The 63788-nt window shown below is 50.3% G+C and overlaps 1 protein-coding gene across 1 annotated transcript; it reads left to right on the plus strand.

Annotated features, from left to right (window-relative positions):
* Window positions 1-22376: 22376 nt before the first annotated feature.
* LOC135892967 (C-type lectin-like) lies at window positions 22377-47898 on the plus strand. Its single transcript, XM_065420753.1, has 6 exons — window positions 22377-22423; window positions 23634-23713; window positions 24926-25020; window positions 39029-39169; window positions 42640-42754; window positions 47831-47898. The coding sequence occupies exons 2-6, from the start codon at window positions 23647-23649 to the stop codon at window positions 47896-47898; spliced, it is 486 nt and encodes a 161-aa protein (XP_065276825.1). The 5' UTR covers window positions 22377-22423; window positions 23634-23646.
* The last annotated feature ends 15890 nt before the right edge of the window (window positions 47899-63788 follow it).

Here is a 63788-nt window from a genome sequence, read left to right on the forward strand (position 1 = left end):
GAATGTGACAAATATATGTATCTGGGTCAGCAACTGAATAGAGACAACTCATTTGAAGGGGAATGAAGTAAGAGGAGAAAGGTGGGGTGGGCAAGTTTCAACAAAATAAAGACGTCTCTAACGGATGATGACCTGCCCATGAAGAAAAGGAAAGAACTGTTTAACTGCACTGTTCTGCCAGCAATTATATACGGAGCGGAAAGCTGGTGAATGATGAAAGCAGAGGAAGAAAAATTCGCTGTCACCCAGAGAGTAATGGAAAGGCGAATGTGTAAGATATCACTCCATGATCACATACCGAATGAAGGCATCAGAAGGCGAACAGAGGTGACTGATGTAGTGCAGGCGATGTACGACACAAAGCGGAGATGGGCGGGTCATGTAGTCCGCGAGAAAAACAATAGGTGGACAACCTGCATCCGAGACTGGATCACCAGAGACCACAAGCGACCGCTAGGCAGACCAAAAACAAGCTGGGACAGAAATAGAAAGAACGTGATGCTGTTCCAGGAAGAAGGACTGCTAAGCAGAGATGGGGTCCAGCGATCGAGGAAGCGGAAGAGCATATTTGGATACAGACTAGCTGATCTAGTGAGGAGGGTTTAAACTGCTTTGAAGGGGGCAGATGACAAAAGAGCACAGGTAAGCCCAAGACATGGAAACTTCAGACAAGGGGCGGAATGGGGGGGGGAGGGGAGCATGGGCCGTTATAGCAGGGATAAGGAGAGAACAGAGAGGACATAGGGGGAAATCAAATCAGTATCTTAGATCTCTGTATACAAATGCGAGAAGTATGGGGAATAAGTAGGAAGAACTTGAAATGCTAGTTAATAAACAAAACTCTGACATAGTTGTCATCACAGAGACTTGGTGGGATAATACGCATGACTAGAATATTGGTATAGAAGGGTACAGCTTGCTCAGGAAGGACAGGCAGGGAAAAAGGGAGGAGGTGTTGCCTTATATATTAAAAAATGTATACACTTGTACTGAGATTTATATGGAAATAAGAGACAGACTGATTGAAAGTCTCTGGGTAAGGATAAAAGGGGTAAAAAACAAGGGTGATGTCATGGTAGGGGTCTACTACAGACCACCTAACCAGGAAGAAGAGGTGGATGAGGCGTTTTTTTAACAACTAATAAAATCACCCAAAGCACGGGACTTAGTAATTATGGGGGACTTCGACTACCCAGACATCTGTTGGAAAACAATACAGCAGGGCACAGATTACCCAAGCTCTTGGAATGTATTGGAGACAATTTTTTAATTCAGAAAGTGGAGAAAGCTACTAGGGGAGAGGCTGTTCTAGATTTTGACAAATAGGAAGGAACTGGTTGAGAATTTTAAAGTGGAAGGAAGCTTATGTGAAAGTAATCTTGAAATGGTAGAGTTCATGATTTTAAGGAATCGTAGGAGGGAAAACAGCACAATAAAGACAATGGATTTCATGAAGGCAGACTTTAGCAAAATCAGAGAGTTCGTAGGTTAGATACCATGGGAAGCAAGTGTAAGGAAAAACAATTTTAAAAAGTTGGCATTTTTTCAAAGAGACGTTATTAAGGGCACAAGAGCAAACTATCCCACTGCAAATGAAAGAAAGGAACTATGGGAAGAGACCACCGTGGCTTAACCAGAAGCTCTTCAGTGACCTGAAATTCAAAAAAGAGGCCTACAAAAAGTGGAAACTAGGTCAAATTACAAAGGATGAAAATGAACAAACAACACAAGTATGTAGGGGGGAAAATAGAAAAGCCAAGCTGCAATACAAAAGTAAACTACTTAGAGACATAAAGGGTAACAAGAAAACATTCTATAACTACTTTAGAAGCAAGAGGAAGATGAAGGACAGGGTAGGCCATTACTCAATGACGGGGGAATGAATAACAGAAAATGTGGAAATGGCAGAAGTGTTAAATGACTTTTTTTGTTTCGGTTTTCACTAAAAAGGTTGGTAACGATTGGACGTCTAACATAGTGAATGCCAGTGAAAATGAGGTAGGATCAGAGGCTAAAATAGGGAAAGAAGAAGGTTAAAATTACTTAGACAAGTTATGTCTTTATGTCACCAGGGCCTGATGACATGCATCCTAGAATACTCAAGGAGCTGACTGAGGAGATATCTGAGCCATTAGCGATTATCTTTGAAAAGTCATGGAAGACAGGGGAGATTCCAGAGGGCTGGAAAAGAGCAAATATAGTGCCCATCTATTGTGACGGGTTGGACCCCTTGGGAAGCCACCTGATGTGCTGAGATATCACTAAAAACAATGAGGAGTCTTTTTGGCACCTTAGAGACTAACAAATTTATTTGGGAATAAGCTTTCATGGGCTAGAACCCACTTCATCAGATGAATTGAGTGGGTTCTAGCCCACAAAAGCTTATTCCCAAATAAATTTGTTAGTCTCTAAGATGCCACAAGGACTCCTAGTCTGTATCAGCAAAAACAACGAACATGGTTACAGCTCTGAGATATCAATGAGTCTATCTGTTCTGCCGCCATGGGCCCCCTTTAACCTGTCTTGCTGAGCCAGGCTCTTAAAACCTCCTCTAACCCACACACAGGCAGGGCCACACCCAGCTGCAGATCAGCTCTGGGCAGACTCAGCTTAAGGGACTTACATATATGTACATATATCTCTGCCTCAACAAATAATCCAATTGCAAACAAAAAGAATTTCCTTTTATTAATCACAGTTTTGTTTTTCATGTTTATTTTTATTTTATATTCAAAGACAGAAAGGTTAAGGTAATATTAATATTAATAAAATGTCAATTTCTTGTTTGGGTTTTTATAAACTTGTTTGCACTTTTAAATTTAGTGATAAAAATGTCATAGCAAAAATGTTTAAACATAGCAAATTATGCATAAAGCTAACCAAACCATTGCAACAGGTTCCCACCTTTTCAACACGCTTCCACCTTTGCCTCCTAAACACAACCAAGTGTCAGAAAATTTAGTACCTTCAAATCATTTGCATTGGCCTGTATTTAAAATTCATTTTGGTTTAATTTTTATTCTCTTTTAAGTTATGTTAAAGGGAAGTAGTGGTTGCTAACATTTGTGCTTCTAAACAGTTAACAAAAGTGTAATTGGTATCACAAGCAAATTAACTCTAAAAAGCTTGATAAAATTATGTTACTAACTCTTTTGTTAAAACAAAGTGTTCAGCAAGGGAAAGCGATACACCTTCTCCTGGAAGATTGTGAGCATCTATTTTAGCTGTTAAGCATCACATTTAGTATAAAATATTAGTAATGTGTGACGTTGCACCCCATAATGCTTTATGGAAATATGCTTATGAATGTAAATATGACATAACGGGAATATGTTTTATGCTACATATGCCTTGTAACATATCTCTGCAAAGGTTATGATCTACTGAATATATTCATCCTATTTGTATGCATGTGTCATTTTTGCATTCGAAGTTAAGAATATTGGCTGTGTACTTGTTTGAGTTTAATTAGCCTTACTAAAGCATTTGGTCAGCTTCTTGAGAAAGAAGAAGTGCATCCGAAGAAGTGGGTATTCACCCACGAAAGCTTATGCTCCAATACGTCTGTTAGTCTATAAGGTGCCACAGGACTCTTTGTTGCTCTTTGAGAAAGGAATGTGCAAATTAACCTGTGACAACAAAGGTCGGTGGGTGGGGAAAGGGGCAGAAAAGAGAGCGACAGAATTAGCTCAAACAAAAAGGCCTCCTGGCAGAACTCCTGGGCCGGGTTAAGATCACGCCTGCTGCAGGAGAAGTGTGGGACCGGAAATCCGGGCACTGACATTGGTGTGCTGGAAATTCGATCTAACTGGTGCACACAGTAACGAGGGGCTGTTTCGCCTTCACCGGCTTCTGGGGTCCTTACAAGAAAAGAGATCAGGGGGGAGGGTGAAAATGACCAGAGGGGAGCTGCTGGGTCCCATGATGCTGGATGACTGACAGATGAGTAGGGGAAGCAGCAAGCTTCCCAATCATGGCTGCACCATCTCCTGGGACCCCAGACCTCCGTCATCCCGATCCTTACAGGGGGCCTGACCAGACCGGGCCGGAAGGAGGGACCCAGATGACATCACCTCATCAGCAGCTCCAGCCTAATCCTGGACACTGCTTGGGATATGAGACATCATCTCCCCCGTTCCCCCAAAGCGTGTCCTGCTCCTTCCCTGCCTCGTTTCTCCTCTTTCCTCTCCCTCCTGTTCCTTCCCTGCCTGGTTTCTCCTCGTTCCTCTCCCTCCTGCTCCTTCCCTGCCTCGTTTCTCCTCTTTCCTCTCCTGCTCCTGCTCCTTCCCTGCCTCGTTTCTCCTCTTTCCTCTCCTGCTCCTGCTCCTTCCCTGCCTCGTTTCTCCTCTTTCCTCTCCTGCTCCTGCTCCTTCCCTGCCTCGTTTCTCCTCTTTCCTCTCCTGCTCCTGTTCCTTCCCTGCCTCGTTTCTCCTCGTTCCTCTCCTGCTCCTGCTCCTTCCCTGCCTCGTTTCTCCTCTTTCCTCTCCCTCCTGCTCCTTCCCTGCCTCGTTTCTCCTCGTTCCTCTCCTGCTCCTGCTCCTTCCCTGCCTCATTTCTCCTCTTTCCTCTCCCTCCTGCTCCTTCTCTGCCTCGTTTCTCCTCTTTCCTCTCCTGCTCCTGCTCCTTCCCTGCCTCGTTTCTCCTCTTTCCTCTCCTGCTCCTGCTCCTTCTCTGCCTCGTTTCTCCTCTTTCCTCTCCTGCTCCTTGCTCCTTCTCTGCCTCGTTTCTCCTCGTTCCTCTCCCTCCTGCTCCTTCCCTGCCTCGTTTCTCCTCTTTCCTCTCCTGCTCCTGCTCCTTCTCTGCCTCGTTTCTCCTCTTTCCTCTCCCTCCTGCTCCTTCTCTGCCTCGTTTCTCCTCTTTCCTCTCCTGCTCCTTGCTCCTTCTCTGCCTCGTTTCTCCTCTTTCCTCTCCTGCTCCTGCTCCTTCCCTGCCTCGTTTCTCCTCTTTCCTCTCCTGCTCCTGCTCCTTCTCTGCCTCGTTTCTCCTCGTTCCTCTCCTGCTCCTGCTCCTTCCCTGCCTCGTTTCTCCTCGTTCCTCTCCCTCCTGCTCCTTCCCTGCCTCGTTTCTCCTCGTTCCTCTCCTGCTCCTGTTCCTTCCCTGCCTCGTTTCTCCTTGTTCCTCTCCCTCCTGTTCCTGTTCCTTCCCTGCCTCATTTCTCCTCTTTCCTCTCCCTCCTGCTCCTTCTCTGCCTCGTTTCTCCTCGTTCCTCTCCTGCTCCTGTTCCTTTCCTGCCTCGTTTCTCCTCTTTCCTCTCCCTCCTGCTTCTTCCCTGCCTCGTTTCTCCTCTTTCCTCTCCCTCCTGCTCCTTCTCTGCCTCGTTTCTCCTCGTTCCTCTCCCTCCTGCTCCTTCCCTGCCTCGTTTCTCCTCTTTCCTCTCCTGCTCCTGCTCCTTCCCTGCCTCGTTTCTCCTCTTTCCTCTCCCTCCTGCTCCTTCCCTGCCTCGTTTCTCCTCTTTCCTCTCCCTCCTGCTCCTTCCCTGCCTCGTTTCTCCTCGTTCCTCTCCTGCTCCTGCTCCTTCCCTGCCTCGTTTCTCCTCTTTCCTCTCCCTCCTGCTCCTTCTCTGCCTCGTTTCTCCTCTTTCCTCTCCTGCTCCTGCTCCTTCCCTGCCTCGTTTCTCCTCTTTCCTCTCCTGCTCCTGCTCCTTCTCTGCCTCGTTTCTCCTCGTTCCTCTCCTGCTCCCGCTCCTTCTCTGCCTCGTTTCTCCTCGTTCCTCTCCCTCCTGCTCCTTCTCTGCCTCGTTTCTCCTCTTTCCTCTCCCTCCTGTTCCTTCCCTGCCTCGTTTCTCCTCGTTCCTCTCCTGCTCCTGCTCCTTCTCTGCCTCATTTCTCCTCTTTCCTCTCCTGCTCCTGTTCCTTCCCTGCCTCGTTTCTCCTCTTTCCTCTCCCTCCTGCTCCTTCCCTGCCTCGTTTCTCCTCTTTCCTCTCCCTCCTGCTCCTTCTCTGCCTCGTTTCTCCTCTTTCCTCTCCTGCTCCTGTTCCTTCCCTGCCTCGTTTCTCCTCTTTCCTCTCCTGCTCCTGCTCCTTCTCTGCCTCGTTTCTCCTCGTTCCTCTCCTGCTCCTGCTCCTTCTCTGCCTCGTTTCTCCTCGTTCCTCTCCCTCCTGCTCCTTCTCTGCCTCGTTTCTCCTCTTTCCTCTCCCTCCTGTTCCTTCCCTGCCTCGTTTCTCCTCGTTCCTCTCCTGCTCCTGCTCCTTCTCTGCCTCATTTCTCCTCGTTCCTCTCCTGCTCCTGCTCCTTCTCTGCCTCATTTCTCCTCTTTCCTCTCCTGCTCCTGTTCCTTCCCTGCCTCGTTTCTCCTCTTTCCTCTCCTGCTCCTGTTCCTTCCCTGCCTCGTTTCTCCTCGTTCCTCTCCCTCCTGCTCCTTCCCTGCCTCGTTTCTCCTCGTTCCTCTCCTGCTCCTTCCCTGCCTCATTTCTCCTCTTTCCTCTCCCTCCTGCTCCTTCTCTGCCTCGTTTCTCCTCTTTCCTCTCCTGCTCCTGCTCCTTCCCTGCCTCGTTTCTCCTCTTTCCTCTCCTGCTCCTGCTCCTTCTCTGCCTCGTTTCTCCTCTTTCCTCTCCTGCTCCTGCTCCTTCCCTGCCTCGTTTCTCCTCGTTCCTCTCCCTCCTGCTCCTTCCCTGCCTCGTTTCTCCTCGTTCCTCTCCTGCTCCTGTTCCTTCCCTGCCTCGTTTCTCCCCCTCCTGTTCCTGTTCCTTCCCTGCCTCATTTCTCCTCTTTCCTCTCGCTCCTGCTCCTTCTCTGCCTCGTTTCTCCTCGTTCCTCTCCTGCTCCTGCTCCTTCCCTGCCTCGTTTCTCCTCTTGCCTCTCCTGCTCCTGTTCCTTCCCTGCCTCGTTTTTCCTCTTTCCTCTCCTGCTCCTGCTCCTTCTCTGCCTCGTTTCTCCTCGTTCCTCTACTGCTCCTGCTCCTTCTCTGCCTCGTTTGTCCTCGTTCCTCTCCCTCCTGCTCCTTCTCTGCCTCGTTTCTCCTCTTTCCTCTCCCTCCTGTTCCTTCTCTGCCTCGTTTCTCCTCGTTCCTCTCCTGCTCCTGCTCCTTCCCTGCCTCGTTTCTCCTCTTTCCTCTCCTGCTCCTGTTCCTTCCCTGCCTCGTTTCTCCTCTTTCCTCTCCTGCTCCTGCTCCTTCTCTGCCTCGTTTCTCCTCGTTCCTCTCCTGCTCCTGCTCCTTCTCTGCCTCGTTTCTCCTCGTTCCTCTACTGCTCCTGCTCCTTCTCTGCCTCGTTTCTCCTCGTTCCTCTCCCTCCTGCTCCTTCTCTGCCTCTTTTCTCCTCTTTCCTCTCCCTCCTGTTCCTTCCCTGCCTCGTTTCTCCTCGTTCCTCTCCTGCTCCTGCTCCTTCTCTGCCTCATTTCTCCTCTTTCCTCTCCTGCTCCTGTTCCTTCCCTGCCTCATTTCTCCTCTTTCCTCTCCTGCTCCTGTTCCTTCCCTGCCTCGTTTCTCCTCTTTCCTCTCCTGCTCCTGTTCCTTCCCTGCCTCGTTTCTCCTCGTTCCTCTCCCTCCTGCTCCTTCCCTGCCTCGTTTCTCCTCGTTCCTCTCCCTCCTGCTCCTTCTCTGCCTCGTTTCTCCTCTTTCCTCTCCTGCTCCTGTTCCTTCCCTGCCTCATTTCTCCTCTTTCCTCTCCTGCTCCTGTTCCTTCCCTGCCTCGTTTCTCCTCTTTCCTCTCCTGCTCCTGCTCCTTCTCTGCCTCGTTTCTGCTCGTTCCTCTCCTGCTCCTGCTCCTTCTCTGCCTCGTTTCTCCTCTTTCCTCTCCCTCCTGCTCCTGTTCCTTCCCTGCCTCGTTTCTCCTCTTTCCTTTCCCTTCTGTCTAACAGAGTCTGGCTTAGCCAGCCAAGACTGCGTAGTTTGGAACACTGCTGTGAACCTGTGACCAGAAAGAGTCGGCTAAAAGCAGTGCCCTGAACCAGTGGTTCTCAGCAAGCGGTACATGTATCCCTGGGGGTACGCAGAGCTCTTCCATGGGGTACATCAACTCATCTAGAGAGTTGCCTAGTTTTACAACAGGCTGCATAAAAAGCTCTAGCGAAGTCAGTACCAACTAAAATTTCATACAGACAATGACTTGTTTATACTGCTCTGTATACTCTACACTGAAATGTTCGTAGAATATTTATATTCCAATTGATTTGTTTTATAATTATATGATAAAGAGGAGAAAGTCAACCATTGTTCAGTAACAGTGTGGCTGTAACACTTCTGTATTTTTACGTCTGGTTTTGTCAGCAAGTAGTTTTTAAGTGAGGTGAAACTTGGGGTATGCAAGACAAATCAGCCTCCCAAAAGGGGAACAGTCATCTGGAAAGGTTGAGAGCCACTGCCCTAAACTCCCTGATGCTGGTACAAGTTGCCGGTCTCAGAGAGGCTGATCAGACCGGGTGCTGGGCCTGTATTTTCCCGGCAGTGAGGTTGCAAGTGCGAGTCAGCACCAGAGGCAGAAGCCGCGTTTTCTCTCTTTGCTGTTCTTTCCTCTCCCCTTTTGTGTTTGTCTTGTTTTGGCTTCTGGGAGCCGATACTGGATTTTAACAACAGCAGCAGCAATGCCAGCTCCAGTCCAGCTCCATGACTTCTCTTTTCTCTGAAAGGGAACAGACACCATTGTTACAACTACGTAAGAGACTGCCAGACAAGGGGTTTTTCCTTCTAAAGGCTCGCTGCAGCTAAAGGGAAAGGGAACCCGGGATGCTGTTGAAATGAACGCCTTACTCAATACTTTACATTTCAAATGGTGTAACTGGGTTTCCTTCTTTGCTGTATCTTAACGAAAGGGTGCAAAGGAGTTGTCAGGGTTTGTTCGCCATGTACTAAGCAGGTGGAGGTCTCTGTGTACTGTGACAAAGCTCTGTCCTTGTCTCCGTGGGTCCTGCATTTCCTGATGGATTTCGCTAGCCTCAGAGTCTCACTGTGACCCTCCCCTTAACCCTTCTCTCTGTAGAGACAAGGGTCACAGTCTACTGAGCCATTTTCATCATAAGCCAGCAAGGGAGGTGAGGAGAAGCTATCCTCCCTTGCACAGTCTCTGTTGTCTCCCAGTCTCAGTGATTAATCAGGGGGCAAAGGGGGGGGAGCCCGGGCCCACCCTCTACTCCGGGCTCCAGCCCAGGGACCGTGTAACGGTGTTGGGTCTCACCACCTGGCGCCTCCTGCTGGTTGCTTCTGGGAATTAGCTCAGTCCAGTGGAGCGCCTTCTCTCGGTGGTGTCCCGTCCGTTGTCTCGCCCCTGGTTGGCGTCTGAGCCCGTGTCGCTCTCCAGCTCGCGGCGTCCTCTTCAGGACCACTGCCCTCCGGCAGTGCCCCTCATTCCATCCACACCCCCTTCCTGGGGGGGGGGGGGTGTTGATCAGCAGTCTCTCTTCGCCCCAGCCACCATGTCCAACCACAAACCCCAAAGTCTAATCCCTCTTGTCAGGGATCTGGCGTAGTCCATGATGGCCGCTCCCTATGGCCGATGGCTGGGTGTACTGCAAGGGGCGAAGGGGGGCCCCAGGCCCTCCCTCTACTCTGGGTCCCAGCCCAGGGACCCTCTGGCGGCAGCCTTGCTGTCCTCCTCTTCCCTCCATCTGTCCACTTCCCTGGGCCACTTCCCGTACGGCCCCTTGCACCCGCTAGGCCCTTCCCTTCAGGGCCTGCAGCCTGGCAGGCTAGAGCGCCCTTTTGCTCCCCGAGCCTGCCCAGCACTGCGCTGTCCGTGGTGCTAATCTCCTACCTCTGGAGACTGACCTTCCCCTCTCCAAGGCCTGGGACAGACTGACTGCTCTCTCCCTGAGCAGCCTTTTATAGGGCTGAGCCTGGCCCTGATTGGCTGCCTCCAATCCGGGCCCTGATTGGCTCCCAATAAGCCCTTCTCCCATTGGCTCTCCGCTTGATACCGGCTGCCATCTAGACATGGAGCCATTGATCACTACTCGTTGAGTCCGATGATCTAGCCAGCTTTCTATCCACCTTATAGTCCATTCATCCAGCCCATACTTCTTTAACTTGCTGGCAAGAATACTGTGGGAGACTGTATCAAAAGCTTTGCTAATGTCAAGGAAAAATACATCCACTGCTTTCCCCTCATCCATGTTATCTCATCATAGAAGGCAATTAGCTTAGTCACTTTCCTCTCCTCTAAGTTCCTGATCACTTTCCTCTCCTCTAAGTGCTTCAGAATTGATTCCTTGAGGACCTGCTCCATGATTTTTCCAGGGACTGAGGTGAGGCTGACTGGCCTGTAGTTCCCCGGATCCTCCTTCTTTCCTTTTTTAAAGCTGGGCACTACATTAGCCTTTTTCCAGTCATCCGGGACCTCCCCCGATCGCCATGAGTTTTCAAAGATAACATTACATTATTTGTTTATAATATTTATCATGTTGTAAACATGCTAAATTAATCTGTGTATTAAATTTGGGTTATTAAAAACAAGAGAAATGTAAAAAAACAAAAACAGTTCTGGTGCATTAGGACCCAGCCCTGAGTGAGCAACTTACCCAACCTACAATGAGGTAACAAAGTTCCAGCTCATTGCCTCTGGGCAGGGGGCAGAGGAGCTCTCAGCTTTCTGGGGTAACCAGGCTCCTCTGACTCTCTCTGTGGCCGGACAGAGCTCCGTATGGTTTGGCCTTTGCATTAGGCTTGGCCAGCTGCTGCTGTGCTGGGCAAGGCTGCTGCTGTCTTCTGCCTTTATGTTTAATTATTGTATTAAAAAACTGTTAAAGCACAAGGGTTTAGGAAAGGCGAGTATGGCAAAGTGATAGGACTTGGGGTGTCTGACCTCAGACAAGTCCCTGTGTTACCTGGGGTTCTTTCAACCCAAAGCTCTTGGTAACTTTTACTCTGTGCAAGGTGGTGTCAGGAAATAAATCAGGGGAGACACGGCCGTCCGACCGATAGATGGCTGGCACAAACAGGACAACACAAGACTGCTTTCACTTAAAGCTAATTTTTACTTAGCCCTGGTCTACACTGGGGGGGGGGGAATCAATCTAAGATACGCAACTTCGGCTACGAGAATATGACGTATCTTAGATCGACTTACCTCGCATCCTCATGGCGCGGGGTCGACGGCCGTGGCTCCCCCGTCGATTCCGCTTCCGCCTCTCAGCAGTGGTGGAGTTCCGGAGTCGACGGCAGAGCGATCGGGGATCGATTTATCATGTCTACACTAGATGCGATAAATCGATCCCCGATAGATCGATCCGGCGGGTAGTGAACACCTGCCCTTAGTCTCAAGCACTTACACACGTCTGCAACAAGTTAATAAAACACCCCCAACCCTTGATAATTACCAAAGCTGAGTGTGGCTTTCGAGTGACACAGCGGCGGACTTCCGGTGGTCAAATCTTCCGTCTCCCAGTGGGGACCGCAAGATGTATCCAGAGTGAGAGTCCAAAAAGAGTCCAAAAGAGTCCCCAACCGAGTCCAACTACCTCAAGCTTTTCCCCCTTATTTATACATTAGTAATAGAATGACATGTCCCTTAAAGAAAACTTGTCAAGTAAGCAGTTTCAATGGTCAGGCAAGAGGATTCTTCTGATTATTGATTGACCAGGTGTGGGTTTTTCCAGAGTCTGCAGCCTTGAGACCCCAATAGACATTCCTGGGGCACATCCTGCTCTTTTAAAACGCATGTATCAGCAACTTCAACACAATTCTTATCAGGAAGGACGCGGGGTCAAGCTGCCCTTTCTGTGGCACCCCAAACCCCCTCCCCTCCTGCCTTGGTCAAGCTGAGACTGCTGAATGGCCAATTTACAGCTTGCTGACGAGGCTGCCTTTAACAATAAGCTGTAGTGGTTTCAGGCACTTTACCGGTTTGCCAAAGTCTCCCCGTACACCCGGGGCCTCATTCTCAGGGGATGACCTGACACCTATCAGCCCTCGCCCCCCACCTAGGGATGTTGCACAAGACCTTCCAACCCCTACCTTGTTGAAGCAGAGATGGCATTAGGGGTGGGGGAGCCCCCATGGCAGATCAGGGATGGCAGGAGAGATGGGGGAGCCCCCACGGTGGATCAGGGAGGGCAGGAGAGATGGGGGAGCCCTGACGCAAAGCAGGGAGGCAGGAGGGGTTGGGAACCCCCCACAGAGGATCAGGGAGGGCACAAGGGGTGGGGGAGACCACACAGAAAAGCAAGGAGGCAGGGAAGGTGGGGGAGCACCATGGAAGATCAGCGAGGGCAGGAGGGGTGGGGGAGACCCCACAGCAGATCAGTGAGGGCAGAAGGGGTGGGGGAGTCCCTACGGCAGAGCAGGGACGATAGAAGGGGTGGGAGATGCCCATGGCAGGGAAGGGAGGGTATATGTGATTGGGAGCCCACACAGAAGGCCAGGGATTTAGGAGGAGTGGGGAGCCACCATGGCAGGTCAGGAAGGGCAGGGGGGTGGGAGAAGCCGCATGGCAGAGCAGGGATGATAGGAGGGGTTGGGGAGTCCCCACAGTGGAAGATGGAGGGCAGGAGGGATGAGGGAACTGGGGTGGGGGAGCCCTCATGGCAGATCAGGAAAGGGTGGGGGAGCACTCTTGGCATAGCAGGGAGGGTGGGAGGGGTGGAGAGAACCCCCATGGTGGAGCAGGCCAGTGTGGCAGGGAGCTGATAAACAGTCTAATCTCCAGCAAAGCTCACCCTTGCTGCAGCCGTGGGGTAACACAGGGGCCCACAGCTCTGGGTGTCCCCAGCGGAACATTCCAACCATGGGACGGGTTTTTTTCCAGTAGGGTCCTGCAGGGGTCAGTTCTCGGCCCTACACTAGTTAACATTGTTATCAGAAACCTGGAAGGAAACATTAATTCATCACTGATAAGTCCATGGGTCCAGATTTAATGCACACGAGGGTACTGAGGGAATTGGCTGATGTGATTGCAGAGCCATTGGCCATTATCTTTGAAAACTCGTGGCAAATGGGTGAGGTCCCAGACGATAGGAAAAAGGCAAATATAGTGCCCATCTTTAAAAAAAAGTAAGGAGACCCCGGAGAATTACAGACTGGTCAGCCTCAGTTCAGTACCTTGAAAAGTCATGCAGCAGGTCCTCAAGGAAACCATTCTGAAGCACTTGGAGGACAGGAAAGTGATCAGGATTCACCAAGGGCAAGTCATGCCTGACCAACCTGATTGCCTTCTATGATGAGCCAACTGGCTCTGTGGATTTGGGGAAAGCAGTGAACGTCATATATCTTGACTTTAGCAAAGCTTTTGATACGGTCTCCAACAGTATTCTTTCCAGCAAGTTAAAAAAGTATGGATTGGATGAATGGACTATAAGGTGGATAGAAAATTGGCTAGATTATGGGGCTCAATGGGTAGTGATCAATGGCTCGATGTCTAGTTGGCAGCCGGTATCAAGTGGAGTGACCCAGCAGTGGGTCCTGAGGCCGGTTTTGTTCAACGTCTTTATTAATGATCTGGATGATGGGATAAATTGCACCCTCAGCAAGTTTGCAGATGACACTAAGCTGCGGGGAGAGGTAGATATGCTGGAGGGTAGGGATAGGGTCCAGAGTGACCTAGACAAATTGGAGGATTGGGCCAAAAGAAATCTGATGAGGTTCAACAAGGACAAGTGGAAGAATCCCATGCACCGCTAGAGGCTGGGGACTGACTGGCTAAGCAGCAGTTCTGCAGAAAACGACCTGGGGATTACTAATTACTAATGCAGCATATTGGGCTGCATTAGTAGGAGCATTGCCAGCAGATCGAGGGAAGTGATTATTCCCCTCTATTTGGCACTGGTGACGCCACATCTGGAGTATTGCATTGAGTTTTGAGCCCCCCACTACAGAAAGGATGTGGACAAAGTGGAGAGTCCAGCAGAGGGCAACAAAATTTATCAGGGGCCTGGGGCACATGACGTACGAGGAGAGGCTGAGGGAACTGGGCTTGTTTAGTCTGCAGAAGAGAAGGGTGAGGGGGGATTTGATAGCAGCTTTCAACTACCTGAAGGGGGGTTCCAAAGAGGACGGACCTCGGCTGTTCTCAGTAGTGGCAGATGACACAAAAAAGAAGCAATTGTCTCAAGTTGCAGTGGGGTAGGACTAGGTTGGATATTAGGAAACACTATTTCACTAGGAGGGTGGTGAAGCACTGGAATGGATTACATAGGGAGGTGGTGGAATCTCCGTCCTTAGTGGTTTTAAAGGCCCAGCTTGACAAAGCCCTGGCTGGGATGATTTAGTTGGGGTTGGTCCTGCTTTGAGCATGGGGTTGGACTAGATGACCTCCTGAGGTCTCTTCCAACCCTAATCTTCTATGCATCTATGATTCTAAGGTTGCAGGTGGCACAAAATTTGGGGGTAAATAATGAAGAGGGCATGTCACTGATAGAGAGCGATCTGGATCTCCTGGTAAACTTGGTGCAGCAAACAATTTGTGTCTCAGCATGGCTAAATGTAAATGCCGACATCTAGGAACACAGAATTCAGGCCAGACTTACAGGATCAGGGCCTCTGTCCTGGGAAGCAGGGACTCTGTAAAAGATTTGGGGGTGGGGGTGGGGGTGGGTAACCAGCTGAACATGAGCTCCCAGTGCAATGCTGTGGCCAAAAGGACTAATGCAAACCTGGGATACAAAAACAGGGGAATCTCAAGTAGGAGCAGCGAGGTTATTCTATGTCTGTGTTTGGCAGTGGTGCGATGGCTGGTGGAATCCTGTGCCCAGTTCTGGTGTCCACAGTTCAAGAAGGATGTTGATAATTTGAGAGGGGTCAGAGAAGATCCACGAGAAGGATTAAAGGATTAGAAAACCTGCCTACCACAAAGCCAGAGAAGCAAACGGAAGGTCCGGGGCTGAGCCGCAAACATGCCGCTTCTACGCGGAGCTGCATGCCATTCTAGGGGGTGCAGCCACCACTACCCCAACCGTGTGCTATGACTCCCTCACTGGAGAAACACACAGGGAAGCGGGTTCGGGGTACGAGGAAGATGAGGATGAAGATAATGTAAATAGCTCACAGCAGCAAGGAAGCGGAGAAACCGGTTTCCCCAACAGCCAGGATATGTTTATCACCCTGGACCTGGAACCAGTAACCCCCAAACTCACCCGAGACCCTGTGGGCACACAGGGGACCTCTGGTGAGTGTACCTTTGTAAATATTACACATGGTTTAAAAGCAAGCGTGTTTAATGATTAATGATTAATTTGCCCTGGCAATCGCGGCCAGTACAGCTACTGGAAAAGTCTGTTAACGTGTATGGGGATGGAACGGAAATCCTCCAGGGACATCTCCAGAAAGCTCTCCTTCATGTACTCCCAAAGCCTTTGCAAAAGGTTTCTGGGGAGGGCTGCCTTATCCCGTCCACCATGGTAGGACACTTTACCACCCCAGGCCAGTAGCACGTAGTCTGGAATCATTGCATAACAAAGCATGGCAGCGTATGGTCCCGGTGTTTGCTGGCATGCAGACAACATCCATTCCTTATCACTCTTTGTTATCCTCAGGAGAGTGATATCATTCACGGTCACCTGGTTGAAATGGGGCAATTTTATTAAGGGGACATTCAGAGGTGCCCCTTCCTGCTCTGCTGAACAGAAATATTCCCCGCTGTTAGCCACACGGTGGGGGGGGGGGGGGAGGGGTGAAGTGATCATCCCAGAGAATTGGGTGTGCGGGGGGGGATGGGAGTTAGTTGGGTTTGTGCTGCATGTTAACCCGGAAACTGCAGCCCCTCCTTTTACGTTGCAAACCCATTTTAAATGGCCAACCCAACGGGTGCTTGGTATGGGAAATGAGAGCGCTACTGTTTGAAACCATTCCCACATGTTAAGAAGGTTAAAAAAGCCAAAAGACTGTGTCTTACCATGGCTGCCTGCAAGCCGAAATCTGTTGCCTGGCACTGCGTGAGTGATCTCTCACACCAAACCGGCAAGCCCTCAATATAAGAGGAAAAATGCGACCTTGTAACGAAAGCACATGTGCTGTGTAATGTGAACAGCAAAATTTAACATGAAAGAGTGTACCCATTGTTCTCTAAAATGTGTCTTTTTTAACCACCTCTCCCTTCTCCTCCACCAGCTGCAAATGTTTCTCCTTCACAGAGGCTAGTGAAGATTAGGAGAAAATGGCGGACTCGGGATGATATGTTCACGGAGCTCCAGATGTCCTCCCATGCTGAGAGAGCACAGCAGAATGCGTGGAGGCAGTCAATGTCAGACTACAGAAAAGCACAGTATGAACGAGAGGAGAGGTGGCGGGCTGAATCGCGGGATGAACAGAGCAAGTGGCGGGCTGAAGATGATAGGTGGTGTCAGCTTGCAGACAGAAGGCAAGAGTCGATGCTCCGGCTGCTGGAGCATCAAACTGATATGCTCCAGCATATGGTTGAGCTGCAGGAAAGACAGCAGGAGCAGAGACCACCGCTACAGCCCCTGTGTAACCAACAGCCCTCCCCCCAAGTTCCATAGCCTCCTCACCCAGATGCCCAAGAACACAGTGGGGGGACCTCCGGCCACCCTGTCACTCCACCCCAGATGATTGCCCGAGCATCAGAAGGCTGGCCTTCAATAAGAGTTAAAGTTTTAAACTGCAGTGTGTCCTTTTCCTTCCCTCCTCCCCCACCCATCCCGGGCTACCTTGGAAATTATGCCCCTAGTTGTGTGATGAATTAATAAAGAATGCATGAATGTGAAGTAACAATGACTTTATTGCCTCTGCAAGCGGTGCTCGAAGGGGGGAGGGGAGGGTGGGGTGGTTGGTTTACAGGGAAGTAGAGTGAACCGGGGGGGGGGGGGGGCGGAGGGTTCATCAAGGAGAAACAAACAGAAGTTTCAAACCGTAGCCTGGCCAGTCACAAAACTCGTTTTCAAAGCTTCTCTGATGCGCACCGCGCCCTGCTGTGCTCTTCTAACCGCCCTGGTGTCTGGCTGCGCGTAATCAGCGGCCAGGCGATTTGCCTCAACCTCCCACCCCGCCATAAATGTCTCCCCTTTACTCTCACAGATATTGTGGAGCGCACAGCAAGCAGCAATAACAATGGGGATATTCTTTTCGCTGAGGTCTGAGTGAGTCAGTAAGCTGCGCCAGCGCGCTTTTAAACGTCCAAATGCACATTCCACCACCATTCAGCACTTGCTCAGCCTGTAGTTGAACAGGTCCTGACTACTGTCCAGGCTGCCTGTGTACGGCTTCATGAGCCATGGCATTAAGGGGTAGGCTGGGTCCCCAAGGATCACGATAGGCATTTCAACATCCCCAACGGTTATTTTCTGGTCTGGGAAGAAAGTCCCTTCCTCCAGCTTTCGAAACAGAGCAGAGTGCCTGAAGACGCGAGCATCATGTACCTTTCCCGGCCATCCCACGTTGATGTTGGTGAAACATCCCTTGTGATCCACCAGGGCTTGCAGCAGCATTGAAAAGTACCCCTTGCGGTTTATGTACTCGGTGGCTTGGTGCTCCGGTGCCAAGATAGGGATATGGGTTCCGTCTATGGCCCCACCACAGTTTGGGAATCCCATTGCAGCAAAGCCATCCACTATGGCCTGCACGTTTCCCAGAGTCACTACCCTTGATATCACCAGGTCTTTCATTGCCCTGGCAACTTGGATCACAGCAGCCCCCACAGTAGATTTGCCCACTCCAAATTGATTCCCGACTGACCGGTAGCTGTCTGGTGTTGCAAGCTTCCACAGGGCTATCGCCACTCGCTTCTCAACTGTGAGGGCTGCTCTCATCCTGGTATTCTGGTGCTTCAGGGCAGGGGAAAGCAAGTCACAAAGTTCCATGAAAGTGCCCTTACGCATGCGAAAGTTTCGCAGCCACTGGGAATCGTCCCACACCTGCAGCACAATGCGGTCCCACCAGTCTGTGCTGGTTTCCCGGGCCCAGAATCGGCATTCCACGGCATGAACCTGCCCCAGTAACACCATGATTTCCACATTGCTGGGGCCTGTGCCTTGTGAGAGGTCTATGTCCATGTCAATTTCCTCATCACTCTCATCGCCGCACTGCAATCGCCTCCTCGGCTAGTCCTGGTTTTGCTTTGGCATGTCCTGGCTCTGCATATACTCCAGGACAATGCGCGTGGTGTTCATAGTGCTCATAATTGCCGTGGTGATCTGAGTGGGCTCCATGATCCCAGTGCTAGCTATGGCGTCTGGTCTGAAAAAAGGCGCGAAACTAGTATCTGACGGACCAGGGGAGGGGCGAGTGACGACATGGCGTACAGGTACAGGGAATTAAAATCAACAAAGGTGGCTGTGCATCAGGGAGAAACACAAACAACTGTCACACAGAATGTCCCCCCCGCAAAGATTGAACTCAAAACCCTCGGTTTAGCAGGCCGTTGATTTCACGGAGGGAGGGAGAAGCAAATGAATACAGAACAAATCTATTTTTTACATCTTAAGCTGGCAGACGACGGTGCAGCATGACTGATAGCCCTCGGCATCTTCTGGGTGCTTGGCAGAAAATACTGGGTGCTTGGGAGAAAATAGCATATTACGATTGATAGCCATCATCATCAAGACCGTTCGCTAGGACTGAGCATGTCTGCCCAGGTGCCCATGATTGACAGCCACTGCAATATGACGATGATGGATACCAGTCGTAATATACCATCTTCTACCAAAAGGCAAAGGGCTGCTGCTGTGTGCAATGCAGCCCCACATCTGCCAGCACCCAGATTGCTGATGAAGGCTACCAGTCATGCTGCACCGTCTACCGCCAAAAGGCAGATAGCTGCTGCTGCTGTGTAGCAATGCAGTACCACGTCTGCCGGCACCCAGATGACATATGGTGACGGGGAGCTGAGCTGAGCGGGCTCCATGCTTGCCGTGGTATGATGTCTGCACAGGTAACCCAGGTAAAAAGGCGCGAATCTATTGTCTGCCGTTGCTGTGACGGAGGGGGAGGGGCCTGACGACATGTACCCAGAACCCCCCGTGACACTGTTTTGCATCATTCAGGCATTGGGATCTCAACCCAGAATTCCAATGGGCGGCGGAGACTGCGGGAACTGTGGGATAGCTACCCATAGTGCAATGCTCCGGAAGTCGACGCTAGCCTCGGTACTGTGGACGCGGTCTGCCGACTAGAGCATTTAGAGCATTTTATGTGGGGACACACAGAATCGGCTGTATACAACCGATTTCTATAAAACCGGCTTCTATAAATTGGACCAAATTTCGTAGTGTAGACATACCCATAGTCAGCACCTACATACCAGGATAATGGGCTCCCTTGAAATGCAGCAGAGACAGACAGGAGGGAGCGTGGGCAGCCCAGAACAGGGCCAATACCTCGGCCACAGGCAGCACCCTCAAGTTATAATCCAGTTCTCATGGGCCTGATTGTCCCGGCACCATACGTCACCATTTACACCAGTGCCCGGTACGTGTAAATCGCCGCCCAGGGAGGATGGTGCATTTCACAGTCTCTTTGCACAGGTGTAAATGACAACACCCAGTGCAGGGCGCTGACGAGCCAAGCACAGGGCGCGTGATGGGCCGAGTGCTCCCCGGGTTTGAGGGCTGGGAATTGGGAAAGTTGCCATTTTACCCTGCACTGATGGGGGCCAGGCCCGAGCTGGTGTGACTCCACTGACTCCCGTGGAGCTCTGGCCAGTTTACACCCAGTGAGGTTCTAACCCCAACGACTTCAATAGCCCCACCCCAGACTGTAGCCGCTGGGGATCCCCCCACTGACTTCAGGGGGACTCCAGCTGACTTACACTCCCTGGGGATCTGCCCGGAACTTTCCATTGGACAAGATGAACGTGAGCAGTTGGGCCAGTCAGGGCCAGGGCACGGTGGCTCCCTACAGCCACACTGACATCAGCTGCTAACAGACAGGCAGGGGAAAGGGAAGGAAATAGCTTTCATTTTATCTTGACAGGTTTCAGAGTAGCAGCCGTGTTAGTCTGTATCCGCAAAAATAACAGGAGTACTTGTGGCACCTTAGAGACTAACAAATTTATTAGAGCATAAGCTTTCGTGGGCTACAACCCACTTCTTCGGATGCATAAAGAGTGAACCATATATTGAGGAGATATATATACACACACATACAGAGAGCACGAACAGGTGGGAGTTGTCTTACCAACTCTGAGAGGCCAATTAAGTAAGAGAAAAAAAACTTTTGAAGTGATAATCAAGATGGCTCAGTACAGACAGTTTGATAAGAAGCAAGTGTAAAAATACTTACAAGGGGAGATAGATTCAATGTTTGTAATGGCTCAGCCATTCCCAATCCCTATTTAGCCCTGAGTTGATTGTGTCTAGTTTGCATATCAATTCCAGCTCAGCAGTCTCTCGTTGGAGTCTGTTTTTGAAGTTTTTCTGTTTTAAGATAGCCACCCGCAGGTCTGTCAAAGAATGGCCAGACAGGTTAAAGTGTTCTCCCACTGGTTTTTGAGTATTATGATTCCTGATGTCAGATTTGTGTCCATTAATTCTTTTGCGTAGAGACTGTCCGGTTTGGCCAATGTACATGGCAGAGGGGCATTGCTGGCACATGATGGCATATATCACATTGGTAGATGTGCAGGTGAACGAGCCACTGATGGTATAGCTGATGTGATTAGGCCCTATGATGGTGTCACTTGAATAGATATGTGGACAGAGTTGGCATCGGGCTTTGTTACAAGGATAGGTTCCTGGGTCAGTGTTTTTGTTCAGTGATGTGTGGTTGCTGGTGAGTATTTGCTTTAGGTTGGGGGGTTGTCTGTAAGCGAGGACAGGTCTGTCTCCCAAGATCTGTGAGAGTAAAGGATCATCTTTCAGGATAGGTTGTAGATCTCTGATGATGCGCTGGAGAGGTTTTAGTTGGGGGCTGAAGGTGACAGCTAGTGGTGTTCTGTTATTTTCTTTGTTGGCCCTGTCTTGTAGGAGGTGACTTCTGGGTACTCGTCTGGCTCTGTCAATCTGTTTTTTCACTTCAGCAGGTGGGTATTGTAGTTTTAAGAATGCTTGATAGAGATCTTGTAGGTGCTTGTCTCTATCTGAGGGATTGGAGCAAATGCGGTTATATCTTAGAGCTTGGCTGTAGACAATGGATCGTGTGGTGTGTCCTGGATGGAAGCTGGAGGCATGTAGGTAAGTGTAGCGGTCAGTAGGTTTCCGGTACAGGGTGGTATTTATGTGACCATCGCTTATTAGCACAGTAGTGTCCAGGAAATGGACCGCTTGTGTGGATTGATCTAGGCTGAGGTTGATGGTGGGATGGAAATTATTGAAATCATGGTGGAATTCCTCAAGGGCTTCTTTTCCATGGGTCCAGATGATGAAGATGTCATCAATGTAGCGCAAGTAGAGTAGGGGCGTTAGGGGACGAGAGCTAAGGAAGCGTTGTTCTAAGTCAGCCATAAAAATGTTGGCATACTGCGGGGCCATGCGGGTACCCATAGCAGTGCCGCTGACTTGAAGGTATATATTGTCCCCAAATGTGAAATAGTTGTGGGTGAGGACAAAGTCACAGAGTTCAGCCACTAGGTTAGCTGTGACATTATCGGGGATACTGTTCCTGATAGCTTGTAGTCCATCTGTGTGTGGAATATTGGTGTAGAGGGCTTCTACGTCCATAGTGGCCAGGATGGTGTTTTCTGGAAGATCACCGATGGATTCTAGTTTCCTCAGGAAGTCAGTAGTATCTCGAAGATAGCTAGGAGTGCTGGTAGCGTAGGGTCTGAGGAGAGAGTCCACATAACCAGACAAGCCTGATGTTAGGGTGCCAATGCCTGAGATGATGGGGCGTCCAGGATTTCCAGGTTTATGGATCTTGGGTAGCAAATAGAATGTCCCTGGTCGGGGTTCTAGGCATGTGTCTGTACAGATTTGTTCCTGTGCTTTGTCAGGGAGTTTTTTTAGCAGATGGTGTAGTTTCTTTAGGTAATCCTCAGTGGGATCAGAGGATAATGGCCTGTAGAATGTGGTGTTAGAGAGCTGTCTAGCAGCCTCTTGGTCATATTCCAATTTATTCATGATGACGACAGCACCTCCTTTGTCAGCCTTTTTGATAATGATGTCAGGGTTGTTTCTGAGGCTGTAGATGGCGTTGTGTTCAGCATGGCTGAGGTTATGGGGCAAGTGATGTTGCTTATCCACAATTTCAGCCTTTGCACGTTGACGGAAGCAATCTATGTAGAAATCCAGTCTGTTGTTTCGACCGTCCGGAGGAGTCCACGCAGAATCCTTTTGTTTGTAGTGCTGGTAGGGGAGATTCTGTGGGTTAGTATGCTGTTCAGAGGTATGTTGGAAATATTCTTTGAGTCGGAGACGTCGAAAGTAGGATTCTAGGTCACCGCAGAACTGTATCATGTTCGTGGGTCTGGAGGGACAAAAGGAGAGGCCCCGAGATAGGACAGACTCTTCTGCTGGGCTAAGAGTATAGCTGGAAAGGTTAACAATATTGCTGGGTGGGTTAAGGGAACTACTGTTGTGGCTCCTTGTGGCATGTAGCAGTTTAGATAGTTTAGTGTCCAGGCTGCACTTGGACTGGCCTAGCACCAGAGCAGCTACCCAGCGAGACAATCAGGTGAGACCCTGGCTTCCTCCAGCTTCTTTCTCCTCCTGCGCTGGGTGGCTGGCAGAAGCTGATCTGTTACGGGGGTGGGTGGCCAAACTTGTCCCGTGTGTGTCCCCCGACCCTGGGGCCATCTCTGTCTCACCCCTTCCTCCCACCCAGCACAGCCCTGCATGCGGCACCCTAACGCCCTGTGGAGCTGTGCCCAGCACTCTGCCCCTCCGGGAGCTGGGCCCAGCCTCCAGTCTGTGTCCAGTCCTTGCTGGATCATCACTGTGCAGGGCGGCTCTTCCATTCGACCCCTTCTCCCAGTCATGGTGCAACAGGGGTCCCAGCCCCCACCATGGGCTGCAGTAACTATAACCCTGACCCTTGCCCCCGTCCCAACCACATGGTGTTGGCTTTCCAGAAACACGATCTCCCTGGAGCTGGAAATATGAGTGTGATTGAAACACCTGTTAGTGGGGAAAGGCCCCGGGGTGAGGTCAGTGGGTGTTTCATGTACCAGGTGCTGGGTGATAACACGAGAGGACTCCAAGTTTCTAACACTAAACTGGTCTCTAGTCAGAGAACGATTGCAGAGGTACTGCACCTGCAGCTGACATTCCAGCCACGTGCCCACAGACTGGCCTCCATCCTGGTGGCACTGGTGCCTCTTCTAAACTCTCCCCCCCCGCCACCTGTGCCCACCCTCCAAGTTCCATGTAGGTGGCTACCAGCTCAAACACTGGTTGAGAGAGGGACAGCAGGAGATGGCAAATGCCCCTTCTGCGAAACACTTTGCTCTGCAAAGGGGACCCTGTTGCCTGAGATCCAGGTCCCATTTGAATGACCATGGCCTCCCTGCTGACTCCCCCCTTCTCCCCACCTGCAGCCCTGGTTTGGGGAGTCCCTGGAGATGCTGCTTGCAGAGCCCAGCCACTGCGTAGCTGGGAACTGGCTCCATGCTGCGTGTCCAGTTCTGTCCCTGGGGCACCGCTCAGTAAGGGGTGGAAGAGGAAGGGCCTTTCGGAATCAGGGAGATGGGCTCCGAGCTTGGTGCCCCAGAGCTGGGGGATGGCATCCCTCTCGGGGACCTTCCAGCCCAGCCAGGCCCTTCAGCAAAACAGCCCAGCACTGAAGCATCTCCCCCTGTGAAATGCCCCATGGGAGATGGGGGGCTGCTCTGGGGAAGCATCTCAGGTTCTCATGGCCCCATCTCCCTGATGTGTTTTCTCCCCAGGGGAAGCGAGAAGATGGGGCCAGTCGCCTACTTCAGCCTCTGCCTCCTCGGCTGCCTGATCTTTAACCCCTCGCTGTCAGGTGAGTCCCTACCTGGCCCTCGGAGCTGGAAGCCCCGGGTGCTGGTTTCCATGGTGGGGATTGGGAAGTGAATTCATTTCCCTCGTCACTCCCAGAGCCACTGCCCATGTCCTGCTGCTGGGGGTCACTGCCCTGGGGAGAGCCCAGGCCCTGCAGCCCCTTCCCAGGGACCAGGTGAGAGAAGGTGGGTGAAATGCCCCCCAGGGTTGGCTCGTCCCATGAGGATTGGGTGGGGCCAGTCCCTGGGCAATGGGCACTCAACCCCCGTCAGCTACAGGCTCCCATCCCACCCTCCTGTATTCCCCTCCCACTGGCTGGCCGTGTCCCCATGGGGGGGTCCCTCTCCAAGGGCTGGTCATGGCTCTGTTCCAACCCCAGCTTCTCCCGCATCCGGCCTCTGATCCCAGTTCGGCTGCCCCATTTCCTGCACACTGTCTTTCTCCTCCAGACTGTCCCATTCCCTCCCCCTGCTGGGATACAGCTCCGCCCCGTCTCTCTGTGCCCCCAACCCTGAGAAGGGCAGTGCCTGCACAGTGTTCCCCTCCCCTCCGCCCCAACACCACAGATCCCTGCTATTCCCCCTCTTTATGTTCCATCTGCCTGGGCACTTCTCTCCCCTTCCCTCCTCCTACAACCCCCCAGATCCTTCCATACAGAACTGGGCCCCTGCTACTGATCTTTTCTAGTCACAATCTGTGCCAACCCCATTTCTCCTCCAGATTCACCCCTTGCCCTGGGTGTTCTCTTCCTGCCCCCTGCCAATTTCCCTGCTCCCACTGTCCTGCATGGCCCAAGGGGAGAGGGGGAGACGCTCAGGGTGGCAGGAATTCCCTCTGCCCGAGGGCTGCAGCTGAATGGGGGCCACTGTGGCTGGCAGCTCCATATTTTCCCCCTTCCCTGGGGATGGGAGTCCATGGTCTATCACTGGGTTCTTCCTTCCCCCAGGGAGCCATGGGGAAGGAGCCCCTGGCCCATTCAAACCCAGAGGCCCTGCCCTCCTGGGATCCCTGTTCAGAGCTGGTTTCCAGGGGCCCCGTTCTGACAATGTGGGGTCTGGGCAAACCCAGTTTATTCCTCCAGCACCAGACACAGCTCCAGACGGGCGCTCGATGTTATTTTTCCTAATTGAAAGCAATGGCTCTGCCTCTGAAACAGCCTCTAACCACCGTGTCTTGTCCCCACCATTTCCCCCGGCACCATCTCTCTCTGCAGGGGTACAGGCTGTGTCCTGTCCCAGGTGTTCGCTACCTTTCCAAGACAACTGCTATCGATATGTCCACCAAGAGAAAAACTGGACGGAGGCTGAGGTGAGAGGCTGGGGGCAGCAGGGCTCAGGGGCGCTGGGCTGGAGCTGGAGGCTGGGGGGATGGGGCGGTTTAGGGTGAATATCAGAGTAAGTGAGCTGGGCTGGGCTGGGAATCCGCTACGGTGGGAGGGGCAGGGGTAGGGTTGCCAACTTTCTAAGTGCACACCCCTGCCCCACCCCTTCTCTGAGGCTCCGCCCCAACTCACTCCATCTCTCCTTTGTCGGTCACTCTCTCCCATCCTCACTCACTTTCACTGGGACGGGGCAAGGGGTTGGGGTCTGGGAGGGGGGTGAGGGCTATGGCTGGGGGTGCATGCCCTGGGGTGGGCCCAGGGAGGAGGGATTTGGGATGTGGGAGAAGGCGCCAGGCTGGGGCAGGGGGGTATGGGCTGGGGGGGGGCTCTGGGAATGAGGGGTTTGGGCTGCAGGCGAGAACTCCGGGCTGGATCAGGGGCTTTGGGGACAGGGATTTGTGAGGACTCCATCAGGGGGTTTGGGGTATAGGAGGGGGCTCCAGGTTGGGATCAAAGGGTTTGGAGTGCGGGAGGGGATTCGGGCTCTGTCCGGGGGTGTGGGCTCTGGGGTAGGTCCAGGGATGAGGGGTTTGGGGTGCAGGATAGAGCTCCGGGCTGGGGCAGGGGTTTCAGGTGCGGGGGTGTGACGATGCTGCCTCTGGCGGGACACAACGGAGAGTACCAATTCAGGACAAATTGCTTAGAGCAGGGCAGACACAGCCCCAGGCTTGTGGTTCTACACCTCTAAGGCACATCAAACCAGCCAATCAGAGAGGACTTCAGTCTCACGCCACTGGCTAACTGTAAGTCATACAAGCAATTCCCTAGACACTCCAATTTCCCAGTATCACCACCAGTACCACTCGTTATGGGGTACTCGTTACCAATACCCCAGTAAAAGAAAAAAGGTTCTCCAGATCCCAAAGGACCAAGCCCCAAACCCAGGTTAATATACAAGTCAGATGTTACCCACAAATCATGCTGTTGCCAATCCTTTAGAATCTAAAATCTAAAGGTTTATTCATAAAAGAAAGAAATATAGTGTGACGATGCTGCCTGTGCTAACAGCTATTAGCAAGTCTTTCTTCTCTCAGTCAGTCAGGTAATTTGCATCAACACAAACACTAGAACTTACATTTTCAGCTGCTATCAATTTCAAGGCTGGACTTTGTCTTAAAGAGATACCACACAAATCCAAAGAGTCTGAGGGTGCGAGTTTGCTTGCTCTCGCCTGCATCCTCAAGCATTTAGCCATAAAACTGTTCTGCTCTGAAGCACCAGTAATCAAATCTGTCCTCAGACCCTGAAGCACAGACTGCTCACTCACAGAATCAGCATGGAGATATTCCTGTCCCAACACCATTGTCTTCCCAACAAGCTGGCCACACACAGCCACTTGGTCATAGGGCTGCTCAACTTTCTTAACAGCTTTTACTCCATCTGAGACCTTCTCAAAGCTACCCACACTGGATCTTTCGAAAGGAAAGTCAGTGGATCCATTCACAACAGAAAATTTCTGGCTGTTAGGAACTGAAACTTCCTTGATTAAATCACTTTTACACACCCTTCAGTTGTAGCAAACTGCGTGCACACTTTACCATGAGGATTCCTTTCCCCAGGAGCTTCTCTAAGCAACAATTCCCCCCTCACAGAAATTCTGCCCTTACCCTCTTCACTTAGGGCTTGCTCTAAAGGAACACTTTCCTGAGCAACAACAGACTCTGTCTGGGTCTTACTCACATCCAGGATCCCCTTTGGCCCATCAGGTGGATTTCTACACAATCCCCTTTCAGGCAAACTCATAGACTCACTAGATAAAAGGTTAGAAGCATTCTCCTTCCCCAGAGGTGAAAGTAAGCTGGAACGGTCCAGCTGCCGGAGCTGCGGCGGGGATTTAAAGGGCCCGGAGCTCTGCGGTGGCCGGAGTCCCATGCCCTTTAATTTGCCCCGGGGGCTCCCAGCCACCTCTGCAGCTGGGAGCCCCCGGGTGATTTAAATCTTCCGGTTGAGGCCACGCCCCCGCTCAGGACTCCGGCCATACGGGTAAGTCCTGTAAGTTACTTTAACCCCTGTCCTTCCCTTTTCCTTCTTGCTACAAGTTGTCAAACTGTCATTAGGTAGTAGCTTATGCTCAAATAAATTTGTTAGTCTCTAAGGTGCCACAAGTACTCCTGTTCTTTTTGTCACAAGGTAACAATCAAATTATCTTTATGCTCTCCTTGTGCCCTGGCTAGGATATCACCCTGATTAGACAGAGTTGCTACACCCTTTTTCAATCACACATTAGCAACAGGCAAAATACAAGCACCAGAATTGTCTGGACTCTGGGATTTTGCTAAGACTGGATGCAACCTAGTTACAGTGTCATTCTCCCCAGCAGACACAAACTTAGGACCATTCCCTTCCTGGGCTTTAGTTGAATCCAAAACCAACTCGGAGACAACTGCACTATTCTCAACCATCACAGGCTGAAAGGCACCTTCTGTCTGCTCCACAGACAAAGAAGAGCAGGAGACACATTCTCCTTCACCAGACACACAGCTTGAGATTTCATTTCCCTTGTCCCAGCGCACAGGGCTGTTCATAGACAACTGCTTGGAGACCAAGGTAGCTTCCTCCATAGGCAAGTCAATACCCCTGACAGACACAGGCACATTTCCTTCACTGTCACAATTCTCCACACAGGTAACAGGTAAGGGATAGGGACACTCATCTTCCACTCTCCCTGCCTTCCCAAACTGCTGACTAGACAAAGCCATCAGCTCACAAGGCTGCCTGAGCCCATCCAAACTTGCCTTACCAGGCACATTGCCACTCCCAACAGATAAACTGCTGCTCTTCTCACTACACTGAGCTACTGCCAGCAAATCACAGTTACCCTTTTCAGGTTCACTTTTACAAGCTGTACTTGCCCATAATTCACCACCGGTCAAAAACCTGCCCTTTCCTTCCTCAGCTAGGGCTTTAACCTGACCATCCACTTCAATCTGCTCCTGAGAAATACTTTCTTGACCAATGAGATCTTTCCGCGCTTGATCTAATTCCAGATTCACTTCTGAGACATTAGACAGATATTCAGAAACTTCATTCACAGACAGACAGCTCTTTTCCTCAGACAAACATTTGGAGAAACCCTCCACAGGCAAATCAATGCCCATAACAGACACCGGTTTAAGCTCATTCCTTTCCTGTGACTGGTTACCTAGACTGAACAAAGCTTTAATATCTTCCCCAATCAAAAGATCCTTGGGCAATAACTTCCTTACACCAGCTATAACTTCATGCTTAGCACTATTCCATTCAAGGTGGATTCTGGCTAAAGGCACACGTACAGTAAACTCATAGAGGACTACAACATTCACACTCGGATTTGGTAAATAATCTTCCTCTTTGACAAGATCTGCTTTAACAAGAGTGATGTTAGAAGCCATAATTTGCCCTAAACAGCTTTTATCATTAACTTTTACACTCTCTGTGAATTTTCCATTACCACTTTCATACATAGCATTGGCACAATTTATGGAGTCACCTTCTACTGAACTCATAGTAACAAGTAACAGCATTTATATAAAAGGTGGCAGTGTTGGGGTACGTTTGGTTACACCCAGATCACTGCTCAGAGTTACACAACATACCAACATCGTTTTAAACTGGACTTTCAAGAGGATACAATTTCTGCTGTTCTTCCCTTGCTTTTTTGACTTTGCCCATCTCCTGTTGCATCTGGTGAGTCTCCTTTTGCATTTGGTGAGCTTTTTCCTCAGCAGCCAGCAGCTCCAGATGCCCCCTACGAGCTCTTTCTTCTCTTTTAGCAGCTCTCTTTCAAATTGAGCATTCCTTTTTTTGGCTTCTTTCTCTAGCTTGGCCAAGGCTTGCTTCTCTCTCATTTGAATTTCTGCCAGTTTTTGTTCATGTTCCAACTGCAGGCTCTCTCTCAGGGCTTGCAGTTTCATTGCTTCTGCTCATCGGTAGTATCAGGTAAGGGCTGTGCTCCTGCCTTCTGATCACTGGCCATTAACAGATCTCTCAGTTCTTGATTTGTAGCTTTCTTTCTAAAGCTTATCCCCTTTTCTGAACACAAATCTTTCAGGGCTTTTTTGTCAAGGCCCTCATATGCTCTTTGCTCATGCATTGCAACTACTCTTTAACTAACCAAACTCTCAATCCCAAAATTCAGATTTGGATAGCGTGGGGTTCTGACCCAAAGCTTAATTGACCTGGTTATAGATTCATAGATTCATAGATTCTAGGACTGGAAGGGACCTCGAGAGGTCATCGAGTCCAGTCCCCTGCCCGCATGGCAGGACCAAATACTGTCTAGACCATCCCTGATAGACATTTATCTAACCTACTCTTAAATATCTCCAGAGATGGAGATTCCACAACCTCCCTAGGCAATTTATTCCAGTGTTTAACCACCCTGACAGTTAGGAACTTTTTCCTAATGTCCAACCTAGACCTCCCTTGCTGCAGTTTAAGCCCATTGCTTCTTGTTCTATCCTCAGAGGCTAAGGTGAACAAGTTTTCTCCCTCCTCCTTAGGACACCCTTTTAGATACCTGAAAACTGCTATCATGTCCCCTCTCAGTCTTCTCTTTTCCAAACTAAACAAACCCAATTCTTTCAGCCTTCCTTCATAGGTCATGTTCTCAAGGCCTTTAATCATTCTTGTTGCTCTTCTCTGGACCCTTTCCAATTTCTCCACATCTTTCTTGAAATGCGGTGCCCAGAAATGGACACAATACTCCAGCTGAGGCCTAACCAGAGCAGAGTAGAGCGGAAGAATGACTTCTCGTGTCTTGCTCACAACACACCTGTTAATACATCCCAGAATCATGTTTGCTTTTTTTGCAACAGCATCACACTGTTGACTCATATTTAGCTTGTGGTCCACTATAACCCCTAGATCCCTTTCTGCCGTACTCCTTCCTAGACAGTCTCTTCCCATTCTGTATGTGTGAAACTGATTTTTTCTTCCTAAGTGGAGCACTTTGCATTTGTCTTTGTTAAACTTCATCCTGTTTAACTCAGACCATTTCTCCAATTTGTCCAGATCATTTTGAATTATGACCCTGTCCTCCAAAGCAGTTGCAATCCCTCCCAGTTTGGTATCATCCGCAAACTTAATAAGCGTACTTTCTATGCCAATACCTAAGTCGTTAATGAAGATATTGAACAGAGCCGGTCCCAAAACAGACCCCTGCGGAACCCCACTCGTTATGCCTTTCCAGCAGGATTGGGAACCATTAATAACAACTCTCTGAGTACGGTTATCCAGCCAGTTATGCACCCACCTTATAGTAGCCCCATCTAAATTGTATTTGCCTAGTTTGTTGATAAGAATATCATGCGAGACCGTATCAAATGCCTTACTAAAGTCTAGGTATACCACATCCACAGCTTCTCCCTTATCCACAAGACTCGTTATCCTATCAAAGAAAGCTATCAGATTGGTTTGACATGATTTGTTCTTTACAAATCCATGCTGGCTGTTCCCTATCACCTTACCACCTTCCAAGTGTTTGCAGATGCTTTCCTTAATTACTTGCTCCATTATCTTCCCTGGCACAGAAGTTAAACTAACTGGTCTGTAGTTTCCTGGGTTGTTTTTATTTCCCTTTTTATAGATGGGCACTATATTTGCCCTTTTCCAGTCTTCTGGAATCTCTCCCGTCTCCCATGATTTTCCAAAGATAATAGCTAGAGGCTCAGATACCTCCTCTATTAGCTCCTTGAGTATTCTAGGATGCATTTCATCAGGCCCTGGTGACTTGCAGGCATCTAACTTTTCTAAGTGATTTTTAACTTGTTCTTTTTTTATTTTATCTGCTAAACCTACCCCCTTCCCATTAGCATTCACTATGTTAGGCATTCCTTCAGACTTCTCGGTTAAGACCGAAACAAAGAAGTCATTAAAGATCTCTGCCATTTCCAAGTTTCCTGTTACTGTTTCTCCCTCTTCACTAAGCAGTGGGCCTACCCTGTCTTTGGTCTTCCTCTTGCTTCTAATGTATTGATAAAAAGTCTTCTTGTTCCCCTTTATTCCCGTAGCTAGTTTGAGCTCATTTTGTGCCTTTGCCTTTCTAATCTAGCCCCTGCATTCCTGTGTTGTTTGCCTATATTCATCCTTTGTAATCTGTCCTAGTTTCCATTTTTTGTATGACTCCTTTTTATTTTTTAGATCATGCAAGATCTCGTGGTTAAGCCAAGGTGGTCTTTTGCCACATTTTCTATCTTTCCTAACCAGCGGAATAGCTTGCTTTTGGGCCCTTAATAGTGTCCCTTTGAAAAACTGCCAACTCTCCTCAGTTGTTTTTCCCCTCAGTCTTGATTCCCATGGGACCTTACCTATCAGCTCTCTGAGCTTACCAAAATCCGCCTTCCTGAAATCCATTGTCTCTATTTTGCTGTTCTCCCTTCTACCCTTCCTTAGAATTGCAAACTCTATGATTTCATGATCACTTTCACCCAAGCTGCCTTCTACTTTCAAATTCTCAACGAGTTCCTCCCTATTTGTTAAAATCAAGTCTAGAATAGCTTCCCCCCTAGTAGCTTTTTCAACCTTCTGAAATAAAAAGTTGTCTGCAATGCAGTCCAATAATTTGTTGGATAGTCTGTGCCCCGCTGTGTTATTTTCCCAACATATATCCGGATAGTTGAAGTCCCCCATCACCACCAAATCTTGGGCTTTGGATGATTTTGTTAGTTGTTTAAAAAAAGCCTCATCCACCTCTTCCACCTGGTTAGGTGGCCTGTAGTAGACTCCTAGCATGACATCACCCTTGTTTTTTACCCCTTTTAGCCTAACCCAGAGACTCTCAACACTTCCATCTCCTATGTCCATCTCTACCTCAGTCCAAGTGTGTACATTTTTAATATATAAGGCAACACCTCCTCCCTTTTCCCCCTGTCTATCCTTCCTGAGCAAGCTGTATCCATCCACACCAACATTCCAATCATGTGTATTATCCCACCAAGTTTCAGTGATGCCAACAATGTCATAGTTGTATTTATTTATTAGCACTTCCAGTTCTTCCTGCTTATTACCCATACTTCTCGCATTTGTATATAGGCATCTAAGATACTGGTTTGATCTTTCCTCCCAGTTTTGTCCTGACCCTCCTTTCTCTCTGCCAATATAGCCCACACTCCCTCTCATTTCCGACCCATCTCCCAGGTCTCCATGTTCCCCACTTACCTGCGGGCTTTGCTCACCTGTCCCCATCGAACCTAGTTTAAAGCCCTCCTCACTAGGTTAGCCAGTCTGTGTCCAAATAGGGTCTTTCCCTTCCTCGAAAGGTGAACGCCATCTCTGCCTAGCAGTCCTTCCTCAAATAGCATCCCATGGTCTAGGAAGCCAAAGCCCTCCTGGCGACACCATCTTTGCAGCCAGGCATTCACCTCCATGATGCATCTGTCTCTGCCCGGGCCCCTACCTTTGACAGGAAGAATCGAAGAGAATACCACCTGCACTCCAAACTCCTTCACCCGTACTCCCAGAGCCCTATAGTCACTCTTGATCCGCTCAGTGTCACACTGCGCAGTATCATTTGTGCCCACATGGATGAGTAGCATGGGTTCTGTGGATCCTTGCACGACTACGCCACTATGACGATGCTGCCCCTCGGAGCCAGCTGAGGTCACTCAATCAGGGTGAACTGCAAACAGAACTGGGCAGACAAACCCCAAAAGCTGGTGGATATTCCAATACTTAGATTTACCAACCAGCCCAAAACAGCCTCTGCATTACCTCGCTGGTTACTCAGAAGTCAAAACAATGCTGTTCCCTTAAAGTACCCAGCCACAGGCCTCCATCCAGACACACATCGAATATGATGATGATTACTGAACATCTTATTTCATCATATAAAAGTAAAGGTTCTTCCAATCCCAAAGGATCAGCCACACACCGAGGTCCAATTATAACATAGATCTTACCCAAAATACACGCTATAGTCAATTCTTGTTAACTAAACTAAAATTTATTTTAAAAGAAAAGAGATAGTGTTGGTTAAAAGATCAATATAAATACAGACTTGAATTCAATTCTTGAGGTTCAGGTACATAGCAGAGGTGAGCTTGTAGTTGCCAAAAGTCCTTTTAGAAATAGTCCATAGGTTATAGTCCAATGTCCATATTCAGGGTGACTCCAGTCAGTGACTGGGGATCTCAGTCCTTATGGCTTAAGGTTTCTCCCTCTTGAAACCCAAAGCAGATCTGAGATGAGGAAGGATCGTGTCCCAGGGTTTTTATACATTTCCAGTAGCCTTTTGGCCTGAGAAAACAATAGGCTTAACTTTCCTTCTCCCAAACATCCTGGCAATTAGCACAGGATAATTTATCCATTAAACAGTTCAGATACAGGTTACCACAACCTTCAAAGAGACATAGAGACAATAATACTATTTCACGTAAGTGTCTTCCTAAGTATTAATACTCCTTTTTTGATCTTTGAATCAAAGCCACAGCAATAGACAAGACTTGTTTGCTTACATTACAAGACCTGAGCAAACATCTACTCTTCTACCTCTAACAATGCAGACTTGCATTTCAAAGCTCTGTTCGTTTACAGATCTTTCTAACCAGTCTCTAAAGTTCCACCATGGGTCAGGTCAGTCTGTGAGTTAATTAACTCTTTCTGGCCCTGTCACCTTTCAATGAGATATTATATTACACTCATAATGTCACATACAGATGAGAGTTAAAATTGGTCAAAGTAATTAATTACATACAGTAATGGCAAAGTTCTTGGTTCAGGCTCGTAGCAGAGATGGAATAAACTGCAGGTTCAAATCAAGTCTCTGGAATACATCCCCAGCTGGGATGGGTCATTCAGGCCTTTGTTCAGAATTTCAGTTTGTAGCAAGGTTCCTCCAGAAGTCAGAAGCAGGATTGAAGACAAGATGGAGGGGTTTCCAGGGCCTTTTATATCCTCTGCCCTGTGGAAGGACCCCTTTGTTCTTACTGTGGAAAGTCACAGCAGCAAGATGGAGTTTGGGGGTCACATGGGCAAGTCACATGTCCACGCATGACTTAGTTTTCAGGTGGCAGCCATTGCTCACATGCTACCTTGAACATCCCCAGGAAGGCTTCTCATCTGGATTGGAGTCTCCCAAGGTCCATTTTCAGTTAAGTGTTTCTTGATTGGGCACTTAATCTGCAAATTCGTTTCTCAAGAAGCTGACCAAATGCTTCACTAATGCTACTCTGAATTAAACACATTGAGTTACAAGTACATAGCCAATATTCATAATTTCAACTACAAAATGGATAAATGCACACAGATAGCATAATCATAACCTGCAAATCATAACCTTCTTATAGACACCTCAGACGACAACCTTTGTACAATAGTTGCTGCAAATATGTAACAGTGGTTGCAACAATGATCTATACGGTCACAGTTTGCCAATAACGTCAAATGGGGTTCGTCATGGCTCTGGCAGGTGGGGTGGTTCTGGGGTGGGGCTGGGGATGAGAGGTTTGGGGTGCAGAAGGGGGCTCTGAGCTGGACACGGGGTTGGGGTGTGGGAAGGGAGTGGGATCCAAGAAGGAGATTGGGTGTAGGAGGAGACTTTGGGCTGGGACAGGGGATTGGGGTGTGGGAGAGGGTTTGGGGTATGGGGTCCCAGCAGCGCTTACTGCAGCTCCCAGAAAGTGGCTGCCAGGTCCCTGTGGCCCCTACACATATGGGTGGCCAGGGAGGCCTGGTGTTCTTCCTTGGCATCCGTAGCTGCTGCCCCGCAGCTCTCATTGGTTGCGGTTCCTAGCCAATGGAAGCTGCAGAACCGGCACTCAGGGTGGGGGCAGCGCATGGAGCCTCCCTGGCTGCCCATGTGCCTAGGGGGCTGCAGGGACCTGGTGGCTGCTTCCAGGAGCCGCATGGAGTCAAGGAAGGTAGAGAGCCTGCCTTAGCCCTGGGCCCCCATTGTGCCGGCGACTGGACTTTTAACGGCCTAGTTGGCGGTGTCGACCGGAGCCACCAGGGTCCCTTTCCAACCAGGCATTCTGGTAAAAAAACTGGATGCCTGGCAACTCTAGGTGGGAGCCCAGGGCTGACACATTTCACACTGCCCCAGACAGAGCCCTGGGAACAGGCTGTGAGGGAACAACCTGCCCTGGCCAGGCTGGGGAGCAGAATACAATGTAAACGTAGCCCCCAGTGGGGCACGATCTCCTCTGGACCCAACGCGCTTGTCATGCGCTGTGTCTAACAGGGACGGTCCGGGCCCAGGTGGGGTCATGGCTCCCTCCAGCAGCCGGCTCAGGAAGGGCCTGCCCCTTACTCGGTGTTACCAAAGCAGAGCCCTTAGCTCCGATGGCAGGGCTGTGCTGAAGGTCTCTGGTTCGATCCCCATTGCTGGCTGGCATTTGGCCAGGAAGTCGCTGCAGGTCAATTATGGAATGATTCCATCCCCTGTCACCCATTCCCAGCTTCTGGCAAACAGAGACTAGGGACAACATCCATGCCCATCCTGGCTATTAGTCATTGATGGACCTATCCTCCATGAATTTATCTAGTTCTTTTATGAACCCTCTTATAGTCTTGGCCTTCACAACACACTCTGGCAAAGTGTTCCATGGGTTGACTGTGTGTTGTGTGAAGAAATACTTCCTTTTTTTTGTTTTAAACCTGCCGCCTATTAATTTAATTTCATGACCCCCTAGTTCTTTTGTCATAAGGAGAAAATAACACTTCCTTATTTATTTTCTGCACACCAGTCATGATTTCATAGACCTCAATCATATCCCCCTTTACTCGTCTCTTTTCCAAGCTGAAAAGTCCCAGTCTTATTAGTCTCTTCTCATATGAAAACTGTTCCATACACCTCACCATTTTTGTTGCCATTCTCTGTACCTTTTCCAGTTCCAATATATCTTTTTTGAGGAGGGGCAATCACATCTGCATGCAGTATTCAAGATGTGGGTATACCATGGATTTATATAGAGGCAATATGATATTTTCTATCTTATTATCTATCCCTTTCTTAATGATGCCCAACATTCTGTTCACTTTTTTGTCTGCCGCTGCACATTTAGTGAGTGTTTTCAGAGAACTATCCACAATGACTCCAAGATCTTTCTTGAGTGGTAACAGATAATTTAGACCCCATCATTTTATATGTGTAGTTGGGATTATGTTTTCCAATGCTCATTTCTTGATATTTATCCACATTGAATTTCATCTGCCATTTTCTTGTCCAGTCACCCAGTTTTGTGAGATCCCTTTCTAACTCTTTACAGCCTGCTTTGGACTTAACTATATTGAGTAGTTTTTTATCGTCTGCAAATTTTGCCATCTCACTCTTTACTCCTTTTTCCAGATCATTAATGAATATGTTGAACAGTACTGGTCCCAGTACAGACCCCTGGGGGACACTACTACTTACCTCTTTCCATTTTGAAAACTGACTATTTATTCCTACCCTTTGTTTCCTGTCTTTTAACCAGTTACTGATCCATGAGAGGACCTTCCTTCTTCCCCCATGACAGCTTACTTTGCTTAAGAGCCTTTGGTGAGGGACCTTGTCAAAGGCATTCTAAATATCTAAGTACACTAGACCCACTGGATTACCCTTGTCCACATGCTAGTTTGTTACCAGATTTGCCTGTTACTTTGGGGTATGCTTATTTATTAGGGTTACTCCTATGGGGGGGGGGAATGTTTTGTAATTCTATTAATGTATTGCTTGTGTCACTTGTGTTTTCATATGGAGCCCTACTCCTCCCTTCTGCAAGTCATCTCCCAATGGAGCTATCCTGCAGGATCTAGGTTCCCCAAAACTGGATGAACACACACACACACACACACACACACACACACACACATTGACAGAGCAAGTCTGAGCAGACCGTGTCAATCAGCACTTTCAAGCTGACCCCTTATATGCCACAGGTTCCGCACTTCCCTATCCCCACTTTCACATTACAATTGTACTGGTAGTAACCCACTTGATGAGCAAACCCCACAGTATTTTTGGGTGCTGCAGGGATCTTTAGCTTAGGTAAAAGAAATGTTGCTGCAGAGTAAATGGGGAAGCTAAAAACACAAAAGAGTAAAGTTCAACAAGAGAGAGGGAAGCAACCAGCTTAACCATAAAAGTTATTTATTGAATAATAGTGATAACTACACAAGAAGAGGCTAAACCAACATAACATACATTATTAAAGGATAATACCTGACATAGAAAAGAAGAGAGAGAGAGAGAGAGAGAGAGAGAACTGGGATCTCACCATTCCATGAAGCTTGAACTGGTCGGAGTTCCCGGGTGTTGGTGGATCAGGGTCCTGAGTGCTGGAGACAGGCAGAGCCCCCAGCATGATCAGTCAGGAGACGATGAAGTCCCAATGGAACTGATGCAGAGTTGTATCCATGCATCAGAACACTTACTTGAACATAGGTAGGGGTTTTTGTAGAGAAACAACAATGGTTCAAGGGAGAACACTAGATTTGTTTATAGGTAAGCAGATGACTCAAGGGTTTTCTTTAGATTAGACAAGAGGAACTGATCACGCTTGGCTATGGGTGGGGTTCCTTCCAGGGAGCTCACAATGCAATTAGGCTTCTTCAGTATTTTGGATCCCAATCAAGGATTCATTCCTAGAATTGGTCTGATAACTGGTGAGCTGGGTGTGTGCAGGAGTGGATTCATTAATATCTGGAGCAGAGATTCCCCCATGATGCAATGCTTCCCTGCTTCTCTGGTCCCCGAGTTCTGTTCGGTTCTTGCCTTGGAATCTCTGTTCTCCATTCTGTACGCTAATGGAGATGCCTCACAGTCCCATCGTTGATGCAGATGAGGCTAGGGGAGTTGCCTTAATCTTGTGACCCTTGTCAGGAGGGGTCTAGGTGTGTCTCCCAACGCCCTTCACTGCTCTCTGCAAGTCTTTTCTCTGATCGGTTTTGGTTCAAGCAGAGGCTGGGGAGGGGAAGGTCTTTCATAAGTCAGACAGGCTGGATATTGCGCCTTGGTTCCCCAGGAACACAGAGCTGACTGGTATCATGTTGACCCCCTCAAAGAATTCTAGTAGATTGGTGAGGCATGATTTCCCTTTACAGAAACCATGTTGACTCTTCCCCAACAAATTATGTTCATCTATATGTGTCTGGCAATTTTTTCTTTACTATACTTTCAACCAGTTTGCCCAGTACTGAAGTTAGGCTTACTGGCCTGTAATTCCAAGGATCGCCTCTGGAGTTTTTTTTTAAAAATTGTGATCACTTTAGGTATCCTCCAATCATCTGGTACAGAAGCTGATTTACATACCATAGTTAGTAGATCTTCAATTTTACATTTGAGTTCCTTCAGAACTCTTGGGTTGATACCATCTGGTCCTGGTGACTTATTGTTTAATTTATCAATTTGTTCCAAAACCTCTTCTAATGATACCTTAATTTGGGACAGTTCCTCAGATTTGTCACATAAAAGAACGGCTCAGGTTTGGGAATCTCCCTCACATCCTCAGCCGTGAAGACTGATGCACAGAATTAATTTAGCTTCTCTGCAATGGCCTTATTGTCCTTGTGTGCTCCTTTAGCATCTCGATCGTCCAGTGGCCCCACTGGTTGTTTACCAGTCTTCCTGCTTCTGATGTACATTAAAAAACTGGATTTAACTTCCACATTTTAAATGATGCCTTTTTGCCTCTCACTGCTTCTTTTACTTTCTTGTTTAGTACAGAGCCCAGGGCAGGCCAGTGCTCAGAGCAGAGCCCAGGAGCTGGCGCGGGAGGGATTCGGTGACGCCAGCAGGGCACAGGGTGGCTGTGTCTGTGCCGAGTGGGGTGGGGGCCGGGAAGGTAAAGGGGGATGGAGAGAGGGAGGCGTCTCTACCTGCTCCTCCCATTGGTCCTGGGGAGGGGAGAGGCGCCAAGATGGGGTCCTGTCCCCTCACAGCCCTTGCTGCCCAGGGGCCCCAGAACAGTGCTGGACTCGCGCCTGCTGCTCCTGCAGTGGGGGGTGGGGGGTAACTAGCTTTGTTTTTTCTTCTCCCAGGCTGAGTGCCAGCAGCATTGGCCTGGGGCCCATCTCGCCTCCATTCACAGTGCCGAAGAAAATAATAAGCTGGCCCATTACATCAAGGGGGACCCCACAAAGAACAATCCCGTCTGGATCGGACTCTCAGACCCTCAGCATGTGAGTACCCGATGCCCGCTCTGCCTCTGGCAGCCCCTCCCCAGGCCCCTGGGCTCTGTGTCTCTGCTCAGTGAGGTTGTTGTTTGGGGCGGGGGTGCCACTAGAGCAGGATTTCCATGGGAACGGGGTGAAAAGGGGCTGTGACCGCCTGTGTTTTCAGTTACAGGGTCGATCCCCAGCGCCCGGTGCAGAGTATAAACTGCTGGTATTAATATTCACATTTGTTACACTAGTGCCCAGGGACCCACCACACCGGCCCATTGTGCTCACACCGTACACGCCCGGCACGAGAGTCAGCCCCGCCCCACACAGACGAGACATCTAGACGAGGGCTCGGGGAAAGGGGCAGCCCCACGGGCAGAGCGACCAATGCGAGGGCAGCAGAGCCCTGGGAGTGCTGTCGCTCTGTGTGTATTCGTCCTCGGGGTGGGCTTAGTGGGGGGGGGGTCACCTGGCCAGAGGCGCTTCAGCTCCACGCCTGTAGGGGAAGCCCCAGTGGGTCCTGATACCCACCCGACACAGGCTCAGGAAAGGGCAGTGACTGGGGCTGGCGGGAACAGGGAGGTTGCAGATAACCCCGAGCTACAGAGGCTTAATCACTTACAGCTCAAAGTGGGCAACCGCGGTTCATTCCAGTGGCGAGTCAGGGCGGGGGTGGGGGCTGGGGGGTAGGGGCTCTCCAGTCCAGTCTCTAGTCCAGCAAACAGCCTGGCATAGGCACCAACTTCCTGATTTCCCGGGGGGTGCTCGACCCCTGCTCAGTCCAAGGCCCTGTCCCCAGTCCCGCTCTCCCACCCTACCACTTCCTGCCCCTGTTCCACCTCTTCCCATCCCATTCTTCCCCCTCCCCCAAGGGCGCCCCTTAGATGACTGGTGCCTCCCCAAACTGGGGTGGGGGGATGATCTAAAGGGAAGGTCACATCTCCCTCCCAGCCAACCCTCCCCTGCGTCAAGCCCGGGGCCACCGCACTCTCCCCACCCCACCTTTCCTGGGGAGGGAGGCTCTGTCCTCCCCCTGCACCTGCCTCCAACCCCAGCAAATTCTGCTGCCCTCCCTGAAGGTAAGGAGCCCGGGTGGGGAGCAGGAGGGAGCCACTTCTAACATCGGCACCCCATGGTCGCTGGCAGCTGCCTGACACAGCCTGGATGGGGAGGCGGCTTCTGCTCCCTGCTCGGCTCGGCTGCCAGGGAGTGAGTGAGGCGGAAATGTGAGGTTTGGGGTGGGGGAGCTCCGGCTCACTCACTCCCTGTCCCCGGCACCTGAGCCCAGAGGGGGAGCAGAAGCCGCCTCCCCAGCCAGGCTCTCTCAGGCATCTGCCAGCCCGCCATGCAGCAGAGCAGTGAGCTAGTGGCTGGGAGGGGCTGGTTCGGCCCCTTCCACTCCCGAGCATCTGGGGAAGTGCCCCCTTATGCGTTGCCAAGCCCTGCCCCCGCCCCCGCCCCGGAGCACCCACAGAGTCTGTGCCTATGCAGGCTGCTTTCCAGGCCAGGCTCAGTCAGTGTCTCTCCCTGGGGCCCTGCCCAGCCGCTGCTCCTCCATAAACCCTGCACAGAGCTGCCCCCGGCTGCAGTGTCTGACAGTCACAGCCTGCCCCACACGCTGCTCCCCGGCTCCTGCTACTGGTGCTGCTGGTGCTGCACGCTGTTCCTCGGTGGGTTCCCCTGCATCCAGCTTCTCTGCTGCTCCGGGCTCGCTGTGCCACTGCTTGTCCCTGAGCCAGGTCATGGCCAACCCCTGCTTGTTAATCCTCACACCCAGCTGCCGAGGCTGAACGGGACGTTTCTGAGCGCTCGGGGCTGGGCGCACGTGGTGGGTGCTGCTGGCCCTGCTGGCCGGCCGGCAGCCGGAGAGCAATGCCGCCGGTGGGACCGATGGGAGACGGGGGAAGCTCCGTGGGCAGCACTGCTGGGCAGCACAGACGCACCCTGCTGCAGCCGCTCCTGTCTGGCCCCAGAGCGCGGGAGAGGCTGGTGTTTCGGGGGGCAGTGACGGCGCAGACTCCTGCACAAGGCTCCCTCCAGCCGACAGACTGTCGTCACTTGCTAAACACGCCCGACTGCTCTTGGCCTCCTCACTTCTCACCGTGATAAAATGCCAGCGACAGAGACCTCCTGGGCCACGTTGCAGCCTTTCACCCCTCGGGGGGTCAACTCAGCCTGGGGCAGCGTCAGCCTCTGCCCCTAGGCAGATCCCCCTGCACCTGCCCACTGAGGAGCTGCCCACCGAGGGACACGGCCCCGTACAAAACCCTGGGGAATTAATAATCCAGAACTCCCTTCAGGGACAGGGAAGGGGGGGATCAGGACCCACCCGAGTCCCTGAACACACAGACAGAACAAGGGGATTGTCGCCAACATTCCCGGCTCCTTCCCATCGGCTGAGGTGCTGGCAGCCCACTCCAGGCACATACGGCGTCTGCTTCCCTCCCCAGCAAACAGCCCAAGGGAACACACGATAGAGGCGGGGCTGTGGGCAGTCAGGCTTAATGGTCGGAGCAGGAGCAGGAAGCGGATCCAATACAAGGGTCAGAGCTGGAGTCAGGAATTAATAGCCAAGCCGAGGGTCAGAGCCAGGAGGGGACCCAGGAGGCACATCGAGGGTCAGAGCCGGAGCCCAGGGTCGGGGTAAGGAAGCCGGGAGCAGGAGCAAGCTGAGGCAGCCAGGACTGAGCAGGAGCAAGGCTGGGAAACAAGCAGGAGCAGGAGGAGGAGCAGGGCTGGAGCAGGACAGGAGCCCGGCGAGGAGCAGCAGCACAGGTAGGATCGTGGCCGTGGCATGAACACACTGAGCAGCCAGAGAGCTGCTGGGCTAAGAGCCGGCCAGCTGCCCTTCCGGCCCAGGCAGGGGGTGCAGTCAGGCGCGTGGCCTGCGGCCGGCTGGCTGCACTGGCTGGGTTGCCAGGTGAATAATTCTGCTGCAGCCCCTGATCCCCGACAGTACGAACCCCAGCTTCATCCAGCGCCCCCGTCCCCCAGACCTACCGCCGTGATCTCTGCAGCGGGGAGCAGAGTAACTCCCCTGTGGATGGGCTTTGGGAGCGTCGTCGCCTGGGTCTGTGCACACGAGAGAGAACGGGGGCAGCAGCGTGGGGCTGCGGGACAGCGCGTGGGATGACGCTGCAGGTGCTGCCTGTCGGGCTGGGCTGGAGATGGACGTGGAACCTGAGGGCAGGTCGGGGTGCGCTCCCCTCGGCGATGTGTGGATGGCAGGGGCAGGGGGTGCTGGAGACTTTCCCTTCACTTGCTGTTTTCATGCTTCCGAAGGCTTGGGCTGGTCCTGGTGTAACTTCAGCTGCCAGTAAATGTAGCCCTGGTTGTCAGTGCTGACATTTCACAGCAATGATCAGTGTCTCCAGTGTCACTGGGCAGCCTCTGCCCGTGCCCTGCCCATGGCCCCTCGGCTCCGGGGCACATCTCTAGCTGTGTAATCTTGGGTTTTACAGGGTCTCTGCTCTCCTTTGTCTCTGCAGGACCAAACCTGGAGATGGTCAGATGATTCTTCATTCAACTTCAGAGCTTGGGATAAGGGGCAACCCAATAATCTGACAGGAGACGAGCACTGCACAGTGTTATTTTACGATACAGGTAAGCAGGCGGCTCAGACCCCCATGGACCTACCACCCTGGCAGCCCTCTGACCACACAAGTCCTGAGATACGATCCGGGCTGGCCCCAGCGCGCTCTGGAGTGCAGATCCTTGCTCCTCTCTCTTCCCTGCCCCATGCTGGGAGGGCAGTCAGGAGAGACCCCCTTGTCTGACCTGGTAAAACTCCTACTTACCAGATCCCCAGTGTCAGTTTACATGTCTGCTCCAGTGACAGGCAGGAGAGATACACACACACACACACACACACACACAGACAGATGGGGACTCTGCTGAGCTGTTAAAGGTTGATGGCTCTGAGTCGCTGTTGCACCCCTACTCCACTGCACCAGGGTGTCGATCAGGCTGAACTGTGCAAACACTGATCCACACAATGATGTGGGGACGGGAGCTGCATTTGGCCCCCTCGGGGGGTCGTGTAGCTCACAACATTCACACACACGCCGGCTGCTTGTGAAAGTGCTGCCCAGTCTCGGAACGTTCACACAATGAACAGGAATGACTGTTCCCGTGGAAACTGGCCCTGGGAGGGGATCATTAGGAAAAGTTCCAGCCAGGGAGCAGAACCTGCAGGAGGTGGTGTAAGTGATTCGGCATTCACGGTACCAGCAGGGAGGGAAAGAAGTTCTGAACGGCCCAGCCAGCAACAGCGACTAGCCAGTGTTGGTGGATAACGAGGGGTCGCTTTGCAGACAGGCTGTGAACAGGCGGGGGTGAAATTCACAACAAATCCCCTGCCTGGCCCTGATCATTGGGGGCTGTATCTGTGTGGGGCCTGCAGTGCCAGTGGCTGTGGGGAGCAAGGGGCAGTGCCGGGGCTCTCAGACCAATTCCATTTATCTTGGGTTGCCAGGCATCCGGTTTTCGACTGGAACAGCAGGTCGAAAAGTGACCCTGGTGACCCTGGGCCATTATAAGTCTGGTTGGCAGTGCAGCGGGGCTAAGGCAGGCTCCCTGGCTCTGCGCGGCTCCCAGAACCGGCCGGCATGTCCAGCTCCTAGGCACAGCTGTGATTAGGGAAGCTCCACATGCTTCCCCCGCCCCCAGAACCAGCTCTGCAGCTCCCATTGGATGGGAACCCCAGCCAATGGGAGCTGCGAGTGCAGTGCCTGTGGGCGTGGGCATCACGCACCACGCAGAGCCACCTGGCCGCACCTCCGCCTAGGGGCCGGGCATGCCGACTGCTTCCGGGAGCCGTGTGGAGCCAGGGCAGGGCAGGAGGGAACCTGACTTAGCCCCGCTGCACTGCCAACCTGGAGCCGCCTGAGGTAAGTGCCACCCACCCGGAGCCCGCACCCTGGACCTGCTCCCGCACCCCAACCCCCTGCCCCAGATCAGAACTCCGTCCTGCACCCAAACTCCCTCTCAGAGCCCACACCCTGCATCCCCTCCTGCACCCAACCCCCTGCCCCAGCCCGGAGTCCCCTCCTGCACCCCAAACCCCTCATCCTCGGCCCCACCCCAGAGCTCACACACCCAGCCAGAGCTTTCACCCCCTCCCTCACTCCACTCCCCTGCCCAGAGCCCCCTCCTGTACACTGAACCCCACATTTCTGGCCCTACCCCAGAGCCTGCACCCCCAGATGGAGACCTCACCCCCTCCTACACCCCAACCCCCTGCCCCAGCCCCATGAAATTGAATGAGGGTGGGGGAGAGCAGGAGACAGGGTAGGGACTAAGAGAAGGGGTGGGGCAGGGGCAGGGTTGGACCTTGGGGATGGGGTGGGGAAGGGGTGTTCGGTTTTGTGCGATTAGAAAGTTGGCAACCCTACATTTATCACTGGGACCAGCCTGATCCAGCCCTAGCCAGGTGTGTTAGACAGTGACACGCAACAGTAACAAGCCACCAATTACCCACTGGGCTTGTAGTAGTCAATTAACCTTTAACTAAAACATCAATTATTTGTTAATTTTATAAACTATTTGCAAATTACACCCAACAACTATGTTAAAGGGAAATGAAGGTCCCCACGTTGAGGAAGTGCCAGGTTATTCTGCCCATGTAACCTTAACGGAGCCCCTGGTACATGTGCATCATGATACAGTCTTGAGTTACAGGCTCAGTGTCCGTCAGGCCTGATGCCGGCAGATGGGCACAGCCAGGGCTGCAGTCACTGGACGGGGATAGAGTCAAACAGCAGCAGAAACCCTCACCCAAGGGAACGGGGCACTGAGACTGGCCTATACCCCCCGCGGAGCTCCCTGCTGGCCCTGGGGTGCTGCTGAGGGGCTGAGCCCACCCAGCCCAGCCCCAGGACTGTCATTCCCTGGGCGCTCTCTGGGCTGACTAAGCAGGAATACTACTGCCGGGGCAGCCCCCAGGCACGGGCACAGACACCCCCAGAGCAGAGGGGTAATGGGGTCTGAGGGAGGAACGTGCTGCTCCGCGCACAGCAGGCCGGTAACACTGACTCCTGGGGCAGGGACACATCCCCTCTGCACGGCGGCTGAGCCCTGCCTGGGACAGATGTTCCCATGGGTGTAGCCAGACCCAGGTGGGCAGGGCATGGAGGGGGCCTGGCTGTGGGCAGCTCACTCAGCAGGGAGGGAGGCAGCAGCTCAGTTCCTGAGCGGGTGCCCCCAGTCCCGGGGCAGGGCTCTCGCTCTCTCCTCGGCCCTCTGGCTGGGGTGGGGGGCACGTGGGGTGGGGGAGGTAGGAGCAGTAGCACATGGACCAGGCGTCTCCCTTTTCACACTGAGCCTCGGCCTCTCTTTGCAGGATGGGGCTGCCCCAATCTGGGGTTCATGGGTGGAGTTTTGGGAGGAGCAGGCAGAGTGAGTGTGTGGAGGAGACAGTTCTGCTGCTCCCAGCTTGTGCCCCTGAGGCAGGGAGTCAGAATTTTGGTCCTAAACAGGGGGATTCACAGGGGATTAAGATAAGAAAGGGCTGTTAGGATGTTTCCTAAAGTTAAATGATCTGTTCCAAGCTTGGTGAACTGAGAAAGTCAGTAGCCTAAATGATAGAGAATAACTGTAGGTTTTTCTACAATGGTTTCAATTGCTGTATTCAAGGGGTGGTAACAATGTTACTAATATCTTTCTTTGAGAAGATAACTGATTTTTTAGACAAAGGAAATATAATAGATCTACTCTACCTCGATGTCAGTTAGGCAGTTAGTGGATACAGTTCCACACGAGAAATTATCAGTTAAATTGGAGAAGATGGGGATTAATCTGAGAACGGAAAGGTGGATAAGGAACTGGTGAAAGGGGAGCCTACAGTGGGTCATACTGAAAGGTGAACTGTCAGGCTGGAGGGAGGTTATTAGAGAAGTTCCTTAGGGATTGGTCCTGGTACCAATCTTATTTAACATTTTTAAAATGTATTTTAATGTTTTTATTACTGACTTTGGCACAAAAAATGGGAGTGTGCTAATAACATTTGTCGATAACACAATGTTGGGGGTATTGCCAATACGGAGGAGGACTGGAATATCATATAAGAAGATCTGGATGATCTTGTAAACTGGACATTAAAGACTAATGTCTTTAAACTGGGTCATTAGTGAACACAGCTTGTAGGTGATTGCACTGATTTTAATATACTGAAATTCATGATAATGTAATTATGTCATTCATAACAATTTTATCATTATTAAAATAGTAAAGATACCAATGATAGGCAGATTCAATAACTAGAATATGAAAGAAATGTATAAGTATGCTGAAAATAGCCTCCCAAAACTGGCAGAGTGATCCCCCCCCCAAACATACAAACCTCTTCAAAAGCACCCAACGGCAAAAACAAGTCAGCGCCTATGATCTGAGGAATGGAAAACCTTCCTTATGGGAGGAGATTCAAAGAGCTCGGCTTGTTTAGCCTAACCAAAAGAAGGCTGAGGGGAGAGACGAGCGCTCTCTATAAACACATCACAGGGATAAATACCAGGGAGGGAGAGGAGTTATTTAAGTTAAGCACCAGTGTGGACCCAAGAACAAATGGATATAAACTGGTCATCAACAAGTTTAGGCTTGAAATTAAGTGAAGGTTTCTAACCATCAGAGGAGTGAAGTTCTGGAGCAGCCTCCAAGAGGAGCAGTGGGGGGAAAAAACCTAACTGGCTTCTAGACTGAGCTTGATAAGTTTATGGAGGGGGTGGTGTGACAGGACTGCCTGCAATGGTGTGTGGCCGAACAGTGGCTGCCTGTAGCAAAAATCCCCAACGGCCAGAGACAGGACACTAGAAGCGAAGGGCTCTGCATTACTACAGAGAATTCTTTCCCAGGTGTTTGCCTGGTAGGTCCTGCCCACATGCTCAGGGTCTAACTGATCACCATATTTGGGGTCAGGAAGGAATTTTCCCCTGGGTCAGATTGGTAGAGACTGTGGGGGTTTTCACGTTCTTCTGCAGCATGGGGCACGGGTCACCGGCAGGTTTAAACTAGTGTAAATGGTGAATTCTCTGTAACTTGAAGTCATTAAACCATGATTTGAGCACTTCAGTAACTCACCCAGAGGTTAGAGGTCTATTACAGGAGTGGGTGGGTGAAGATCTGTGGCCTGCGGTGTGCAGGAGGTCAGACTAGATGATCACAATGGTCCCTTTGGACATTAGGAAGAGTATCTGAGTAAGAATAGACATTACAATCTTAAACCTAACTTGCCACAAGAGGTCAGAATGTGTTAGTATTAGAGCTGAGTGGGTCTAATGTTTATTACATTTTCTTTCTTGATATAGGATTTAGATACAATGCTCCTGTCAGATAATTTCTAAGTTATCTGCCAAAAAAACAAAACAAAAAACCCTAGCATTTTCAGTTAAAGTTGCCCGTCCCCCCAAAATCTGAAATGGTGCCACTGTGGGCAGGCAAGAAATCCTTCCCCGCTCCCCCATGCACAGGGACGTTGGCCTGACAGGAGCTCCCTCCCTCCACAAACTTAGAAGCCAAACTACGCCTAAGCTGGGGCGCTTAGGTCTCTATCCCACCCTCCTCTTCCTTGGGTCCCATGCACAGGAGCTGGGATCTTCTCTGAGGGGCAGAGAATGGGGTGGGGTAGGGGTCCCTGTATGGCCCAGCCTGCCCAACCACAGGGGTCATTTCTGTTTTTCTTTCTAGGTTTTCCGAAATGGCATGATTATCCCTGTGACACCAAATTCTCTTTCATTTGTAAGCGCAAAGCCTAAGGGAGGCAGGTTGCCTGCACCTGGGGTCTCCCAACACCTGGGCTGTGAGTGAATCGGGTCCCTCCGGCTCCCCTGGGAGACCAGATCCTGTGTCCCCGGCTGCAAAGTCCCTTCTACAAAGCATCGCTGTGTTACGCTGTGTCACTCCTGCTCTGCTCTGCCCCCTTCTCTCCCTGTCACACCCACGTTCTGCTATTCTCAGCAATCTCAGCACAGTGACGTGATAATAAACTTTCCCTCCAGCATTCAGCTCAGTGCATGTCTCCTTTCTCGTGTTCCTGACTCTGGCATGGACAGTTCCATGTGTCACCGGGCCCCAGCCTCAGCACCCCAGAGCCAGCGCTTCACAGGGGAGGAAAGGGAACAAATGAGGAATAAGGAGGGCCCTGGCCTTCTGGTAAAGACATGGGGGATCAGTACCCCTGAGACACGGCCTGTTCATCCCGCTCCGCTCTGCCCCTCTGTGACATTCTGTACCTCATGAGAACACCCTACACCCCCATGTCCATCCTTATAAAATGATTGTGTGGTGTCCAATGCAAAGTTTGTCATGTCGGGTGTCTTCGGAAGGCTCATGATGCACTGAGCATTGTTGTTACAGTGATGTTATGGGTTGTAATTTCATGTATATATTTATGAGTTTGAAAATGTGTCCTCATGGCTTAAAGCAAGCCTAGTCAAAAACTCTCCAAGAGCAGAGGGGCAGTTCACACCTCATCAGGGCATGTATGGGACAAATGGGGAGGGATAGCTCAGTGGTTTGAGCATTGGCCTGCTAAACCCAGGGTTGTGAGTTCAATCCTCGAGGGGGCCATTTAGGGATCTGGGGCAAAAATCTGTCTGGGGATTGGTCCTGCTTTGAGCAGGGGGTTGGACTAGATGACCTCCTGAGGTCCCTTCCAACCCTGATATTCTATGACTCAAACCCAGCCCAGCCTCACAGGAACAAAGGACACTGGCCTAGGCAAGAACAAAGGGTCTGTTGGACTACCAAGGGAGGGGTTGAAGCCCTGGTGCATATCAATTTCCTTGGGTCAGAAAGCAGCATTCCGCTCTCAGATAGGGGAGGGGCTGGGACGTGCTCCCTATGCCCAAGGAGGACAGCATGCCCTCAGGGCCAAGGGCAGGGGAAATGTTGTCTGGGACTGAGGTCGCTGTCCCAGTTGCTAGCTGCCAGAATTTTGCAGCTGAGCTAAAGACTGACCCCACTCTAGAAAGCATAAGGAAGTATGTCCTAGAGGGAACCCCAGGGAGGGAGAATGGGGAGAAGTTTTGTGAAGAGGGTGGGAAGTTATATAGGGAGGCTCCTGTGGGAAAAAACCAAAAGCCCTGGGCAGCCCTTTAAACAGTTGGTTGTACCTAGCCAATGTCGTGGGGACTTAATGCAGCTAGTGCATGATAGTCCCTTTGCTGATCACTTGGGGGTACAAAGAACCTATGGCAGGCTGAAGAAGAATTTCTACTGGCGAGGAATACAAAATGACATAAAAGATTATTGCAGGTGTTGTGTATTGTGCCAGGCGAGGAATAGGCCTGTAGGGCCCCCAAAAGTTCCTCTCCGTCCCTTGCCTGTGATACAGGAGGCATTCCTAAGGGTAGCGATGGACATCGTGGGCCCTATGCAGCGTCCCACCCGGACAGGGAACAGGTATATCTTAGTGGTGGTAGATTCTGCCACCAGGTATCCTGAGGCAGCTGCTCTGTCTAATATTGAAGTTGAGACTGTGGCGAGGGCCCTTCTCACTATAGTCAGCAGAGTGGGTTTCCCTAAAGAAATTTTATCTGATTGAGGGTCAAATTTCATGTCACAAATTTTCAATGAACTGTGGAAGTTGTGTGGGACAAAACAACTTAAAACTGCCCCATATCACCCACAGGCCAATGGTTTAGTGGAAAGGTTTAATGTGACTCTAAAATCCATTCTAGGGATGTATACTAAGAAGAGGGGCAAAAATTGGGATGAGTTATTACCATTTCTGTTGTGTACTTACAGGGAAGTACCCCAAGAATCCACAGGTTTTTCCCCATTTAATTTTTTGTATGGAAGAAAAGTGAGGAGACCCCTCGATCTCCTTAAAGATTCCTGGGAGGGAAATACTGAGGTAAAAGAAGAATTGGTAACTGAATATGTTCAGAGATTTAGAAAAGAGTTAAAAGACATGATGGAACTCGTTCAAACCAATCTCCAAGACAGTCAATCCAGGCAAAAGGCGTGGTATGATGAAAATAATTGTAAGAGCACTTTTGAAATAGGGGATTTGGTAATGGTATTAAGCCCTGCGAAAAAGTATAAAATCCAAAACTCTTGTGAGGGTCTCTTCGAGGAAATAGAAGTGGCAAATGAGGACACGTATCAAGTTAAAAAGCCCCTTGATGATGCTGTCCCACAGCTTGTGCATGTGAACAGGCTGAAAGCCTATCACAACAGAGAGGCCATAGTAAAAATGATCTGTTTTATGGAAGGGGAATCTGAGGCACATCCCCTCTTTATGCCATGATCTAAATCATTAATGAAGATATTGATCAGAACCGAACTTATTGAACAGAACTTATCTTATGTTCTTATTGAATCAGGAGAGCCCCTTTTTCTGGAGGAGAGGCCTGAGGCCAGCACAATAAGGGGACGCTCTGAGAGAGGCTGTATGAAGGCTGGGGGCAGAGAACACCCCATCAGTCAGGGACAGAGATAAATGTAACAGGGAAGAGGAGAAGGGATGTTCACTGGGTCACACAGGATCCCTCCAGCAGAGCTGGGACTGGAACCCAGGAGTCCTGGCTCAGTCTTTATTGTTTTGTATCCTGCTCTGCAAGATGAGCCGGTGCATTGCAGGCAGGCTAGACAGATCCTGCTCTGGAAGCGCTGAGATGAGGACAGGAGGGATGAGCGCCCAGGGAGGGTGTGATGCTCCACTGGTGTTATCTGGACCAGTGATCTGCTAGGTCACTCCAATCCTTGACTCTGGGAGCCAGCCTGACCCTGCTCTGCTGTGAGAAACCCCACTCCTGGGCTGTTCACGCACAGCCTCTGCCATGTAAGCTGCTCCTTTGATTGTGCAACCAAATGACACTAGCCAATATCTCTGGTCCCAGACACAACCCTAGGAACCTCCGGCTTGCAGTGTCCAGTTATGCCCGCTGGATGCTGCAAGCTTGTATGAGTTCGTCAATTTAACAAAGAAATTGATATGTACCACGCTTGTTATCCCAAGGGGAGTCTCTGACATGCTTCAAACCAAACATGCTGCTTCAGGTAGAACAAACCAACAGATTTATTAACTACAAAGATAGATTTTAAGTGATTATAAGTCAAAGCGCAACAAGTCAGATTTGGCCAAATGAAATAAAAGCAAAACGCATTCTAAGCTGATCTTAACACTTTCAGTGCCCTTACAAACGTAGATGCTTCTCACCACAGGCTGGCTGGTTGCCCTTCAGCCAGGCTCTCCCCTTTGATCAGCGCTTCAGTCACTCGGTGATGATGTCTGTAGATGGAGGTGGAAGAGAGAGGAAGAACATGACAAACATCTCTCCCTTTTATCATGTTCTTTCTTCCCTCTTGGTTTTGCCCCCACCCTCCCTTCAGAGTCAGGTGAGCATTGCCTCATTGCCGTCCCAAACTGACCAAAGGAAGGGGGGTGACTCACTCAAGAGAGAGTCCAACAGATCCTTTGTTGCTGCCTAGGCCAGTGTCCTTTGTTCCTGTGAGGCTGGGCTGGGTTTGTCCCATACATGCCCTGATGAGGTCTGAACTGTCCCTCTTCTCCTGGAGAGTTTTGCCTGGGCTTGTTTTAAGCCATGAGGACACATTTTCAGCCTCTTAACTATATACATGAAATTACAACCTATAACATCACTATAACAACAATGCTCAGTGCAGCATGAGCCTTCCGAAGACACCTGACATGACAAACTTTGCATTGGATACGACACAATCATATCATAAAGATGAACATGGGAGTTCAGGTTGTTCCCCCCAGGCACAGAGTGTCACAGGAGGTTTAGGTTGAACATTAAGAAAAACTTCCTAACTGCCAGGGTGGTTAAGCACTGGTATACACTGTCCAGTGAGGTTGTGGAATCTCCATCATGGAAGATTTTTAAGAGCAGACTCCCCTTCCACTCTCCCATGCAGCCGAGTTCTCGCAACCCCAACAAGGCTGGGCCCAAGATTCCTGGGAAGTTAACCCCCAAATCTTGTTGTAGTCACTCAGGACAGGGGCAAAGTTGTCCCCATTTCCGGGGGCTCTCTCCTCACCAGCTGCTTCTCTGACCCCCCAGTCACTGTATTAATTTCCATCCAAACACAATTTATTGAATAGAAACTGTAAGAAAAATAAGGGGACAATGGAAAAGGTTAAAGGAACCAGGACCCCACGGTGTGGGCAGGGGGACTCCACACACAGCCAGGGGAGCTGGAACAATTTTTACAGTGAGGGTGCTGAGAGCCATGGAACCAAACTGTAAACCCTGTATATAATGGGAGCCACTTCAAGCCGGGGGTGCGGCAGCACCCCCCGCACCCCTAATTCCAGTGCCTATGCACACAGCCATCTGCAGGACATAAGAAAAGTTCACAGTCTGTTCCTCACCCATCCCAGTTCTCCCTCCCAGCCCTGGCTGCGCTGCGGTGATAGCAGGGGTCAGACACCTGGTCTGGCGGTGGCTACATGCCCTCAGGTTCCAGGGGGCAGGAGCCTTTTCCCCAGCATCAGCCCGTCTGTTGGGGTCAAGACGCCCCCTCTGAGTCCAGCCTGCAAGGGCCTCTTATGTGGTGACATCTCCCAGTGCTGGGCCTTCGCTGCCCAGGGCCCCCTTCGCTGTCCCCAGCCGCTCACCACGCTCAGCTCCAGTGTTACTTGTGGCACGGCCAGTGTCCGCTATTCCGGCTCTGGCCCCATAGCTCCCCGCTGTAAGTTGGCCTTGGCTCCCTGCTGGCATGGCTGGTCTGCGCTGCCCCAGCTCCCGGCTCTGGGCTGGCCAGCTCAAACTGCCCGGCTCTGCCTCCAGCTCACCACCTCTGTCTCCGAAGCAGACAGGGGGCTGCAGACAGGGGAGTTTGAGAGAGAGTTTGACAAAGAGAGGCTTACGATGCTTAGGAAGACCCGCAACACCTGTGCCAGCACTGCTTCTGTCTCCTCCACCTGCGCCTGTAGCCAGACAGAGCGCCTGAGCATGGATGCTTCTACCCAGATCCTGGTGTGGTTTTGCAGGGACTGTAACTTGCAATTTCCACTTACTGATACCCAGGCTGGGGGGACCATCCAATGTGAAAGGTGCCTGCTGGTGGAATCTCTCAGGCAGCAGGTGGGAGAGCTACAGGAGGAGGTGGCTAGGTTGAGGAGCATCCGAATCCAGGAGCAATTCCTGGACAGTATCCATGTGGAGACAGCTAAGGTAGCTGTCCCAGTACACAGGACTGCTGATACACCACTGGTGGAGGAGGAGATGGCTCAGGGTGGACACTGGCAGCAGGTTACTTCTGGCAGCAGGCAGTGCTCCACCCCTGCTCCGAACCCTCCTGCCATGGTAATAGGTAACCGTTATGCTCTTCTTGATACAGGAGAGAAGGCATCACCCCCTACAGTAAAGGAGGAGAAGCCTCGTACCCCTAAGGCTGGGAGGTCTGCTGCCACCACTGCGAATAGGAAACGTAGGGTAGTGGTGGTCAGAGACTCTCTTCTGAGGGGGATGGAGGTGCCCATCTGTTGCCCTGACATTTCATCTCAGGAGGTATGCTGCCTGCCGGGAGCCCGTATCCGAAATGTTACGGAGGCATTGTCGAGGATTATCCAGGCCTCTGACTACCACCCCATGCTACTCATCCATGTGGACACAAATGATACTGCGCGGTGTGACACTGAGCGGATCAAGAGTGACTACAGGGCTCTGGGAGTACGGGTGAAGGAGTTTGGAGCGCAGGTGGTATTCTCTTTGATCCTTCCTGTCAAAGGTAGGGGCCCAGGCAGAGACAGGTGCATCATGGAGGTGAATGCCTGGCTGCGAAGATGGTGTCGCCAGGAGGGCTTTGGCTTCCTCGACCATGGGATGCTATTCCAGGTAGGACTGCTAGGCAGAGATGGCGTTCACCTTTCGACTATTTGGACACAGACTGGCTAACCTAGTGAGGAGGGCTTTAAACTAGGTTCGATGGGGACAGGTGAGCAAAGCCCACAGGTAAGTGGGGAACATGGAGACCTGGGAGATGGGTCGGAAATAGGAGGGAGCGTGGGCTATAATGGCAGAGAGAAAGGAGGGTCAGGGCAAAACTGGGAGGCAAGATCAAACCAGTATCTTAGATGCCTATATACAAATGCGAGAAGTATGGGTAATAAGCAGGAAGAACTGGAAGTGCTAATAAATAAATACAACTATGACATTGTTGGCATCACCGAAACTTGGTGGGATAATAAACATAATTGGAATGTTGGTGTGGATGGATACAGCTTGCTCAGGAAGGATAGACAGGGGAAAAAGGGAGGAGGTGTTGCCTTATATATTAAAAATGTACACACTTGGACTGAGGTGGAGATGGACATAGGAGATGGAAGTGTTGAGAGTCTCTGGGTTAGGATAAAAGGGGTAAAACAAGGGTGATGTCATGCTAGGAGTCTACTACAGGCCACCTAACCAGGAAGAAGAGGTGGATGAGGCTTTTTTTTAAACTAATGTAACCCTTCTGCCAGGCGGAGTTGATAGCAGCAAGGGCCGGGTTCAGTACATAGGGGTCCCCCCCCCAACAGCATAACACAATACCAGCTCGAGCCCCCACCCAGTGACCTGGGAAAATCTTACACACACCCCTGGGCGCCTCGAAGAGGCAATACTTCCCCTCTCGCAAGCACAGAGCCTCGCTGTTGCAGAAAATGTTTAATAACATGAGGTAAACGACATAGAATTCAATTGGGAAAACACCACAACTAGAGTTCATAGACCAAACCATGAGCGAAGACCCAGCCCAGCAAATTGGCCCGTGTCCTTTCCTGCTGGTTCTTGAAACCAGCAACCCAAGAATCACCAAAGTCCTAAAAGTCCAACAACCCCCAAAGTCTCTGTCCCTGGCCAGTGCAGCCCCAGAGTTCAAAGGGGGGGGCACGCAGGTTGTTAAGGGGCACCTTACGTGATCCGAGGTCGACCGGCTGCCTCTCGGTGGGGTTCTGCCGCAACGCCCACCATGAGCCGCTCCACTCCACCAGCCGTCCCGTGAGCCACTCCTGCCGTCCCACTAACTGCTCTGCTCTACCAGCTGCTCCGCTCCGCTCCCAGACCTGTGAGCCGCATGGCTCAGCTCGTCGTTCCTTGGGCCACTCCAACCATCCCCGCAAGGCTCCGCTAGCTGCTCCTCCAGCCATCTCCGTAAACTGCTCTGCCAGCCACTTAGCAATATAGCTTCAGGCTCCCCCACTAGTTAACACAGCACTCAGTGATCTCAGCTCTTAGTAACTTTAGCTCTTTTGTGATTTCAGCTAGTAGTAGGGGAGCCCCCATGCTGGTGCACTATTAGCCAGAAGTGAATTCAGCTCAGCAGCCTGTAACTAGACTCCTAATACAATCAAAGTTAGCTCTGACATTCAACAGTGGGGAGCGGGGAAGGAGCAGACACCACTGGTGTTTCAGGCTTACAAAAAAGCCAAAGCCCCAACCCTCTCTCAATTCACTAGGTTTTGTAACTCATGCCCCTTGTCAAGCAAGTGCTACTTAGTTAATGGTGAATCCTTCTGTCATACAACAGTTCCACTGGCCTTGAGTCACAGAATCAGGGTAACAAAACTTTATTCTTCCTGCCCCAATAACAGAGAAACTGGGGCTCCCACACCAGCCAAAGTAACCACTTTCAGTTGTTGTTGTCGCATGCCAGGCGGGTGGGTGTGCCTATGCAAACAAGATCAGCCCCTGGAGTTCTTTTCCACACTCGCCATAATTCACCACCAGATGTCAGGGTAGAGCTCATCCTGACTCTGCTTACACTAACAAAATCATCCAAAGCCCAAGATTTGGTGGTGATGGGGGACTTCAACTATCCAGATATATGTTGGGAAAATAACACAGCAGGGCACAGACTATCCAACAAATTCTTGGACTGCATTGCAGACAACTTTTTATTTCAGAAGGTTGAAAAAGCTACTGGGGGGAAGCTGTTCTAGACTTGATTTTAACAAATAGGGAGGAACTCGTTGAGAATTTGAAAGGAGAAGGCAGCTTGGGTGAAAGTGATCATGAAATCATAGAGTTTGCAATTCTAAGGAAGGGTAGAAGGGAGAACAGCAAAATAGAGACAATGGATTTCAGGAAGGTGGATTTTGGTAAGCTCAGAGAGCTGATAGGTAAGGTCCCATGGGAATCCAGACTGAGGGGAAAAACAACTGAGGAGAGTTGGCAGTTTTTCAAAGGGACACTATTAAGGGCCCAAAAGCAAACTATTCCGCTGGTTGGGAAAGATAGAAAATGTGGCAAAAGACCACCTTGGCTTAACCACGAGATCTTGCATGATCTAAAAAATAAAAAGTAGTCCTATAAAAAATGGAAACTAGGACAGATTACAAAGGATGAATATAGGCAAACAACACAGGAATGCAGGGACAAGATTAGAAAGGCAAAGGCACAAAATGAGCTCAAACTAGCTACAGGAATAAAGGGAAACAAGAAGACTTTTTATCAATACATTAGAAGGAAGAGGAAGACCAAGGACAGGGTAGGTCCACTGCTCAGTGAGGAGGGAGAAACAGTAACAGGAAATTTGGAAATGGCAGAGATGCTTAATGACTTCTTTGTTTCGGTCTTCACCGAGAAGTCTGAAGGAATGCCTAACACAGTGAATGCTAATGGGAAGGGGGTAGGTTTAGCAGATAAAATAAAAAAAGAACAAGTTAAAAATCACTTAGAAAAGTTAGATGCCTGCAAGTCACCAGGGCCTGATGAAATGCATCCTAGAATACTCAAGGAGCTAATAGAGGAGGTATCTGAGCCTCTAGCTATTATCTTTGGAAAATCATGGGAGACGGGAGAGATTCCAGAAGACTGGAAAAGGGCAAATATAGTGCCCATCTATAAAAAGGGAAATAAAAACAACCCAGGAAACTACAGACCAGTTAGTTTAACTTCTGTGCCAGGGAAGATAATGGAGCAAGTAATTAAGGAAATCATCTGCAAACACTTGGAAGGTGGTAAGGTGACAGGGAATAGCCAGCAGGAATCAGGTGACCTCCTTGCCCAGAAATGGACAAAGGAGAGGAGGAGGGGCTGGAGGGGAAGTCAGTTTGGATCTGGCTGGGGACATGGAGTGGGCGCAGACGTGGGTGTCCATCTGGCTCACTGCCCCCCAAAATGGACCTGGCTGAGGGGGTCCCATTCTCTGTACCTACAAGCTCTGTTTTAGACAATGTTCCTGTCATCTAATAAACCTCTGTTTTACTGGCTGGCTGAGAGTCACGGTGAATCGCAGGAAGCCGGGGGTGCAGGGCCTTGTCTCCCTCCATGCTCTGTGACAGATGCATTAACAGGTGTGTTGTGAGCAAGACACGAGAAGTCATTCTTCCGCTCTACTTGGCTCTGGTTAGGCCTCATCTGGAGTATTGTGTCCAGTTCTGGGCACCGCATTTCAAGAAAGATGTGGAGAAATTGGAGAGGGTCCAGAGAAGAGCAACAAGAATGATTAAAGGTCTTGAGAACATGACCTATGAAGGAAGGCTGAAAGAATTGGGTTTGTTTAGTTTGGAAAAGAGAAGACTGAGAGGGGACATGATAGCAGTTTTCAGGTATCTAAAAGGGTGTCCTAAGGAGGAGGGAGAAAACTTGTTCACCTTAGCCTCTAAGGATAGAACAAGAAGCAATGGGCTTAAACTGCAGCAAGGGAGGTTTAGGTTGGACATTAGGAAAAAGTTCCTAACTGTCAGGGTGGTTAAACACTGGAATAAATTGCCTAGGGAGGTTGTGGAATCTCCATCTCTGGAGATATTTAAGAGTAGGTTAGATAAATGTCTATCCGGGATGGTCTAGACAGTATTCGGTCCTGCCATGAGGGCAGGGGACTGGATTTGATGACCTCTCAAGGTCCCTTCCAGTCCTAGAATCTATTAATGTGATTCCCTGTTCTGTTCATTCCCTCTGGGGCACCTGGCATTGGCCACTGTCAGAGGACAGGATACTGGACTAGATGGACCTTTGGGCTGACCCAGTCTGGCTGTTCTTATGTGGGGCAGTGTGTTCTGCCTCATGTTCTTGAGTTCTACAACCAAAAGTTCTTTTACCGCGCCGCTCTCTGCTCCCTCACCACACCCCACTCACAGTGGTTGTCCTTAGTCAGAGAGGACCCAGGATTCAGTTGAGCGTCACCCCCTCAATCAGGCCAGGCTAAGCACAGATCTGGTGCCCTTTGCTCATACAATAAAGGTAACAACATTGATAACAACATTTCATTGCCCTGCATTCTGTACTAAAGTGATTTGTAAACCAACACCAGCCAAATCTGATCCAACGCTGTCTGCTGGATACCGAGGCAGAGTGGGTGTGGTTATGTAAATACAGTGTGCTCCTGAAGCATGTCCCCTCCCCAGCTAGCTGTCAGGGAGAGCGCATTCCGATCCTGCTTACAGTTAAATCTCTTCTACGGCGCAGTCGCTCTCTCAATACATCTGCTTTAATGCCACAAATGATTCTCTCTGACCAGACTCTGTCAGCTCATCAAACTCACAGGAGGAGGGGGGGATCGCTCAGTGGTTTGAGCATTGGCCTGCTAAACCCAAGGTTGTGAGCTCAATCCTTGAGGGGGCCACTTAGGGATCTGGAGCAAAATCAGTACTTGGTCCTGCTAGTGAAGGCAGGGGGCTGGACTCGATGACCTTTCAAGGTCCCTTCCAGTTCTAGGAGATGGGATATCTCCAGGAATCACTATTATTATTTACTGAGTTTCCTTAGTTCTCTGACCTATTGCTCCCTGGTGTCATCTGTAAAAAATGTGTCTCTCAAAGATCTCATTCCTTTTTGGCACGCAACGTTCCTCAGATTTAATCAGTATTTTACTTAACTTCATGCTTTCATCTTCTTCAACCGTAAAGTTGTTATAACTATCCAATGCTTCCTCCCCGACAACATGCAAAAAGATTGAGGATTTCACTTGATCATGTTTCTCCTCTGCCCCTCTGGCTGCTAAATACCATTCAGATCTCTCTCTGAATTTTTACAAGTTCTCTGCAGCGTTGCCTGACAATTGCAGACTGGATGGAGGTTGCAACATGTCTATTTTGGGCTTCCCCTCCCCCCTCCTCTTAAACTAGTCAGGCTACTCTTGGCTTCATAAAATACATACACAAGCCTTTGTTCTTCTCTGTTTGCTGCTCCACGCGCTCCCTTGCCTCTGCTTTCAGTTTCAAAGACAGGAGTTAACTACCCAATGACGCCCGTCTCCTCCTCATTGGGCACCTGAGCCCGTGTCATGATCTCGGGGTTCCTTAAACAACAAACCCATGAATGAGAGAGGAATACAACTCTGAATAAACAAACTGGAGCTTCCTGAGAATTGCTGTGTACTGCGCCACTGTGTCCTCACCCCACCTTCCTTCCAGGGCACATTGCTAAATTCCTAGAGTTGCCATACTGCCCCTTCTGAGGGAGTGTCCCTAAATTATAATCTTTCACAAACGTACCTCTACAGTTGGATGGCCCCGAGGGGCATGTGGGGTGTGATTCCTGCAGATAAGGGTGATGGGCGGAAACAGCAAACATCTAACTCCTCACAAGAGCAACACCTTGGTTTGCACAGATCCACAGCTGCTCTAGCCAGAAGGAACCATTAAGACCATCTAGTCTGAACTCCTGCATCACACAGGCCAGAGACCCCACCCAGTGAGTTCTGTCTGAAGCCCAGAGCGTCTGGTTTTGGTAAAGCAGATCTGTAGAACTGACCAGTCCCCAGCATTATTTACCCCTCGACAAATTCCTCTAGCTCCTGCTAATATCACCAGAGGTGATTTTATATTCTCTTCCAGATCATTGAAGACTTGTCTGGCACTGGGCTGAGAACCAATCCCTGCAAGTCCCCACTACAAATACCCCCACTGGATGGGGATTTCCCAATGACCATTCCTGAGATCTATCAGTTAGCCAGTTCTTCATTTATTTAATATGGGCGACGCTGATTTTGTGTAGTATACTGTTGTATACTTGGTTTTCTAATCAGAATATCAAGCAGCACTAAGCCTAATGCCTTCAGTTGTTTAAATATATCATTTCACATGGCAAAATATCAGATCCCAGATTCAGATTCCGAGGCCAGAAGGGACCCCTGTGCGCATTTAGTCTGACCTCCTGCATCCCACAGGCCAGAGAACCAACCAGGGGGCAGGGCACTCATGGTCTGAGAGCTGAATCAGTGACTGTATGGGACCACTGGGCTCTGATTGGCTGAGACAATTCCACCCAGCAGCCTGGATCATGACCTTGGTGCTCTCCCTAGGGCTAACAAACGGGATCTGGGAAAGTTCCTGTTACAGGTGCTTTAACATCCAGTTGCCCAAGGTTTTAGCTGAAAGCCTTCTCCTCCCCAAACATTTGCTCAGGGCTCTGAATGCAGCTGCTCTATGTTCTTTGACTAAGGCCTGGTCTACACTGGGGGACGTGGGTAGATATACGTTACGCAACTTCAGCTACGTGAATAACGTAGCTGAAGTCGACGTACTTAGATCTACTCACTGCGGTGTCTTCACTACGGTGAGTCGACTGCTGCCGCTCTCCCGTTGACTCCGCCTGCACCACTCATACAGGAGTCGACAGGAGAGCACTCAGGGGTCGATTTATCGCGTCTACGACCCCCGCTGGATTGATCACTGCCCGCTGATGCGGCGGGTAGTATAAACATACCCTAAGACTTTTCACAGGGCCTCAATTTTTGGGTCCTCAACTGGGGACCCCATAAAGGGGCAGGATGCTGAGCACTCACTCTCTGAAAATCAGGCCCCTCAAAAGTGTCTCAAGTTGAGCATTTTAATATGGATAAATGCAAATGTAGACACCTAGGGACAAAGAACATTGGCCATACTTAGAGGATAGGGCAGCAGTTCTCAAACTTTAGCAAGCCCCCCCCCCCCAACTCAGCCCTTGCCCTGAGGCTACACCCCTGCTCACTACATCCCACCTCCCTCTGTCACTCACTCTCCCCCACCCTCACTCACTTTCACCAGGATGGGGCAGGAGGTTTGGGTGCAGGAGGGGGTGTGGGCTCTGGGCAGGACAGCTGTTCCCTGGCCTGAAGGAGGCGCTGGAAGGGAGGGGGAGCAGTTGATCAGCTGGGCTTGCAGACCCCAGTTTGAGAAATGCTGGATAGGGCACTCTATCCTGAGAAGCAGTGACTCTGAAAAAGTTAGGGCTCATGGTAGATAATCAGGTGACCAGGAGATCCCAATGCAAGGCAGTGACCGAAAGGGCTAATGCAATCCTCAAATGTGTAAACAGGGGAATTTCGAGTAGGAGCAGAGAGGTTATTTTACCTCTGTATATGGCAGTGGTGTGACCACTGCTGGAATCCTCTGTCCAGCTCTGGTGCCCACAGTTCAAGAAGGATGTTGATGATAAATTGCAGAGGGTTCAAAGAAGAGCCGTGAGAATGATTAAAGGGTTGGAAAACATGCTTGATCATTAAGGCTACGATTATGTCACAAAGGTCATGGAATCCATGACTTCCATTGACCTCTGTGACATTTTCTGCCCCGAGGGCTGGAGCTCCCAGCCAGACCTGCGCCCCGCAGCTCCCAGCCCCTGGCCTGGTGGTGGGGAGAACACACCACAGCTGCCCAGCTGTGACAGGCGAGCAGCAGACCCCCTGCAGCTGCCCAGGCATCATGGGCGGCGGGGGGGACCCTGCAGCTACCAGCTGCCCAGGGGCGAGGGGACCCCTCAGCAGTCCAGCCCCTCGGGCAAGGTGACCTGGGGGGGGACCCAGGAGCCCAGCAGCAGTGGGTGCTGAACCCATCTACCCCTCTTGTCAGGGATATTTGTAGTGAAAGTCAGGGACAGGGCCTGGGCTTCCGTGAATTTTTGTTTATTGCCCGTGGCCTGTCCATGACTTTTACTAAAAATATCCATGATAAAAACTTAGCCTTAATGATGATGATAGACTCAAGGTGCTCAACCTGTTTAGCTTAACAAAGAGAAGGTTAAGGGGTGACTTGATCACAGCCTTGTTGAGATGAGTTCCTGTCTGCATCCTGTAAAACTTGCCCATACCGGTATTGCCCTGGCCTCTTCTTTTGTCATTCAGTGTTGAACGCATTCTAAAACAATATGCATTTCCTCACCTTTTGGGGGCAAAGCCAGACTTTAAGGCACCTGCTCCCCTACTTGGTGTAAACTTTGCTTGTGCCAATCAGAAATGAACACAAACAGGTTTTGGGCCCCGTCCCCTATGACACTTCTATGATGTCATAGTTGGTACTTTAGGCCTGCCTGCCATGTGCAGGCAGGGAGAGGAGAAAGAAAAACGAATCTTGTGTATCCTGTGTACACCCGTAACCGAGCCTGATCACCTCGAAGCCTCTCTCTCAGCTCACGTGTTTCAAACAGAGTTTCTACGTTTGCCGGTCGTTATGCATTGGTTTGTATTTGTAAGTATCAGTTATTACTAAATGCTGCATCTTTGTTTATAAATATTGTTAGTAGATATTTTAGTCATTGTGTGTTTTAAGTTTCATTAACTCTATTAGCTAATCATACGCTGCTCCCTTACCCCTTGTAATTATCCCCAATAAAACTTTAAATTGATTAATTTTAGTTGTGTGTGTGTGTCTGCAGTTTGCATCGTGACCCATACTCTCCTTGCATCCCTTACCAATATAGTCTATTGCCACGTGCAGCCTGGTAAATAACAGGCCTGCATTTTCTTTCGCCCCTGCGAGTACGTGGCAATCCACAAGCGTGTGGGTACCTACACGGTGAACAAATATTTGATAATGAGCTCTTCACTCTAGCAGAGAACAGGCTAACAGAGTGTGTGTGTGTGGGGGGGCATTTAACACTGTTACAGTTTACAAGCATTGGGGTGGATTCTCCATCACTGGCAATTTTTAAATCACAATTGGATATTTTTCTAAAAGATCTGTTCTAGGAGTTATTGTGGGGCAGGTCTTTGGCCCGTGTGACACAGGAGGCCACAGTGGTCCCTTCTGGCTTTTAAAAAAGGGGTAAACAGTGAGGTGGCAAAATCTGCAGATGATACAAAACTACTCAAGATAGTTCAGTCCCAGGCAGACTGTGAAGAGCTACAAAGGGATTTCCGAAAACTGGGTGAGTGGGCAACAAAATGGCAGATGAAATTCAATGTTGAAAAATGCAAAGTAATGCACATCGGAAAACATAATCCCAACTATACATATAAAATGATGGAGTCTAAATTAGCTGTTACCACTCAAGAAAGATCTTGGAGTTTCTGTGGATTGTTCTCTGAAAACATCCACTCAATGTGCAGCGGCAGTCAAAAAAGGGAACAGAATGTTGGACATCATTAAGAAAGGGATAGATAAGAAGACAGAAAATATCATTTTGCCTCTATATAAATCCATGGTAAGTCCACATCTTGAATACTGCATGCAGATGTGGTCTCCCCGTCTCAAAAAAGATATATTGGAATTGGAAAAGATGCCCTTCAGAGAAGGGCAACAAAAATGATTAGGGGTATGGAACGGCTGCTGTATGAGGAGAGATTAATAAGACTGAGACTTTTCAGCTTGGAAAAGAGACGACTAAGGGGGTATATGATAAAGGTCTATAAAATCTTGATGGTTGTGGAGAAAGTAAATAAGGAAGTGTTATGTACTTCTTTACATATCACAAGAACTCAGGGTCACCCAATTAAATTAATAGGCAGCAGGTTTAAAAACTAACAAAAAGAATGACTTTTTTGCACA

Source organism: Emys orbicularis, chromosome 1 (assembly GCF_028017835.1).
Source record: "Emys orbicularis isolate rEmyOrb1 chromosome 1, rEmyOrb1.hap1, whole genome shotgun sequence".
NCBI classification, from domain to species: domain Eukaryota; kingdom Metazoa; phylum Chordata; order Testudines; family Emydidae; genus Emys; species Emys orbicularis.

Bases quoted from the DNA above. Each gene is read 5' to 3' on its own strand.
- LOC135892967 (XM_065420753.1), top strand. From the start codon at position 23,647: ATGGGGCCAGTCGCCTACTTCAGCCTCTGCCTCCTCGGCTGCCTGATC. The intron at 23,714-24,925 runs GTGAGTCCCTAC...CTCTCTCTGCAG, and splicing joins CTTTAACCCCTCGCTGTCAG to GGGTACAGGCTGTGTCCTGT. The intron at 25,021-39,028 runs GTGAGAGGCTGG...TTCTTCTCCCAG, and splicing joins AAAACTGGACGGAGGCTGAG to GCTGAGTGCCAGCAGCATTG.